Source organism: Lepeophtheirus salmonis, chromosome 14 (genome assembly GCF_016086655.4).
Source record: "Lepeophtheirus salmonis chromosome 14, UVic_Lsal_1.4, whole genome shotgun sequence".
In the NCBI taxonomy this organism is placed as follows: domain Eukaryota; kingdom Metazoa; phylum Arthropoda; class Copepoda; order Siphonostomatoida; family Caligidae; genus Lepeophtheirus; species Lepeophtheirus salmonis.
In genome coordinates this window covers 2,752,387-2,824,475 of record NC_052144.2, presented here as the reverse complement: position 1 = coordinate 2,824,475, position 72,089 = coordinate 2,752,387, and the positions used below count along the sequence as shown (strand labels likewise).

The following is a 72,089-nucleotide window of genomic DNA, read 5'->3' as shown; positions in this document are numbered from 1 at the left end:
TATTCAAAATGTTTCACGGGTATACGAGGAGGAAGAAATCTGCTGCATCTGTTTTGGTTAAGAATATTGATATACGTAATGGGAGTTGTATTATTACTAGAACAGTATTCAATCTTACTAGAACAAGCCTAGACAACAAGAAAATGGATGGGAAAGCACAAAAGATTTATTAAATAAATCTTTTCATAATCTTATAATGAATGATAAAATTGTAAAAATAAATTCTAATTTCCATAATTGCAAATTATATAAAGGAAAAGCAAATCTTGCAGGAGCGCAACCATCTGCATATATATTACTTTGTGTTTTGCATCCTCGCAATGAACAGCATCAGAATCATATGAGTCTGTAGTTATAGTTTTCTTTTTTCAATATATAAAGAATAATAAATTTAAAAATAATTATTAAAAAAAAGTGTAGTGGAATTTTTAAAAATTATTTTGTGTGATATTTTGGAGAACATTAATGTAAATGCTCGGTCTTCCTCAGTCGTAATAAACCATATTCAGTTGATCCAATGGTAACAATATTATTGTCATTCCACATAATAACAATCATATTGGAATTTGCGTCTTTAAAAAGTTCTTTGTTCCCCCCTAGGTGACTTATTGAACGCCTCGAGACTGATAAATGGGCACTTATCTATTACATTTTTTCTTATTGGTCCAGTAGTATCATGATCGATATTTTTGATTTCTCCGTAAGTTTGATGGAAATGAAATAATTCTCAAAATATAATGAAAACTTTTTGTAGAAGTGCGTTTTTTGAATGTTTCCAAAGCTTGAAGAATAACTCTTCCTCCAAAACCATATTAATTGTAGCTTTTGTTGTATGCTCCATGTTTTCTTTGGTATAATGATATATCAAAGGCCTTTTGATCACCAGTAACCCAGGCCTTTAATACCCACCGGATGGGCCTGCTTCTGATGAATTACTTTGATGGGTGACGTCCAAAATTGGAAATCATAGTTTCGTCAATTGATAAAATAGTTGGACCTAACACCTCTCCAAAATGTATAGAAATTTTTATTTTATTTGTCAAGTAATGGCTTAACCTTTGCAAATTTGTCGTTTTATGTTTGGAATGGGATGTCTGTTGCATGAAAATACTTCATAATTTAATCTAAACGATTTCGCCTCATAGATGTTGCAATAGCTTCATTATTGCTACAATTGCCAAAATAGTCGGCAAGGTGCATGGAGCAATAACCTGATACTAATAATATTCCAAAGAAATATCTCATTTCGTTTAAATTTATTGTAAGGCATGCTTACCTCTTTGAACTGCATAGCTTCTAGTTGATTGGACTAAATATTCCATGGCCTGTTCAGACAGAATCAGTTCAAAAATTTCAAGAAAACTTCATTAAAAGTCAGCACTTGATGACTTGTGAATAAATTCAGTCAATTTTGATTTGTCAGATATGTCGTCAGTTAGACAATTTCTATAAACATTTTTAGTGTGATGTATATTGGTTTTATTTGTGTCCTATTCAATAAAGAATTCGAATGAAGAAAATGTATTGAACTGTGAAGCAGGAAACTTTTCTAAACTCACGTTATCTTCTTCCCCAGATTCCTCATCAGTAATATTTCCATCATTAGAAGGGGTAACGAATATTTTTGGAGTTCCAGAAGATTTATTATGTTGATTTGACGAATCACTATCATCTAAAGACAAATCCGACTATTTATCTAGTTCATCTATTACTCCGCTTAAAGTTAATTGTCAGAAATATTTGTTATAAAATACATTCAATAAAGTTTTAATGACAAGAAATCAAGTAGTTCAATGCAACAATTAAAATTTTAGAAATTGAAATTACTCGAGGGAACGGATAGTAGTAGCAATATTTTTGATAATGATAAGATGTTACTACAATGTATTTTTTAATATTATGGTATAAAATTACCTACTTGATCGCAAGGAAACTTTTCTTATAAAGTACACCTCGTCTTCCTACGCTCTCCAGACAATAAATGATAATAATTTTAAAAAAATTAATAAAGAAGGAATAAAAATTATGACAAAGTACTTTCATATTGGGTAGTAATAATTAAGTACACTCATTAGTTTTAAATGAACAAAGGTTTGAAGTTTGTCATTTTTTATGTTGAACTACTGCAACGAGGGGCTTAAATGGGATTTTTATCAAATTTAGATGGATTGGTAACCCGGCTTGAAGGTAGAAGAAAAGAAACAGAGAGACAAATGTAGAAAGAGAGATAGGAAATGAGGTTTTATTTTGGTCTAAAATAGTCCCTTAATTACCTCAGAGGGACAAAAAAATATCATAGGAACATGTCGGTTACTTTATACGTCCACTTGCTCAATGTCAGACTGATTTGTTTGACTGTTTTGGATTCCATGTGTGATAACATCAAAAACAGACATGAATATTTATCCCCCCCACTCTCTATCCTCAATATACAATATATTTATCCACTCTAGAAGCTGTTTATAAAAATATGGTATTAAGTGAAACGGAAAGCCGGCCTTGTATGAATGCAAGCCCAAAACGGATGAATATGTTGTGTTCTTTATTCGTCAAAAAACGTTGTTTTGTGGACGGGCCTAAAAATAATAATGTATGTGTCAAAAAATACACTGGCTTTTTAAAAATTAAGGTTTCCAAATAGGGTTGATTAAAAAACAAACAGATGATCGAAATCGCAAAAATAACACTCTCCAACAAAATCTCACTTTTTTTAATGCACAAGAACAAGATATGCTCAATTTAATAGAGTTTGATTCCAAATTTGGCCTTTATTTTTTCTGTTTTTGTTTCTATCTCTTCTAGCTGGGGCATACGAATATTTATGGACTTTTATTATGAAATTAATTCAAAAATGAGTTTCATCCTTGAATATTGTCGTGGCCCTTTGTCAAATTGATAACGATATAGAGCATTTTTGGGGTAGTTCTTTAAAAAAAAATTAAAGTTCATACTTTCAGCTACCAAATGAAATACTTTTTAAATCTTTTCTTCTTGAAGCTATGAGGCACTGAATAAAAAGCACATACTTTCCACATTAAACAAAGATAACTCGAGTTATAAGTATGATGTAGACATTTTAAAAATGATTTTATAATTTTTTAACATTCGGTTTTAAAATATATTAACATAATTTATCCCTATCTTCAACATCAAGGGCTTAAAACAGCTTTGAACCTTAAAAACAGAAAAAAAAATTAAGGCATTTTTTTAAGGCTGTGTGGCTCAAAATAAGGCCATATTTGAAATCAGGGGATCAAATTCTATTAAACTGATGATATACTGTTTTTGTTCCATTTTTGTTGTTGGACAATGTAATTTACTATTATGTGACTAGAAGTTGAAAAGTAGAAGAAGAATTACTCCAGGGATCTTGGAGTTTAGCTTATCAACGTTAAATACGTTACAAGAAAATTAAGGATTTCTGAGATTCTTTTCGAGAAGGTTTGATAAGTCTATATGGACTGGGACAATGCAGCAAATATGTAGAACTCTATTGTTTCAAATCCTGAGACTACAATCACGAAGCTAGGCTGTTAATGATGCATATGATACGACCATGAAGTAATTTGGTAAATGAAGATTTGATGATGTGAGAAGTGATGATGGGAGAAGTGATGCATTAGAGGTAAAAATATTTATTTAAAAAACGCCACAAAGGATCCTTTGAATAAAAGATTTATTACTATCTCTTTTAATGGAGTAGATCCTTTTGTCAAAATTCAACCCAATAAAAGATGGAGAGATTGTTATTTGTGTGTTTGTTATTCCAATTGAAGTTCCAACACAAAAAATAAATCCTTAAATCTAATGTAACCAATCAACTTTTATTTGAAAATGAATTGATGGATTAAAGGTAGACTTACATACATATACAGGAACGTATGGCACACCCAGTATCATTAAGTATTTATCAGTGAATCTAAACATCATTTTGCTAAATGTGAGCTATTGGATTATCAACTTAATCTCTTTTTGCAGAAAACTTTAAATATACAATACATGTATTAAAATTATTAGGTAAATATTGTGATTTTATGAACATACATTATCATACAAAATAAATTTTAAGAGTGGTGATAATCAATTGTCAATATTGTATTTACGTAATCAGTACTTGTAGGAGAAAAGATTTTAAAAGGAATACGTAAAAAGAGTCTATAAAGCGACAATCCTTTATGATAATGAACTTTAACTAATGAATAAAAATTGGACAGGATAAAGTATGAGGACATTCAGTGGCGTCACTATCCTCTTTTTTTGCAGGGGGTGACCCCCAAAAAAAAGTGTCTTATCCAATATATATTAATAAGTCTGTTTTTCGTATTATCACATATGGAATCCAAATTAGTGGACCATATCAGTCTGAAATTTAGCAAGTAGACGTATAAATAATCTAACATGTTTTTGTGATATTTTGTAGGGCCTATGAGGTAATTAAGAGACTGTTTTTGACCAAAATAAAACCTTTTTTTCCTTATCTTTTTCCATCTCTCTGTTTCTTATTTCTTCTCTCTCTTTCTGTATCTTTCTACATCCCTCACTTTGACTCTTTTCTTCTACCTTCATTCTTTGTTTCTATTCAACCCTGCAATGTGACTACCCTCTGCTACTATATAAAATAAACCAACTTATTTAATGATGATGATACTTTTTTGGGGCTAAGCCCGCAAAATGAGGAAAAAAAGTAAAGCCCCTGATGACATTAATGCCCATAGTCAAACTTTTGAGATAGATACAGAAGCATTTGTGTACTAGATACATTACAGTATATAAATTCGAAAAGGAAAAAGGGTTGGTACTCTTTTTTCGTTTTTGAAATGTTGAAAATTTCCTTTTAGAATTTTGGCTAATAAGCATCTTCCTCTAATAACAAGTATATAATAAATCCCTGACTTGATTTATAATACTAATTTAGTGTGTAAAATGCCTAAAAAACGTTGCCCTATGTTTGGATTTCTAGAAATAGAGACCATAAAATTTAAAATTACTTTCTGGAGGAAAATCAAATTGGATGTCAGATTCGTCGTTATAAGTGCCCATCTAGAGTAAAACGCCACTCATTATCCTCCTCCCATATCAAAAGTGTGAATATTTAATCAAAAATTAAAATTAAAGATGAATATAACAAGTAAGACTTTCAATCCAACCTTAGAAAGAGGATTTTTCCTTATAACATACTCCTTTCCACTATCCACCATGACTAGTTAAAAAAATAATGAAGATATTCCCCGTTTCACACGTTCTTTGTCGAAGAACCAGAATTAAATAATTAATATATAATCTCTAAAATCAAAGAAAAAGTTGCAGGGAAAGATATTTAAAGCTGTTCATGAGACTGGAGATAACTGTTAGCGATCAATTACAGCTTTATTGATGTGTTTCGTTTGTTCTAAACAGCTAAAATAATGTTTTCTTAAAATCGAGTATTTGTACTCATACACTAATTATTGATCATTTGTACCTATAAGCTGTTTTTATTAACAGGGCCGTCCGCCATGAGTGTGTGAGACCCTCATCCCATGGATTTTTCATGGATAGCCTTTTTAAAAAACATTTTTTCCAAAAAAAGCTCTTTTATAACCAAAAAAATTTCAACACCCCGTCAGAAAGAAAAACCCTAGCGATGAAAACGTGATGAAATGAAATCAAATATGCAGAAAATTTATTTAAAAAAGGAAAGGCCTCAAACATTTATCTTGATGCTAGGCCCCATTCACGATAAATACGACTCTGTCCAGGATATATAAAAAATAAGTACGTCATTACAAAATAAAACGATTTTAAGCCTTTGGAAATCTTAAAAAAAAACAAAAAAAAAAAACGATAAACCTGTAAAAATTAAATTAAATTCATAATGTGACTATATTTACTCCAATCTTTTTAGTTGATAAACATTTAATTATCATTCAACTGTGCATGAAAATATTTGCATATGTTGTGTCTGTATATTTGGACAGAATCAAATCGTAAAAGCAAATATTGTTATCAATTATGCCTCTATGAATATAAGTAATAGCGATTTAAATCCTTGTTGAAATGGGGTTAAGGAATATTTTCTTATGAATTTGCAAACGGGTAACCCAATCAATATAAAACTATCCTAAAATACGTTATTTTCATAATTTAACTTTATATACGTATAAATTATAAATGATCAACATCAACAACTTCTAGATATATTTTTGTCAACTTTTGATATCTTTGTTCTTGCCCAATATTTGTGCCCTGAACGTTGATTTGATAGACTCTTATTAAATCTGATTAATCATTCAACTTTTGAAAAAAGATCATAGGGAAATATATATGAAGTTTGGAAATATCTAAACCGTTTGTTTTTCTGTTCAACGTTAAGCGTTCAACTATTCTTTCTGTTCCGTTCAAATGAGCTACAACTGAGAAAATTGGTTCATTCATTGTCGAGATGGAGGCCAAAAGACATAGTAGAGCCGATTTGATTTGCTCCCAACACAGCAGCAAGACAAGAAACAATGCATTGTGAATTAGTCGAGAAACTCGAGGAACTACTACTACCTCAAAAGCAAGGTAACATTTCAAATAGCATTAGGACACGGAAAATATCACAATTATATTTAAATTCATCTATATTTATTTTATAATACTTTTCTAAACCAATTTACAGGAAGGTTAGGCGATAATTCTTCTTTCAGAGTGAGATGTTAACACACCCACGACTGATTAAATAATGAACAAAAAAGAAGAAAGAGCACACACATCAAGGATTTTTCTTTTTCTAATCGCTCCAGTTACTTTTTTCTTTATTCACATCCCTTCTTTACCTATAAGTAGAGTGAACATGTTTGTAAGAAAAAAAGGAGTGCGAAGAGTAAGCAGGAGCGAAAGAAAAGACCCTTCTAAATATCAGATATATTTTATATAATTTTGATATGAAAACCTTCTACATTTAAAATAGCATTATTGTAGGAAAAATATTATAATTTTATTTGTAATTCATACATATTTATTTTATCATGCGCTTTTAAAACAATTTACATAAGAGAAAGACTTACTTCAGAGAGAGAGAGAGGAGTTAATACCAAGGCGATCTATTAAATATTCAACAAAAAAGAAGAAGTAGCTCACGAAACAGCTGTTGCTCCTGTTTTTTAAAGGTAGTTTTTGCATTACCAAAATACCATCTCTACCTATAGGTAGTAATACTAATTGTAAGGAGTTATTAGCTGAGCCATTTTTTTGGAGTTTGCAATTTGAACATTGCTTTTTTATTTGCCTAATCAATTATCAGCACTATTTTATCTCCAAAGAGTGAACTTCCTTTTTACAGCATATAAATGAAACCATATCACTGATCAGGAGCGTCTGCAGCGGATGGGCTTTAGGGGATGTAGCCCCCCCCCCTCCGAAATAAAAGATTTTTTTCTTTTTACTAGGAAGTTTAACATTAAAAAAATTTAATTTTCTGTGAATACTGGTGGATTTTGAAATTTTTTTCCAAAAAATATAATGTTTGAAATTTTTTCCCCAAAAAATGTACTTGTTTTGGAAACATCTGCGGATTTTTGAAATTATTTTTCGAAAAATTTGATATTTGATACTTAATTTTAATTTTTTTTTGTAAATACCTATGAATTTTTAAAAAAAATTTCAAAAAATTTAATATTTGAAATTTTTTCCAAAAAGTATAAGTTTTAGTTAATAGCGGTGGATTTTTGAAATTATTTATCATTTAGGTAGATGATATATATACAAAACATAAAATATTACTGTATGAAATTGCTAAGCGGAATTGCGTTGTATTAACATAAATAAGTATTTTAGGATACAATTAGTACTCCTGGCCAAGATCTACTCCTAAAAACAGTTAAACATTCAAAAAGTTATCAAAAACAATCATTCACTAAATAATATAAAACATAAAAATCAATCCATAGGTCCATTAAGCGAATTTATTATGATTTAATTTATTCATCATAAAGTTTGAACAAACTACAGGCAATTTCCTCCCCGGCAATTTTCCTACTACCGTATTATAATATCTAGAATTTTGATTATATTAAGGTATACTTACTCAATTATGTTTACAAATATTTATATATTTACATTAAAGTATTACGCTATTTGCAATTAAATGTACCTATTTACTTTTGTATATTTATTAACAAAGTTTTTAGTTTCTTTCCTCATTTTTGCAAAAGTGCAACCATGATTAATCAAATCATTTTTCATATGTATGTAGAATCCTTTGACTTCATGATGGGAAGCTGTGCCAATGATTTATAATTATTAACCGTCATAAGAGTTTGATGATTAAGTGTTTTTTTCTGCATTGAATTGTGTAGAACCATTATTATTTCGTAGACACAAAAAGAATCAATTCTTCTTAGAATAATGATAATAAAAAGGTCAGCATTTAATAAATTGTTTGTTCCCTAAGCACAATACACTCACTTATGGGTTCGTCATAAAGGAATCCATTGTGCATTTTTGTAAGACTTGGTAGATGGGAAATGGGTCTATCAAATTGAGTCTCTATACTTCTTCATCGTGTAAAATATATTGTGCCTCTGTACAAAAATAAAAATCTAGAAAAGGAGAAAGTCTCAATTTATTTTTGTACTAAATATATACAGAGTGCGCAAGTTATATATGTCACCACTATGAAGCACTCTCTTGGTTAAACACGGCAATTAGGCGGCTCATTTTTTTTTGTTCGATAGCTGGTTCAATTTTGCACCAGATGAAAAAAAAATGGAATCCATTGCCGAATTTGTTGATCCAAATATTTGGTAAAGGCACGGATCCCGGCATGGAATCCATACCAGGAGCGACAACATAACAGTGATTCAAACTTAAAGACTCAGTGAGACGTTCGTTTGCATGTTAGGAGGGAATTTGAGGCCTCTAAAGGTCTTGAAGATGAAGTTCCCAGCCCATTTCATGGTGTTTGGGGTTGTTTAGCTACGAAGGCCTCCTGTATATCAACATAGGATATCAACATTGCATCGCCTCGGTTTATCACACTTATGAAACATCCTTTTATACCTACATTTATTCCCTCTTGGAATCAAAAATGATACAATCTGTATTTAAAGAATACTAATTAGTCTATTTTTCTTCAGAATTACTTGTAAAAAAATAATAATATATGAGCCTTCTAAATTTATTTTTAACAAAAAATAGTAAATACACAGGCGAACGCAGACCTTTTGGTATAGCTACGGTTGTGGCATACATTATGGCAGACTATCAGTACTATAACTGATTAAAAAAAAAAAGGAATAAAGTTGATTGAGCCTAGCTTTTTAAGTTTTAGATTCTTATGCAGGACTGAACTGAAACGGAACAAAAGTGAACTGGACAGGACAACACCAGGTATAGGTAGCACCTCCCTTTGTGGACTGTTGGTATCAAAAATGATTCCACTAAATTTTTAAAGCTATGATATATACCAAACGAATGTTGTATAAGACTTACAGTACAAGTATTGACTTGCTGCAAAACATTAAAAGAATGAAGACCAACATGTCTGAGGACATGTATGGACAAAAATGAATCTATTCTACGCTGAGGTATCAATGATCATAAAGTCTAAGAGGGACCTTAGTAAAAGTAAAAGGCTCCAAAACTTTGCCTAGTTATTATGTTCACATTAGAGTTGTATCAGTACTTATATATTCGGTCCAGTCCAGTCTTCGGACCGGTCCATCAGACTGTCAGTACTTGAACTGCTTAAAACAAGAAGAAATAAAGTTCATTGCCGCCATCAAGGATCAAAATTAATAAGTTGTAGGACAGATATGCAGGACGAAACTGGAGCAAACTGAGACTGAACGGTACTATAGGCTTCAGTCCTAAAGAAGGTCTGACACAACGCTAATTAACATGTTAAAAAAAGTATTTTTTTTAAAGCTACGTTTTAGATCATATTTTTCGATAAAGTAGGAAGGTATCAAAAATCATACCATCGTAGGTCTAGTGTTAAAACAATCAACGTTCATAATGCTAATAACGTTGAAGAGTATTAGAGAGATCAATAACTGATAAGAATAACTACATAGTATATTTTTACTAACTTAAACTGTCACTATATATATATATTTCTTCAAATGTAATAAAGGAGACTGTGTGCTTATGTTTGTTGAATAACTATATGGTATTTGAAGTTACATCTAAAATCAAGTGCAGATATTTTATTTGAGATTCATTGAATTCAATAACATTAGCAATGCTGTTTCATTAGACATGTAAAATTAAAACAATTTATTACTCTTGTAGCTTTGCAATAAACCTATGTTCCCACAACAATCATTTTAAAAGTTATTTAAGAGAGAAGGAGAATAGAAAATATCCAAACAGGCAACGCCCTTCACGAAGTTGACTCTAAATAACTTCATCCCTTTACTTACTACATGGTTTGCAATAGAACCCAGTTATTTAGATAAAGGGATATCCCATCCCAAAATAAAATTTCAAATCAGAACCTTTCTTTCAAAACAATATAAAAGCATAAATCTATTTGGCCAATTACGCCAATTTGCAGACTATTAACTATTTCATAGTAAGGGTATCATATTTACACATCAAAGTAAATAGTTATGTATTTCGGAAGATGACCATTCAAAATTCCAATAGGAATCTACATCTATTCAAAAATAAAAAAACAAAAAAATGAAGATAATTTTTAATATATTTGTAATACATATTTCGTAATAAAATCGTACGGTAATATCTTTGATATCTCTACAAGAAATACCTATCACAACGATTTAGCTACCGTCAAACATTCCCTATATTCGAAATTTTATTTCTACTCCACACTTTTTGTATTTTTCAAAATGAAAAGAGGTTATGCTATTCGGAATAATATCTTTTACATACATTTTGTATAAAGTATGTCTGCACAAAAAATGACTATGTATTTGTTTGTTTATCAGGTGTGCATTTCTCTATTCTTGACTCTTATAAAAATACTAACTATCGCTAACACAAAAATACCCTATGTATGTTGTTGTCAACTGTAGATTCCCTCTTCTGACTTGATATAATTTATTATTTTTGATAAACAAACGAAGTAATAAGTTATGGATATTTATGCTCTGTTTCCAAAAGGACAGGAATACAATTTCTTGTTGATCCCTTGTCGTATATATAATATATATATTGGCCATTTTATTATTTATATGAAGAAATTTTGGCTATCATATAAAAATAAAAATGTATAGCTACGCCTTTAATAAAATATTACGAAGCAATATCATATACAGTATCGAATAAAATACTACGTAAATTTGTAATATTATGAAATATATATGTACTGGGCCATGTGTTATTATTTACTCATCTCTATTATGCAAATTTTGAGAGGTTAAGAGTATTTTTTTTTACAATTTTCCTATGAACAATGATGTAGAACACATAATTAGCTATTGATTGCTAAGCAAATCATTGTCCTATCCGCCACCATCAGCACATAGTACAAGAAGAGGATTGAGATAGCAGCGCTACTCCACGTCGAATTGTCCAGGAAGGCCATCAAGGAGGAGACTGGAGCCTCAAAGAAGACGATTTACAATGTTTTTCATGTATGGCGACATTGTAAATTGTCTTCTTCGAGGTCAATTGTAAAAAAATGACACATAACCTTTCAAAATTTATATAATGAAGAGATGAGTAAATAAAAACATTTGGCCCAGTTTAAAACTTAAAAATTGCAGAGAAATAATATGACAATGTTAGTCTGAGAGTACTTAAAAATAAATAGCAGTTGGTGTGATTGACATATTTGGCTTACTACCAGACAATTTGGGGCCTTTTCCTTTTTTTAAGGAAAGGTTGTGTGCTCCATTAAAGGTAACGACGTGCTGTAGCACAAAAGTATACTGTATAATTTGTTGTCAACTGTCGATGTTTCTTCTTTTTCCCCCCTAATAAGTGCTCTAATCGTTGATTGGTTCAATTGGAATAATTTTATATCTGGGAAGAATTGAGTTTCTACAAACAGATTTTGTGCCTTTTTTCTGTTTATTTTATAAGGAAAGGTTGCATAATACATTGAAAGTTCGTAAAAATGTACGATGTATTTATTATCAGCTGTAGATTTGTTTAGTTTTGTCCCTTCTGCTTTTGATCGTTTATTTGTTGAAGTGGAATGTATATATCCCTACTGTTGAATAGAGTATAGTTCAAAGTTTAGGAATAATGTTACGTAATTGGCTGATTTTAGGTTTTTTTTCCTGGGTAAAAGGAAAGCTTCAGAGACACATTTAGTGTTTCCATCATGCAAACTCGAGTTCAATGTCGCTAAGGAGTGAATATATCTCTACTATTAAATTCTGCTCTGCTGTAGTGTTATACCATGATATTGAGGCATTTAAAATGTACTATACTACATTTTGTATTCAAACCAATATTTGTGTCATGAACATATGTTCAAAAAATAAGAAAGTATATGTCAGTCCACTCCAAAGGAATGAGAGAGTAAATTTATATCTTCTATATAAATTAACACCATTATAAAATATATTTTTTATAGTTTTTAGGGCTATATAAATTAAAGATATTTTCAATTATAGTGTCATTAGAGTTAATTTCATTTTTAAAACTACCAAAGTTTTCTGAATTGAAAAAGTTTGTTCTTTTCTACTCAAATACATCAGCAATTTCATTTTTAGATTATCTATTTACTTGAAAAATAAGTTAAAAAAATTAAAATAACAATTTCATAGAAATTGTTTTTATCGGAAAAAAATGTACTTATAACAACTAAAAAATAGTCCAACAGTTGGAGATAATCACCAAAAGTCTAGATATCAGATAAATGATTTCTCGTCATTTTTCATGACCTTGTATGGGAAAAGATAATGTGGTATAAAGATTTTTCTAATATTGCATTTTTGTAAAATTGTAAGGTGTGCTCAATTGCAGACCCTTGACTACGGGTGTGGTCTTACTCATATCTTGTTTCCAAAACAAAAAGATTCTTGTCAATTATTTTTTATTGTTGTCACAATTTTTTCAGTATTCAAAATTGTGTATTTCTTTAATTTTTTCCACACTCTGTAGATAGTTTATGGGAAAAAATAACTTTCTCTTTCTTTTCTCTGATCGTTTTTAACCCTCTGAAACATTTCTATGTATGTGGAAATTGTTTAAATCCTCGTGACTGTAAATAAAACAGAAAAACTACATATATATTGGCAAATTTGATAGACGGCATATCTGAAAACAGAGAGAATTATAAAAAAATATAGTGCTCTTTGCTCCCACATACGTTATAATTTTCAAAATATTGAGAAATAATTGATAAGAACAATAATATTTTCTAGATTACCAAATGATTCTTTTTTTATAAAATGTATGATCAGAATGATTTCGATAATTTTCATATCCCTGGACATTGTGATACGCAATCTAAACACTTGTTTAAGTTTTATAAATTCTCTCTTTTCTGGCTTTTTTTTTTAGATTAGTTGTTTTTATTAAAACGACGGATTTTGTTATTTTATACCTTTACTGCTGTTAATATTTTATGGAAATTTTGATGGTTGTACTATATTCAGTTAGTAGCTATGTTTGTTATGACGACTAATCTATTTGTTTAATTCGGTGCTTCAAAATCATGAGCGGACTCTTAGCAGAAAATATTTTTGCTGAAGGACAATTTGCCGAATCACAATTCGGCCGAACGGACATATATAAGTATTGTTCATATGCTATATATGTCATATACGTAAATTATTTAATGTTATTTTGCAGATAAATATTTTATCCTCATTAATAAATATAAGTTGTCGTGTACATTGTCATTCTGAGACAAAATTGTTTTGGGTAGTATTATCGTGAAGCAACATCACTTTAATCCATATGATAGTGAGTAATTTCATAGTAAGACATTATTATAATGTACAATTTATATTGTATTCGGACAATAAAATTATTGAATAATGAAGATGTGAAGTGCTGGACCCCAAGGTAGTTTAGACTCTACTGTCGTGGTGTTTATAAGCACCAAGAACCTCTTCTAATATGCTATGACACACCCCCATCCCACGGGTTGTGCACCATCGACTTCTACGCAAGTAATTTGTACTTACAACCTGATAGCTGGGCTGTATTTTTGATGCTGAGGGAAGAGGCTCCGGAATAATTTACTATACTTTGGGGTGCAGGAGCTCATATACACAACCCATGGGCGGGATGTATTCTAGCATATTATAAGGGGTTTTAGAGTTGAAACTGCTTTAGGTCCCAGCACTTCACAAGCACAACCTGGGGGCTTGGATATATTACGGGATATTATAAAGGTTACTTGATGCAGAAGCGGAAGTGGAAAAGTGTTACTTGCTTCGGGCTCAGCAGTTAACGTACACAACCGTTTGGCAACTGTTGTGTATTATAGCATATTAGAAGGGGTCTTTGGTGCTTAGAAATACTTTGATAGCAGAGTTTAAACTGTCTCTTATACCAGCACTTGACATGTACAACCTGTGGGTCAGACTGTATTTTGGCTTATTAGGAGGGTTCCTTGGTGTTTGGGGAAGTTGCACCTGAAGAGTTTAGCCTAACTTGGGGCACAGCAGCTCATCTATATAACCCAAGGGTCGGGATGTTTTATAACATATTAGAAGAGGTCCTTGGTGCTTAAAAACACTTTCTGCAGTAGATTCGAACCACACTACATTATGGTGTCTTTAAAATTTGATTATTAATGAAGATAATAATATTTTTCTACAAAAGAACATTCATTCATGTACCTATATGAAATATATAGTATATCAGCAATACTTATTTGTCATACTATGATTGCAAAATGGAATTAAAATATACCATCGTATAAATCAATAAATTTAATATAATTTTTCAGCCAATTGTCCTAAACAGTCCATCAGCAAAATGTCCGTTCGGCAAAATGCCTCTCGGGAAATTATCCTTAGGTAAAAATGCTTCCGGCAAAATTGTCCTAGAACCTTTTAAAAATACCTTAACTCTTCGTTACTTCCATTTAAATAGTTACGCGAGACCTTCCCTTGGATATTCAGATACTCCATCATTAATATACATAGTATAGTAATATAAAAATATTTTCCCTTTAATAGGTAGTTGTTACATTTGAAATTCTGTCCCAACAATATATAAACAGTAACCTCATTCAATACTTTTTTGCAATTATGTTTTCAAGGGTCTGTGATTACATTATCCAAAATTAAATTGTGTAGATTGTAGAGAATTTAGATTAATAAAACATTATCAAATGGGACATTTTTTATACAAAAATCCTACTACTCATCATCTTCCTTTTTCATATTCATTGTTGGAGTTGGTTGATAAGTAATAAGAACGCATAAATATTATTCTTTGAAACCTCCATTATTATTTTAGTGATTTGTTAATAAGTCAGAAAATAATGAAGCGTCAATCCAAAAAGAAAAAAAAATGAATTCAACAAGTATAAAATAAATTAAGAACCGAATAGGTAGAATGTAGATCAAAAATATGAATGACACAAATCCAAGATATCCAATAATATATTATTGGATCATTGCGAAGTTATTTCATTATTATTAATAGGTTGTGATAATTGAATTACTTATAAATTATTATGCGGGCAAACTAATAAAATGTACCCATAATATTTATCTTCTTTTTCTTATCTTCTCTTGTGATGAAATTTTATTTAGGCAAATTTAAATATTTATTCATTAATGCAATGATCTCTTGGAACTTTTATAGATTAAGAGTAAAGGAGGGTTACCACATCAATCGTTCGTGTATATGTCTTATTGTATATATATATATACTTTGATGTGTGCACACACGATAGAGTTTAAAACAAATTAAAATGTTACATTTATTCTACTTCTCACATTAATTCTTCAATTACCTTCTACATACATTTTACACATTTTTTAAACAATATTCAAAGATACTAACGGGCAAGGCCCTCATCCATTCATCTATATTAGTTTATTTTTATTTATCAAGCCCAAGGGCATATTAAATTTAACTGCAATACTTTAAACCACAGTACGTAAAATATGTAGATACATATGTATGATATGAAATTAAGATATATTGCTTTAAGTACATAATCAAACAAGGACTCCTTTGGCCATATGTGGACCTTTTATACGATCCCTCAATCCAGTAAAAAGAGCCATGATATTCCTAGGAATTTTTGCAAGTCATTTTGTGCTCTGTTCATTTGCCAAGAAAACAAAAGTTTATAAATATATAAATAGTTACATTTATTTATATATTTGAAATATCATTCCAAACTGCAATGTTTACTATGAAATTCAAATGTACTGCAGACTTGTATTAAATATAACAACTAAATAGTTCCTTATTCTAGCAAAGACATGTAATTTACTCTCAAATAATTATTATATGAAAAAAAAAACAAAAAAAACAGTGGTTCTTGCAATTTTTTTTGCTCATTTTTGCCCTCCACTAATGAACAACTCGACCGTTTGAAATTGGGGATCGAACAAAAGCGGCCAGCATTGTTGAATAAGAGACAAAAATACATCATCAGGACAACTCCAGGTCGCACATATCCTTGATAACGCGCCAGAAGCTTTGGGATCTCGGATGGGAAGCTCTTATGTATCCACCCTTCGGTCTGGACTTGACACCATCTGGCTACCACCTGTTCTTGTATATGGGCAACCCATTTGGGGTTACAAATTTGGCCTCCATAGAGGCCTGTGATAAAAGAGGTTGTGAACCCTTTTTGGATGCTAATTACCCAGAAGGGGATTACTATTGCCAACCAGACTCAGCACCAGACCATAACAACTCAAGCAAAAAAACTAACCAATTTCCGGCCTCCGAACTTCCTCCTCCCTACTCATCACCGGGACTGTTCGACACTGGACTATGAAATATGGGGCATTGTGGAGAGAGCAGAGCCTCTAAAGTCCCCCACCGCATGTTGAACCCCTGAATGTTTCTGTTGAGAAGGAGTTGGCTTATATGTCCCGATGACTATATAAAGGTGTACAAATTCTTTAGGGCCAGACTGGAAGCCATGGGGGGACTTTTTGAAAACAATTGTTGATATTATAAGGTATAATTACAATAAATAAAAACTTCTGATACTGTGTACAGGTTGTTCTTGATGAAGTTGATTTAAATCTTACTATCACAAACGCTCCAATTTGCTTACAAACACTGTAAAAGTTGTATCACATAAACTCTTATTTAATTTTCATTAATATTAGGCATAAGCAGGGTTGGATATTAAGCAGAAAATGAGCACCTTTCATACTTTCTGGTTTCTTTTCTTTGCTCCTTTCTTATTGTTCTCCAATAAAAACTTTTAGACAACACCCAAAGCTAAAAACAAGTGGTGAAACAACGACTACCATTTTTTGTTAAAATTTTGTTGGCTACAAGAATATTTTTTGTCCACAAGGGCCTCTGTGGTTATCATGCATACCTCATAACTAACCACACACCCACCTTGAATCAACCCAAGGTAAGCCGTCACTTGTTCTATCTTATAACAGGCATCTAAAGTAGAAATAGTTTTTCTGTAACTAACTAAATTTGGAAAATAATTAAAATTTGAACGAATGAACATACAAAAATTATCCTCACTTCTAAGTCTCGGCTCCTCCAGTTAATGGTCATATCAGTATCTCCTTGTTAAGAGAACAAAGAAATTAAATTGTATAATTATTTTTCTTATTTATTTTAGAAAAGGAAAGTTTACACTTTAATGGCTTTCTTCTCTTGACAACGAGGTACAAGAGATCTGAGATCCTGGGTAAATAACTCTATTAACTAATGCTTACATTTAATTTTGACACAATGAAATTATTTATTTACTCCTAAAACTTAAGTAAATATCAAATATGCCATGAATGATTAATTTCCATCAGAAAAGTACAATTTACAGCCTTAATATGTCGACCATTTGAATCATTGTATTATATTTATTAAGAAGACTCCGATAATATTTAATTAATCTTAAAAAACCTCATTTATTGTAGCAACTTGTACAACCGTCTTGCAGTACAAGTTACGGATTGTATACATCATACATATATATGCATAAGCAGACTTATTATAAAATAAGTATTGCATTAACAAGACCAAAAATGCCCAGAAACAAGGGAAGAAAAAACGATGAGTTTTAGCATTCCACCACTAGTTTACATGACCACACCTTAAAAAAACTTTCTACCATATGATCAAAGGGCTTTTATTCACTCAAGGCGCTCTGATTACCCGCCCTACTCAAGAATATAGGTAGACCTGGATGAGACAATTAGCAAATAAATCAAATTGTATTTCTTTGCACGTGTTTTAATATGTACATAGGTGTATTTGTACATATGTAAGCACTAACATGAATAAATTTATAATATGATATATTTTTTTCAAAATATACATTTCTTATAATACATTTTTATGCATTATTTGAAAAGGAGTTTTACCTAAAAATATAGTGAATAGCCTTAATTAATTATTCCAAGTGAATAAATCTTTTTTTTTTTACATCTACTATATTAATTAAAATAAATTGATATCAAGCTATTCTGATCAAATTGATTAATTTATTCAAAAATTAATTAAACATCGAAAATGATCCTATTTTTGTATGGGAAGTTAATGAAATATCGAAATGTATAGTTATTATAAAATATACTTTTAAAAATTGTATTGTTTAAGGGTCTTATTTTATGACATTGGCTCATTGGTTCTTTCCCAATATTAAAATGATAATAATTATAATTTGATATAAATAATCCTTGTCGATCTCAACCTATGATTAATTAAAAGCCTGAATCTGTTCATTCGGAGTTTGAGTTGATTCTGAAGTTGGTCTCATTCTAGGAGCGACTAAATGTCCGACCTTAACTTTTATGTTTTTCTTGAAAAAAAGAAAAAACATAATCCATAATCTAATTTAAACCTAAACTATGTATTCGAGCTATTTGTTTAGTATTGAGTTTAAACAAAATTTCAAGTTACTGTCTTTTAAATTCACGGAGATATGAAAACTACATATTGAAAATTATAATAGCATATATTCACTTTAGGGAGCTTAATTGCTATTGTCAGCAAGTCAAACAATCTCATTGGATAGAATGACGTTCATTGCATAGTTAACCATTAAAAAAGTTTTGCTTTTTTAATTTATTCATCAAATTTTGTATATATATATAACGTGTATAATAAAGAAACCCATTATCTTTAATTGATTTTTTAAAATAATATTTATTTATTTATTCATTTTATCGCCTTGGCAATCAAAACAGAGCTTACATGATGTTCGGACTCGAAGATTTCGATTATTTTATCCACATTTTCGATGAATTCGATTAAAATCTTTGACGTCCAAATTACCGGAATGGAATTGACAGAATCAAAATTGCACGTCATTGGTTGCTACACTATGAGGACCATAAATATTCACATTTTTAGCAACCTGACTTGCGTTTTTGCCTTGTTCGAAGAAAATCTGTAAAATATGCCTTATTTTATTGTTTTGAGGGTGCCCATCTGTGACACACTCTCAAACAGAACTAATACCAACATTTACAAAACTTTGAATTAAGTTTTTTTAGTACGAAATCTTATCTTTCTAACAGCATCTAGAGTATACCAATTGCACTTATAAAACATGTGATACACATTATTAAATCCAAATATTTGAAAAATATTTGGATTTCCTTTCATTAAACTTATTAATAGTTTCTTATTTCAGTATATAAGGTTCCATTTTCTTGGGATTTATTGGAGTTTTACTCCGAAGAAAAATTCATGGGAAAAAATATTTCCAGGAATAATTGCAGCTGATTATTTTATAATATGAACTTCCCTAATTTAATTCATTAAATGAATAGGTGAATATATGAATAAAAATCTACTTGAGATTTAACAATTCATAGTGTACAAATTATGCAATATGTGCATTCATATAAAATTTTGCCAAAAAAAGAATAAATAGCAATCTTACAAATAAATAGGAAGTTATAACTTCACTTTCTAATGTAGCAGACTACTAATTTTGGATCTTTCACTATTGTGAGGGTAAGAGTAGCTTAAAACCTATATTTACTCTAATAGTATAGGAAAAATATTCATAGATAGGGGCTTCTTGGGATCACACAAGGGGCAATTTCTAGTTCATATATTGGTTATTTGTAAAGATAAACTAGCAAATGATATAATATTCAATCAAACAAATAGGAGTATAAATATCTTTAAAGGGAACCCCGACTACTACAAACAAATCAAACACAATACAAGACAAATTCTAAAATATGAAACATAAAATAATTCTTAATAAGGGAATTAAACTAGTAACATAAAAATAGCAAACAAAGCGGTTTGATTTCATCATCTAAGAAATGATTTAAATACTAATTTGTTAAAAGAATTGGCGCTCTTATAATGCTCTTTTCTTTTCAAAAAGGTTCTGTTCGGATACATTTTTTGCATTTGAGTCTAGACTCAAGTACATTTCTTGGATGAAATATATATATGATCATGTATTAATAACTTTTTTATTCTACCAATAAGACTCACATCAGTATTATCAAGAACGGCTAAGAATGTTTTTTCTGACCATGTCTGAAATGTAAATATTGGAAGTAATAATACTCATATTCTAATATGCCTTATATAAAAAGAAATCATTAACTATGTTGAACTTGTAGACTGAGGTTGTTGCTTAAATTAGCATGAAATGTCACACTAATACAACAAAAACTGACCAATGACTATGTGTTTGTATTAATGTTGCGTATGTACAACAACAATATTTTCTGAGATCTATTTAAAAAGTTTTAAAAGTTTCCGAGAAAAAATTTATAAATTAAAGAAAAATTAGTCGATTAAGAAAAACTTAAATTCAATTAAAAAATACTAATCAATTAGATTGGATATGAAACATATTTAAATTCTGGCTAATCTTCCTCCATATTAGTTACTTCTTAAAGTTAACCAAATTATTGCTTTAATTAAATTTTATTTCGGAACATTTTCACGCATCCTGACACTGCATATTTATTAAATAATATATAAGAACATTATAAGTTAAAATAAAACAAAACAATCAAAATTGATTTTTTTTACGGGAAAACCTTTCTAAGTTCTAATTTTTGGTTTATTTTTTATTTTTAGCTATAATCTAAAGCTGTTAAAAAAATATCGAAGAAATATTGGCTTTCAATTAACACCGCTCATTTTACTTGTAATGACCTTTAATTTTGATTTATATAGTAATTTCACTTCGAAATATGACACTGAATCGAAATTTTCAAAAAAAGGCATTGAAGGCAAACCCTACTTTGATTAAAATTTTAATCGTTATTTTCGTATTTATGGCTTATATAATAACAATAATTGAGTCCAAAAATGCTGTTGCATACTGTTATAGATATGTATCTACCTACTACAGTATAAGATTATAGTACGTTTAATAATATTATTATTCATGTAGTTTTATTCTTTTTTGCCTCAAGACAAGACTATCCATCGTATTGTAATGAAACTAATATAAGTAAACAACGTTCATACTCTATTTATCTTCACTATGGAATTATTCAATAATGATTGTTGAGAGTTGTTTATCGCTTAAAAAAGAAAATTTGAATAAACCAGTCAACGTTGAAAACACTGATTCTGGAGAAAGAATATCGGGAGCTGATATTGACATACAATGTTAATTTTTATGTTATTGAGGGATTTCATTGTTTTTTCTTCTATTTTAACGTGACGTCAATGATAAGAATATATTATTTAAGCGCGTTGATATCACTTAAACTCCTGTTACCTCTATTTTCCTCCACTTTATTATCCACATATAAAACGTTTTTACTGACGCCATTTTGACTGAAGTAGACGCCATTTCGGGAGCTCTAAGTTGATATTTTTACTATAAAAAATAAACAAATTTTCGATAAATCTTTATAATAATTTATCAATGGGTTTTTAGAATAAACAATGTCTAACATCCCCATTGAATACTACTGGATGCCAATGATAAAAACATATACATACTTTAATTATATCAAAGAAATATGGTATGGATTTGAAATGGCTAGATTTATAAAATTTTATTTTGTTGATCGATTAGGAATGATGAAAATTAGGATAATTTGAGACAATTATCTTAATAATTCCATTGTCGTAGTTCAATTTTTGTCATCAATATGGAAATAAGATTGTATAGCAATACAATACCGGCTGCGGCAAAAAAATTTTACACTTTCAATTTATATTTTTTTCAATATATATTTCAGCAACAAGTTGTAACAGGGTATGTCAATAAAATAAAAATAACTAATCATCGATGTACCCTCCTTCCCCTGGGCAGCAAAGATGGCTTCCAGGTAGCTACGGAAGCCCTTGCACCCATTGCAGATGTAGTCCTCAGATATGGCATACTCGTGCTGGTTGACAGTGTCCTTGATGTTGTTGATATTTGGGCGACGCACGTTTCGGGCCTTGGACTCAACATGCACCCAAAAAGTGAAATCCAAGGGGTTGGCATCTGGTGAGTAGGGGTCCACATTTTCTTTGGCCAGAAAGGCAAGTTGTCCTCCAACCCCTTCTGAGCCTTTTTGGACGTGTGGGCAGGCGTACCATCCTGCTGGCACACCAAGTTCATGTCCGGGTAGTTGGTCTGAACATATGGTAACAATGCAATCTCTGTTGGTTTCTTGCCAGCGTCCAAAAGTGCGCAGACCGAAATTCGGTGGTCAGGTTCATTTTGCATTTTCTTGGCTTCTAAAGACACTTAGGAAGATTATTTTTTTTTAATTTCATTTTTTTTAGTATTTGACCGGAACAATTTCGCTGCATTCATAAAAACCTTGATTTATGTAACAAAAACCAAGTATAAAGATTTTTGTACGTCACCTGTTAACATACTTTTATAACAAACTAGGGTCTAACAGATAATAAAACTAGGTAGCAGATAAATAAATTTTTTGATAGACAGTAAGGTTTCAGTCTTTTTATGTTTTGGTTCCGTTTTATCAACAAGGTGTTGCAGCCAATAAACTATTAGCTATATATATATAGAGAGAGAGAGCTTGTGTCTTACCTTTATGGCTGCCTACACCGTTAAACCTAGGAAGCTGACATTTTGCATGGACGTATCTTTTTAACTTAGTCAAGCTAAAACAGGGTATAGATTTTTGTGAGGGGTCATAAAAGGGGGCTTATTCTATACTCAAAAAACAAAAGTTTTATTGGATTCGTAGATAAAAAATAAAATTTGTAGAAATTTGTCTGGACATTCGTTCGCATACAAATTTAACCAAAAAAAATGATGTTTAAGTGATATATCTTTCACTTTCTGAATAATTTTTCCATTTTTTTCCTTTTTTTTATTAAACGCCAATTTTCAATTTTTTAAAAAAATGACTCAAAACTTTGCAATATATATATAAAATTTTAATTTCTAATATTAAAATAAAATGTTTTTAATTTTCAGGTACATGTTTACTTAATTTTTGTAATATTAGCAAAAATGAAGTTATTTAGGATTATTTTTTTGAAGACATTATTCTTCATAAATTTTTAGTTTTTGTAAGTAATAATTTTTTTGGGTAGGTTTGTGTTCCAATTTACAATTCCAAGAAATATTATTCAATCTTATTTGCAAATTTAGTGGAAAAAAGTTTTGGTAATTTCGATTGGGCAATTTTTTGACAGAAATAAAAAATGTATTTTTCATATAGACAATTTGCTTCATGCACATATTTTGGTTTATTTTTTGAAGTTTATTGGACATTTAATTTTTTTTTATTATTATACTTATATTATAATGCTCATCCGAACAGAAGGGGTCAAAACAAAAAAAATATTTACCTGTCAATGTGATTTCCTGATCTCTCATTGTCCCGAGGAACGCTGAGTAACTCTTTGGTAGAATTTATATAAACGATATTAAATATAAAAATACATACATTTCATAGCGATTTTAAGATCCTTTTAAGATCAATGATATTTGTTGACATCAATTTGTACGCAATACAGGTGTCTAGTCCCTTTTTAAAACAATTTCATCAAGTTTCTACATTATTTTTCTAATTTCATGACATAAATACCGGGTGTCCAACCTATATATGCCGCCACTTTAGCGTGGCTCTCTTGGGAAAATGCTACCACTTAGATAGCTAATTTTTGATTGTTAGATAGCTTGTTGAAACCTGCACCAGTTAGAAAATAATGGAATCGAAATTTTTGGAAAGGGAATCTTCGACGCGAGTAAGAACATAAGAATTGCTCGAACTCTGAGATTCTGTGAGAAATTCGTTCAGAAGGTTAAGAGGCTTTACATGTGGCAGCAGGAATCGGTTCCTTGACACACGAAAAAAAAGTCTCAAATGTCTCAATGACAATTTTGACGACGTTATCTCGCCTTGGGCTTTAAGCTCAACGGATCTTAATCTAGTGGATTTTTTTTTTGGGTTGGGCGCGATCGAACCACTTACGAATCGAAACCCCTACAACACCAAAAAGGAACAGTCGGATGAAGAAGTAATTCCAGAATTTGACAAGGGACCATGTGATTGGGGGCTACTCTCACTTTTAGTCTCCTAAAGAGACTATAATTCAGGCTGAATGTGATTTTACTAAATAAAATTAATTAGAATCCATCCGGCATTCAGATTTTGGCTTTATTTATTTAATTTGATAACTGGTCGGAGAGAAAATTGTACTTAAAAATCTTTTTAGCTGCAAAGACTTGCTTACCCAACATGTATTTTAACTTTAGATCTCAACATTAAATCGCCTCGGTTTATCACACAATGTGAAACATCATTTAATACTCACAAATTAATAGTATGAATAATTATTTTTTCGGCTATTGGGATATTTCTTGAAGTACAATTATTTATTCAGTTATACTGAAAATGGTACATGTTAAGTAGATTATAATTTAGGATACTAAAAATAAGGGACTATAAGTGGAGAAATCAACAACTGACGAAAAAGTACATTGCAATTATTGAGATATATATAATCATAAATAATTATTATATACATATTATGTACATATCATTCCTTTGATTTTAACCTTCTCCAGATTCCTTCGAAATTCACATCAGTTTCACATTATTTTCTATTGCAATAATGTTTTGCAAATTCCATATTTTAATAATAACAACTATTCATGCAATTCCTTGCCAATTTTTTATTATTTTTGCAACATTTGCAATGGATTTTTATATAATAAAAAGACTTAAATAATTACTGATTTTATTTTTCTTCCATTTGTAATACTGGTGTTACTTCTAGATTCGTATTTTAAGCATGAAATGAAAAAAAAAACAATCTTTACTTCAATGTCTGTTTTTTGGTCTTATTTATTATTTTAATTAAAGACTGATTCCAGCAAAAATTATAGACATATGTAGCTAAATATTTTTAGGGAAATCAATTAGTCAAGTGTTTACAATGATGTGGTCAATCAAAATCTAATTTGTTATAGATATGGTTGTAAATTATAAAAATTATATATATGATATGATCGGTGCCTAGACTGGACCGTACCGAATAAATAAGTACTGACATAAGACTAATGTCAATCGTGTTAATTTGAAGAATGTTTTGAGGAAGAGAAGCTTAGCTGTCATAATGTTTCATCAGAATTTCTAAAGTAGCTATGAGAAGAAGGGGGGGAAACCCCAATCCCACTCTATATATAGCAAGAATTCTACTCTGAGTATAAAAAGGACTTACACTATAGCTGAAAATTAAGTTGAATAAAAGTATCCACCTAGACCAAGGGTAGGCAACCCTTGAGACATGGAGTGGCAACTTCAACATTTCTAATCAATAACTGTGCCACTATTAACAATAATGGTAAAATACTTAAACAAACTACAATCAAAATCTAAAATCAATTAGTGAAATAAATAAACTAATTAAAATTATTGTCAGAAAATGAGGACCTAGTCTTATTAGTACTCTTATAAAAATGCCAAACTATAATTAGAACACAAAAAAATAATTCTAAAAAATCATTCATTGAATCAGCTCTAGTGATTCCATATGGTAGATCCCGAGGAGAAGGAAGGAGTGAGACTGGTAATGTTGCTTCCTTTCATAACATTTAAAGGTGATAATAATGAAAGATATAATTCCATCCAAATCTCATAAGCGTCTGTATAATATCACAAACGTCGAGGCGTTTACAATATTTATAAGCACCTGCAAGTCGTCTTTATCTAAGTATGGTAACAGGGCACCTTTCAGCACTAATTTATACCTGCCACTTTATACTTAGATGTTCTCTCCTCGAGAATAATATGATAATATTATTTACCATACTATAGTACCATTAAATCATACTAACACCCCCATGTATATTGATAATTGCACCTCGTAGGCTCACTCTGACCTCTATTTACATTACTTTAAAAAAAACTTCAGTTTTTGCAATATTAATATACTTTAATCTCAGCCCTCCAACACATTTCCTTCTCATCTTCTCTCCCACCGCGTCCACGATGTACCTCTGATCTTTTAGATCCGTATTTATTGTGACAATGATAGCAAATTCTGAAAGTAAAAATAACAACTGTTCAAATTGACAATAACAAAATGCTTGCACATTAGAAAATTCTTAGAATGTTCAACCTAAATTATGGATATGAACTTCTTTTTCTTAAGAGTAAGGCTATTTCTATGAGTCTTATAGCTTATTGAAATGTAGGATTTTGCTTAAATTTGGTATCAAAATTTAACAAAATTAAAATGATCAAATTACTTTCAAATGGTAAAGTAACTGTTTGGTATTTTTAGGCTATCAAAGCTGAGTTTTTAACCAATCATTGTGATAAAATAGGAGTAGGGATGAAATACAGGCATTGCTTTATCGAATAGAGTTAGACATGTGTAATTTATCTTCGTACATGTTTAGAACTAAGTATTTATTCAGATAATGTATTACTAGTGAGTAATTTGTTGAAAATGACTTAACCAATTCTGAGTTTAATTGTAAAATTATAATACATATTTTTTTCTAGAAGCAGCAAATGTACCTACTTAGTTCTAGAAAAATATGTAAATTTAGTAGGAGGCATCTCAATAAGTCCCGATCTGACACATATGTGAGAACATTATCGACTGACACACAACCTTTAGAACCCATCTTCATTAGTATGTGTCAAAAAAAGTTCATAGAATTCAGATAGTTAGTGTAGAGTTTACCATCATTGTAGAGACCCCAGTGTTGTATATTTAATTGTTATTATAACGAAAACTAACAATTTTTTAAATCATCAGAGGTCAATTTTAATTTTTCTTTATATTTTTTCATGCTTTAAGGAAATGCTATTGTTTTTCCCTGGGGTATTCTATTTTTGAAATATTTTAAATCTTTTATAGTGTAATTGTCATTATGTATGTATGTAAAATTCGGATATATTCTGTAGGTTTTGATTTATTTAAAATATTTCTATCAATTATGAAAAATAAAAGAACTACAAAATATTGTACACGAACATATAATTTGATCGTGGGTAGGGCAGAAAAACGTGGACTGTAAGTTTATGTTTTTTTCCTCATTACAATGGAAAGGTTCAGTGATTATTTTTGATATTTTTTTTCTGCTGTCCTTTTTACATAAACAAACTATACTAAAATTTTGTCTCATGGATCAAAAAAAAAAAAAAAATCCCATGGAAATAAGTAGGGAAAGGGAATAAAAGAAATGAATTCCAAACTCCTCAAATGCTTTCCATGTACGACTTTACTTCTTCTCCTTCTGGTAATGAGTACTTACCAGAATACTATCAAACCACGCAAATTACTGGAATCTAGCACATTATGCATTTATGCAATTACTTAGACAAATACACACATCCCCAATAATAGTAAGGAAAGAAAGAGAGGAAGGTAGAAAAATCATTTCTTCAAATAATAATCATCAACTAATTACTTTTTTAAACGAGTATCCACTCAAGAAACAAAATAACAATAAAAGCCTTGAATAAGTCGAATATATCAGCACATTATATATAGATTAGTTGTCAAACAGGAACTAACTCTCTTTCTATTATGCAATATATATTCATCCATCAAAAAATAGAAAATATGTATGTTATGTTTAACTCTTCAGTAAAAATCTGGGTTATTTGAATAATCACTGGTTTCTACTCAAATAAACTAATATTTGTAGATATAGGTAGGCCAATGCATCAAAGAGTGTCCTTTATGCATAAGGCTGAGCATATGAGTGTGCACGAATAGAGGGAGGGACCGAGAATTATGGTACTACAGATTAATAATATCTTATTTAAAAATAAAATACCAAATTTGTTAAGTGGTTTTGTACTCATTATCTCCTTTTTCCATTTAATTATTCTTTCCTTTTTCCCTCTTTTTGATAAAATTTTAACATACAAGTTCAATTAGAATGCATTTCTTACATTTTTTTTTATTATACCTACATTAGTAAAAGCAAAATCAATGGGTACTCAAGAATAATCATAAGAAAACTAGATATATAATATTCATACATGTAAATACGGTATGTTGTTTAGCTGGTCCCTTTATTTTCTAATTGGTAGGATAAAGAAATAATTTTCTTTTCCTTATCCACGAACATGCAAACTTTGCTGTAATAATATAAGTTTGTTTTATTAATAAATAATATAACTCCCTAATAAATTTTAAGTGTTACTCTAAGATTATCATAAGAACACTCAAACTTAGTGCCTCAATACTTCGTTTTCTATTTCTCTCCTCAAGAATAAAATAGTTATGATAACAGCTGGAGAAACATATTCGTTGCTATACTTAATCTAAAGTCATATGTATTTTTATTTTATAAAATTCACTTCCTTTTTTAATATGAGATTTAGCTAGAGAGCTTGTTATTAAAAATGAGGCTTCAAATACTACAGTGCGTGCAAAGTTGTAAAAAATATGGAGTTGGCCTGCTAGATTTCATTTATTTTTACAAAACGTTTTTATTCAACTTTCTACATATATATTCCCTTTTCTTGTCTTTTATAGTTTAACGCGCATTATATTAATATTTCTACAATGTTAAACGTTCTTTTAAGACATACAAACAGAAAAAAGGACAAACTATGCTTCATTAACATGTATATACCAGGCCGTCAAAAAGTTTTGGAACATGTCTTTGATTGCATTTGGAGAAATTTTAATTAGTTTTATGGAAAATTAGCATTAACGAAACAGAACAACTGATTGTTTACCTTTTAAACGCCGTCTATTCAATAAATACTTAAAGAAAATGGAGCAAAAAAGGCAAGAAGTGGCTCTTTTAGTATGCGCCGGATTTAGCAATAATATCTGCAGAACTACCATCTTGAGGGTCAGGGTTAAGGACTACAATGGTGAAGACATCAACAATCGTCATAGAAGTGGAAATCCGATCATTTTAAAGCCTCAAACGAAAAAAAAAAACCCCTTTTTGGAAAAAATCGAAGATGACGATGACAGACTTGGCGAGGAAAGGGTCGGTGTGCCATTCCATTGTGTCCAATGCTGTAAAAATAAGCTGATGGCAAGTTTCTCAAACATACTGAAGTCATTTAAAGTAGATCCCGTCGACATTAGGCAAAATAATCGGGTTCTATGTTTTACAGAAATCAATTGCGTCCGTGAAGTGTCCACCACCAAACATCCCGCCTCAGTAAAGATTCGTGTTATTGTTTCATCTTAAGGTCACAAAATGAAGCCAAGTTGGTTCCCCGTTGGATACAGATTGACTAAAAAGGATTACTTTATGATTTTGCAAACAAAAGTGCTTCCCTAGGTTCACCAGATTGATAAGCAATCAAAAAAGGCGATTATTGGATTCAACAGGATGGGGCTACTGCACATACGGCAAAAATCGTACAGGATTGGATTACCAAAAAAATGAAGTTTTGGCCGAGTGACTTCTGGCCACTGTAGACCCCCGACCTGAAGCCCCTTGATTAAAGCAACTGGTGTCAAATTGAAAGCAAGGCCTGTAAACAACGTCTCAGCTGTATTGGTCCCTAAAGCAACTGAATGGGGAAGAGTGGCGGTCAATGTTGAAGCACTGCGTTGTCAACGTGTTCAAAGCGTTCTGGGGTCTCGTGGAGCGTGTGATTAAGGCTGAAGGTACACAAATTCATAAATAATGTGATCTAACTAGCAAAAACAAGTTCTAAATAAATAAAAAATTTAAAATTTCGTTTAAAGCAGCTAGTTGTCATTAATTATTCAACGCTCATTATTTTCAAAGACTTTCTGACGGCCTGGTCGATTATTATTCATTTCAATCCCTTCAATGTTGAGTAATTATGAAAATTTAATAGATATAAGGTTAAAGAATGATACATGATGGAAAGAAAGAAAGAAAAAGAAACCCGGTAGTTCCAGCCTGGATATGCCAATAACATCACTGGGTGAGTGACGAATTGAAATGCTTGAGTCGGGTTAGAAAAAGAAATATTTTCAATCATTTTTTTACATTTTGAATTTCCCATTGATAGGTAGGAATTTGAGGACTTAAATAACTTGAAATATGTAATTATGGAGCCACAACGAGGGTTCTCGATTATTGTACTTCACTGCGTATATAATTGCCTGTACTTTGGAAATAAACCACTTAATCTTCCATCTATCCTTATACAGTGAATATGTTACAATAAGCCTATAAATTCGAAGGACTCAGTCTTTCTTCGAAGTAGTTCTACAAACCAGTGATGTGATTTGTCTATTATATAAATGTAAAATTCGAGTTGCTACAAAAAAAAAAAAAAAGAAACAAGATGAACTCTATCTCTTTTTTATAGAATCAGGCTAAAATCTATATGGGGTTGGATGACACGAACTTTGATCCAGACTCAGACCCAAATGTTAGAGTTGCATTATTATATTATATTTTTGAAATCGAAGCCAATTTGGTTTGAATCTCTAATCCGATCGGATTCCATTTAGTTTTAGTCTGAATTAAAGCCATAAAGTTGAGTCAAATCTAAAGTACAACAGCTCTACCATATGAACTAAAACTTAGCTCAAACTCTAAGCTATATAGATAAGAGCTTGATTTGGACTCATTGCCATATAATAATGTTGCATTTAAGTCACATTTTGGTATGAGTTCAAATAATATATGTACATTCTGAATGTATAAAAATATGACTCGAGACTGGATTTGTATTCAAGTTCAAACTTGTGTACTACAACACCGTCATATTGACTCACATTCAGATTATGCGGCTTTGTATTTGACCTGAACTAAAGAAATGTGGATTTGTTATACTACCGATATCAAAGAGACAATGTTAAAAAATACTCATGACAATAGGGTTACAATCAGTTGGTCAAATTGTCCAAAAACATATTTTTATTAAATCTTTACAGTTTATAGCTATGATGAATAAAAGCCTAATCATATTAAGTTTGTGAGTATCAATTTTTCTTAATTAATATTTAAGTAGATACAACTGATCAACTAAAAAAAATACAACTACAACTAAATCTTTAAGGATTGGACAACAACTAGTGTTGGATCAGTCCTAGGACTGATTGCCTTATCAGTCTTTTTTCCCCGCCCTTTCAGTCTTTTTTTTTATAAGTGCAATCTTTTAAACCATTTAATGGTCCTAAGGAATAATACATCCGTCTTTCAGTTGTAGGTACTAGCTATCTTTTTATTTTCTTCACTGATAGCTAGGATTGAAGAATACAAGAACTAAGAAAGTTATGAATGATAGCTAGAACGTATAATAATACGTTTTTCTTTTTTTTAGATTGATGCAACATTTCCAGAAACAGACAATTTAAATTATCAGGTCATGAAGGATAGGATAAAGTCTTTAATATTTAATGAATGTGTCATCAAGTTGGAAAATCTAGATCAGTTTTCCACATTTATATGAAAGTATAATTATTAGTAATGATATATTGCTTTAGAAAAGCTTTGGACTGTTTGATATTGTTAAATGACCATCTGTTCAAAGCAACATCAATGTCGAAACAAACATATGAATTCTTATTTTTTTATTAACAATATTCTTCAGCTGACATGATAGTTAAATGAATATTACTACGAATATATTACGTAAATATATATAGTAATGATTAAACAGATGCTTTTTTTAGTAGAAGAAGGTCCCAATTTGTCTATGAAGAGCAATGTTCCCGATTGTATATGTCTAAAATATTTAAAAACTGGATAGCTTGACATATTATATAAATATTTACATGTTAAACATTGATTCTTATAAATGTACTTTTCGTTCTGGATATACATTTGGATTTGTAAAATATAAGCACGTTTGGTATGTTAGAAAAATAAATTCAAACTCAACATGATAACCCTGACAATGTGAATATTTTTTTTTGAAAGAGATCAGTTTAGCCATCATTATATATGTACTCAATTAGAAATTTGAGTACCTATAAGGTACTCAAATAAAGACGAATCCTACTTTGTATCAAGCAAGGAAGTAGGCAGAATCTACTTCGGTTGATTCTTAATTCTACTCTGAGTCCGACAAGGACTTACACTTAAGAAGTCCAAAAAAATCTTGAGTGTTTAGTCGTCATTCATGAGACCTACACTGTATACTTTCATGTTCTCTCTTTAAGAATGAAATAATAATGATATCGCCTAGGGAATTCAGAACAGGGCTCCGATTGCCAACTAAGAAAATACTTAATATTTACAGCTCTATATTTATGAAAACCTATAAATCAAGTGTCGAAATGAAGACCACATAGCCTGCTTGTTTGATCAAATGGAGGCATTAATGATTTCCCTGATTTTTTAAATTCTTTTGATTATAATTTTGCTAAAAATTTCCGTTTATTATTGAGGGATCTATGCATCTCCCCTGGCTACACCACTCAATGTACCTAACAATAACAATAAAATGCCTTTTTCAATTGGGATCAACCTCCTGACAGAGGTTTCTGTGACACTATCCCTCCTTAATTTATAGAATTTTTTTATTATCTTTTTTTTTTGTACAACGAACGATCCCTTTTGTTAATGTTTTAATTGAACTCTATATCAAAACTATTTTCCTTTTAATCAAGTGACTTAATTATTCCGAGTAGATTAACGGTAAAATAATAAATTTATATCATTTTGACATGAACTACTTACTTTATTTCAGCTGTTTGCTATAATGTACTACATTGCCCATTGCCAATATACATACTATGTAATTACATAAGTTACTTCACTTAAATGGATTGAAACAATTCTCTGATGATTTAAAAAAAAAAAAAACCATTATTCCTGAAATACTGTCAAATATAAAAAGTATAATTTGATAATTTTTAAAATCCTGTCCTAAGAATTATGGGTAAGAATACATAAATAGATTCAATTTTTTAAAATTAGTAATGAGTCTCATACCACCGAAATATTCTTCGCAATTCACAACCTTTTATTAAAAAAATATTGCAAAATGTTCGAAATCAGTTGGTAGCTAGCTCATGGTGTAATTTTCCTCATTTGTTTGTCTATAGCACATTTAGGGGTACACATTGGCAGATTAGCAAGGAAAATTATTTTTTGATACTTTCGATATTATTTTGTCTCTTTTATGCTGATAATTTATGGATTGGCGTGGTCACAAAAGTTAAAACCAATCGAATGTACCTTTCGTCTAGTTCATTAATTTATATGATCCTCATTATGATAAATTATCTGAGAAAATAAATCCTCATTTTATAAAATAATTTTAAAAATATATCCCAGACTTTGGGATATATTTTACACAGGTATATGTTGCCGCATTTAATTGAGGTTTCCGTTGTTTTAGGGGGAGGTGGCTATCCCGTATACGTAGCTTTAAGGCGGCTATGGTAAAGAAAACTATAAAAACGTAACTTTTCCTCAAAAGGAAAAGTTACAAATTTCACTATTCACCTCAATAGTTGGATTGTAGAAGAAAAAAAAAATCACATTTCATAGTTTGGAACGTTGATTTGAACTCGAATTAAATATGAACCATAATAAAAAAAGTCCACTAATTGGAAAATATTGAATAATTGTTAAAAGTTGAGAGATACAATGAAGATCGCTATTTGTAATCTGTCGAGTTCAAATTATATTTTGTTGGGCAATGACTCTACGAAATACATACAGGGTAGGACAGCAAAACGTGGACTGTTAATTAAGGTTTATTTTATCATTACTATGGATAGGATCAGTGATTATTTTTTGATACTCTGTTTCCACCGTCTTCCATAAATAAACAAACTACATTAATCATTTAGTCATTGCACCATCATGAACGAGCAACAAGGAAAAAGGCAGCGCATCCACGATCTCCTAGATGCTGGAGTTGATGTGATGAATATTACAGATATCGTTTAGTGATCTACAAGCCTGGTTTTTAAGTTGGCCAAGATGAAAAAAAATTAGAGAATTCCTCTCCAGGACGTTAGGAAGTGGAGGGAATAGTTTAAAGAGGGATAGTAAATTCTCGTTAAGTTTGGAGAATAATATAAAAGAGGAATCCCTACTATAAAGGGCTTAAGTACGACATCTTCCTATGGCTAAAGACCAGCAACGCGAATCGTAATTACATGTGGATTCAGGACGGCATCACCTCTCACACGTCCGCCAAGTGACACAAGTTCTGTGTAGATAACACGTCTCGATTCTGGTTCAAAGATATTTCACCAGATTTTTCTATACGGGATACATTGGACAGGGAAACCAACAGGACCTCACACCCAAATATGGACTCACTGAAGTCCTTCATAGTGGCTGCATGCGAAAACTTGTCAGAGGAGTTTGTCATCAACTCCTGCATGGCCTTCAGGCAACGTGTAAAGGCTATGATTGATAATGAAGGTTGCCATATTAATTGAAAAAAGTTTTGCAAAAATCTTGTCAAAGTGTTTTGTTAACATTATTTTTTTACCTATTGAAAATATAAAATTATTGATGTACTTTTAAATCCATCTCTCGAATACACGTTTTGCTGATCTAAAATGTGTAGTCCAATAGTTTCTCCAACTTTTTATCGAATCTTTGTGTGATATAATTAGCTAACTAACATACGATTTCTGACCTTTTTTTAAATTTCTTTTAAAGAAAATGCTTGATAGCTCTATTTTGCAAAGTTATTTTGAAGTATCACATCAAAATATATATTGTATTCTTCCCACCCAGACACAAAATGTAAGTTCATCACGATGGTATCCTTATTATGTCAATAATTTCTCAATGTTTTGTCTACTCTAGCCCTAAGTTCTTGAATAATATATTCTTAAATAGCATTATACAGAGCCAGTGAGTCTTTCCATCGACTCAAGCAAGAGTCAGCTCATTAAACTTTACATTCATACACTACTCGATCTAGACTTGAGCAGCTCAAAGGCTTGATTCAGACTTATAAAAAAGGACTCATAAACAGTTACACAACATTATTATTAACCAAATAATAGTCTTACAAAATTTGCAAATTATGAATTGATTTTAGGATAGGTTGCGAGAGGAATTTGAAAAATAAATAAAAAAGTTACCTAATCTTACTTCTTTTTTTAAATTTGTCGAAAATCAAACATTGATAAGTAATCTACCTTCTCTTTAAACCTAAGGCGGGACTTGTTATATACATTTTAAGTTATACATATGCACATTAAATATAAATATTTATATATCTTAATTTCCAGGATGTCATCAATTTAAGCACAGAGCAAAAGAACACATCTGTTGTAGGTATTTTTGTATATACGTAAAGTCAAACATACGTTGACTAACAAAACAATCAAGTGGTTTGATATAGTATAATAAGCATGACTCTTTCAGTAAATGAACTGAGATTCATGTTGCTTCATATTCATAAAATCAATAACAAGGAATAATTTAACACTTGATGTCATTAATAACAAGCTTATGTTATTAGATCATTCATACGACTTTATAAAAGATGAAAACTCCTCACTATAAAATTTTTGAAACAAGCCATGATTCTCTTCGACCCACAACTGGTAGTTTTCAAGCAGTGACGTGCAAATATTTAAAGGTATTTTTTTGTAGAAACACAATCTCAAGTAGCTATTAGAAAAAGGAAATATTACGGATATATAAACGGAACTAGAAATGTAAAAAAGTGATTCTCCATATTTAGCAGAAACATAGATACCTAGGAATGACTCAGATGTCGATCTTCAATTCTACTCTGATTCCAACAAGGACTTTCACCAAATGAAAATATGTATTGTAGAGAGAGAGAAAAAAAAAGGAAAATCTTAAAACATGGGACGTAACAATTTGTATATGTGTATTAGTTTTCTATTCAACAATTTTATATTGATATTCACATAATAAGATTTTTTTTTTTCCAAAACAAAGTTTATACTTCTGAGAGTAAATTAATTAAATCTATAACAAATTTTAAATTATAAAAAGCTATATTTTAACTGTATTCACGATAATTGAGGAAGAAGTCATCTTTTTTTTTTTTTTTTTTTTTTGAAAATAATGGCAATTTCAAAACTTTAAGGCCGTTGAGCTACCTCATCACATTGTTCAATTTTGCTCAAAACTTTGACAATTGTATTTTCTTTTATCAAAAAGAACGGATTTTAACTCGAAGATTTGGACATTACGGCGAATTGAAAAACAAGAAACAACCTAATCAACAGTGTTCTAAATTGCAAAGTTGTATTTGAGTCCGGTTGAAGAACAAGTCCTCATGCCCATGTCCTAGATAGTAAAGCCCAAGCTCATAAATAATAGCTCGAGTTCAAATCTAAACTTGAGTACTACAGCTCTGAGTTGAGTAAAATATATAGTTTATACAATGAATTAGTATTTTTGATTGGAATTGAGATAGATTTGAAGTAAAAGTTGAGTAATGGTTGCTAAAAAGTTATTTGTTAAACTAGAACAAGGACTTTTCAAGACCCCCATGTATTGTGCATGTCAATTTGAAAAATTTCACTTTTTTTATATCAATTAATGTTGTTGCCCAAGATTAAGTTGAAACATTTTTTTAGAGATTAAAATTATTTTTAAGAAAATTAAAAAGATATTTGATTAAATAATCTAAAAAAATATTCAATATTTCAACACAAATACTAAAGTACTTATTTTTAATAAATATTTTTAGCACTTTTGTCTTGCCTACAGATATATATATATATAAGCCTTCTTCAATATTAACTAGGTATCCAGCGTTTAACTGGGCATTATTTTTTTAGTATTACTTGCAGAGCGTGACACTCACTTGTTGCTACATTATTATTTTTTAGATAAAGTTGTCAAACAGTTATAAAATATTAAGCACCCACACAAAATGAGGATTTCACAGACAAACATTTATATACAACATACATCAATTCTACTCTGATTCCAACTAGGACTTTTACAAAATGAAAATATGTTTTGTAGAGAAAAAAAAATGGAAAATCTCAGAACATGGCACGCAACAATTTGTATATGTGTGTTAGTTTTCTGTTCAACAATTTTACATTGTAATTTACATAATAAGTATTTTTTTTCTTGAACAAAATTTATACTTCTTAGAGTTAATTAAGTAATCTATAAAAAATTATAGAATATAAAAAGCTGTAATTTAACTATTGGTATTCAAACTCTAAGTTTACCGAATAGTGTAAGGAATAACGGTTGCGTGTGGTCTTTCTTATTATTTGTTGATTGTTTAATGGGTTCTCGTAGTGTAAACTTCTCCCTGTGAAGTGAGAATTCTTACCTATCTTTGGTGTAAATTGTTTGAAAATTTCATTATATAAAAATATAAATAAATTTGAAAATAATAATTATGATATTTTCTATGTGCAAATGCAATTTTAAATGTTGAAGGATCTCCTTTTTATAGAAATAATTTATTTAATCTTCCCCAAGTTATAGAAGAGGCTGTTGATCTTAACAAGGGTCTATACTCTGTAATACCATACCTCCTACTCCCGTTTTTTCCTCCTAATCTTTTAAAAATACCATCTCTACATATAAGTCTGGATCAGATACATTTGCATTTACATGCTAATAATCCGCTTCCAGTTCTTATGATTAAACCATTCAGATTAATCCTTTGGAGGAGCATTTGAAAGGTCACAAAAATTCTCAGTTGCATTTCAAAAAAACATTCAGGAAAGATTTGTATGCTGGGTATTTTTTTGAATATTCTTCAACCAGAAAATTAGTTCTAGCCTCTTATACCTAATTATTCTAAAGCTTCATTGGTTCACCTCATTTTAGTTCTTGTGGAGCTGAAATGTAATATAATTATTGTAGATTAGTACCACCGTTGGGAAGAATTGGCCAATTACTAAATGATTACACGGATTTTTTCTTTCACGCTCTCATTGAATAAAAGGTTGCAAGATACAATAAAGATTTTATAGTGACATTTAAATTTTTTTATTTAGTTGTGTGTTATTCTTATGGAGCTTATTATTTACGGCTCTCATTTCTTTTGAGACTCAACCTAGTTATGTATAATTAATTAAATAATTATATAGCATTCTTGTAAGGGATAGTGTGGACTATTTTCCTTATAGACCTGACTAATTTATCAAAAAACAAGATTTTTTTTGATGAGATGGATCACGTAAACATATCAATTAGGCTTATAGTATATACCTACTTAGAGTAACTAATCACACCGCTGATTGATTTGTATAAATATGTTTGTATATGCGTTATATCTGTAAGTGATATTTAAATATCAATCAATATTTAATACTATTACTATTATTTTATTTATACTAGTCAAAATGTTTCATACTAATAATGGAAGCGTGGAATACCATCTCCTTGCTTCATTGTTTATCTCACACTTTTTTACTCACTCAAATCTACATATATTGATAAAGCAAAGTTAATCTGTATGTTTGAACCTTTGAACCAATTGGTGGCATTTATGATCTAATTCATGACAATATATATCTAGCTAATCATATCATCAAGCATCGAGCGTGTATACAGGGTGCAGTACATATTGGTTCCCTGATGTAAATCATTTACAGGGTACATATTTTATATCCAGAAAATTTAAGGATAATGTATATTACAATTATTTTCCCAAAATTAATTTAGAAATTCACAAATCTTTTCCTCTTACATCCAAGGGATAATTTTAGTAAAACCAATCACTCAAATCATCTACTTCCAGCTTCGACCACAGCCTCCAACTTGGTCCAGATGCTGACATATGTATTTTGAGGAACTCCTTGTCCATGTTGCCCAATGCCTCGAGAATGGATGCACAAATCGAGCCAATAGTATTATATATACTTTTATTGGACTCTTTCCTCAAGATACCCAACACATAGTAGTCCAAAGAGTTCAGATCTGACTAGCTAGGATGCCATATTTCCTTTGTCCATTTTTTCAGGAAGTCTGGAATGGGTTTTTCTGCTCTCAAAACGATCATGAGTCTTCTTTACTGTGCTACCGATCCGTCAGACTCCTAGAAACCCACGGCAAACTCCTTGCAGTTGATTTGGGGAGATTCGTAAACTCAACAATTTTCTTAAGCGTGCGTTAGGCCTAGATGTTCACAATAATGGCCGAACGGCGTTCGTATTCAGATGATTTTGCATTTTTTCTTTATCTTAACTTTTGTAAGCTAAATCTGCCAAGCACCATTTCATAAACATAAATCTCAGGGTTGCCAAGATATTGAGGTATAAATTTGTTCCAAATTTCAAATCCCCACCCTCCACATATTTTTGATCTAAGAAAAAACAAACTATTTGTATTAATGAAATATTACAGGCATGTACATCGAGAAAGAAATCTTGTTTCTTTTTGTATATGTGTTGCTTTCTTATGTATATTATAATTCATATGCATTTAAAGTAGTTAAGGTTTGAATAAATTAAATCCATTGATTTGCTGAACTGGAATTAGATCTTGTTAGACCCTGAACATGTTCCTATTATTGAATATTAAATAGTCGAACAGTTGGGTATAATTTATTGTAATTGGTCAAATACTACCATGTTTAGAGTCTTCATGAACGAAAGGTTGGGAGACGTAATATCAATGTGGGGAGAAAGATAAAAAAATCAACAATTGGCATTAATAATCAATTATTAAAGTAATGTATTATATAAGAAATATATATAAGATATATTTCTATTGAGAAAAATGAAGAAAAACAGAAAAAAGCTAATCATGCTACTTGAATACTCAAATTTTGAAAAGTGTATGGATAAAGTGTTTCAAAAATTTCAGCATTACGTCTGCTACCGTCCTAAATCTCAGGGACGCGCCCTTATGACACGTAAAAGTCTTCATTAAGAACAGTTTTTACAAAATGACGTTATCATAAATATAAGTGCATGACGTCATTATTAATCAATCTCAACCATCAACGGTGTATTGTCAATTTTTACTAGAACAAGATTATCAAACCAGAAAATCGTAGGGAAAACACAAAAGAGAATATTAAGTAATTCTCTTTTTCTCTGTCTGGTGACGTTATTGGCTTCATCTGCCTGGGTAAATGTAATATATTAAAAGTAAAATACGTAAATTTGTTTTTTCCGTTGATTCCTTATTTATTAAAAGAATGTTTAGGGGTTTCAATTATTTTCCATAATTATTTTCCTGCACTTGGGGTCCCAATGACGTTATCCGTTAGGCTAATAAACTTTGTGTGAGAACTGAAAATCGTTGCTGACTAACCTCATTATGATAACATTGGCGATACCTCAGCAACATAAAAATACCCGTCGTATTTTGTTGTGAGCTATCGATTCCCTAGTCTCACTTGATATGTCATCAAATTATTTCACACTTTATTCTTTTTGATAAATAAAATCACATTGAGTTATAAATTATAATATACGTATTCTTCGTTTCCAAAAACACAGGAATATAATTTCTGGTTGATCCCTCGTGCGCAAGCTATCTGTAATGAATAAATAATTATTTTAAACACAATTTTTTCTCAATAAACCAATTATTAGATAAAAAATAGACCGGAAAGCTTGATGGATTTTAATTTATTTTATTCAATAAAATCACCTCCAGCATCAATTACAGTTTTCTTACGAGTCCAAAAGTGTTAGCAGGCCTTTACTACTTGGTTCCTAAGCAAATCATGGACCCCTTTCTGATACGACTAAGTTCGCCTTGGTGTTGCAGGAGTTCGTTTGGTTTGTTGTTAGAACAAAAAATCAATTGGACTAAAATCTGGTGAGTTTGGAGGCCAAAAGTCCGGTAAGATGAAGTCGTCAAAATTGTCTTGAAGCTTATTTTAGACTTTTTCGAGTTGTGGCAGGGAGCCAAGTTCTGTAATTCCCTCCTAACTTTACAAACGAACGTCTCACTGATCACCAGAGTTCCAGGAACTGGTATGTTGTTACTCCCGGCGATGATTCCAAGGAGGCCTCCGTCCCTTTTCCAAATATTTAGTACGACAAATTCGTCAATTGATTCCATATTTTTCCAACTTGTGCAGGTTTGAACAAACTATCTAAAAAATATATATCAGCTGCCTAACTGACCGCCCAAGAGAGATCACCAAAGTGGTGGCATATATAGCTTACACATCCCGTATATATATTGGCCATGTTGTTATTTCTATGAAGCTACACTTTTAATAAAAAAATTACTTAGCAATATTATAATACTGTATCAATAAAAATATTATGTAGGATTTTAATACATGAAATATATATGTAATTCACTATTAATTGTGACGAAATAATATGACAATTGGAGTATTTAAAAAAACAAATAGCAGATGGTACAATTTATATATATGGGTAATTACCCACTGATTTCGGGCCTTTTTTTTGTTCTTATTGGAGGACAGGTTGCTTAATACAATTAAGGGAAAAATATTTCAAGAACTGAATATTCATAAAAACAATAAATACATCAATTTAGGCTTAAAATAATAATATTGACAAGATTTTCTTGAGCTTGAATGATGCTTAGCCCTGATTGCAACTTATGCCCTCACTATGTTAAAACTGAGTTAAATTTAATCTCCGCTTTGTGAATATGCTTCCATGTAGAGAGTGCACTAAAATTTGAGACGTTTTTCAAGCAACATTATAAAAACAGAGCATTTAAGGCCTCATGTTAAAAATTTATAGAGCTCTAGGAATGAAGTAATTTAACTATTTTATATATACAATATAAAAAATCAACATCAAATAATCGTATTTCAAGTAGAACAATTGATTGATTGAATAAAATGGATAAACATTTGAATTATTTATGTATGTGATTGTGTGGTTTCTACGTAGTAAGAAGAAAAACACATTTCCTTTGACCCACTTAAATTATAATGAATGTTAAGCCTTTTTGATTATTTATATCTTAATTTCATCATTTATTAAATGAGTATAATATACTAAGTACTCGGACATAATTGGGTACATTCAAACAGGTTCTAATCCCTTCCAGTCTTTTTGGTACATATTTATGTACAAAGAAACTCATAATAGAGTGCAGAAAAATCATTAGAGTATCTGTTAAATTAATTTTAATGGAAACTCATTTGACCGTGTGAAAATAAAGTTCCTTTATATACATTCAATACACACAGCTCGTCATCCTTAAAGAAGGTTCAAGTTCATTGAAGTGTTTGTATCATATTCTAAAAAAATAAATAAATAAACTTAGAACAAACATAAAAAAAAAGAATGATGATTATATAGTTGGAGTATGATTTTATTTTAAACTATAATAATTCATTTGCTTTATGAATAACTATGGATGTTTGATTTTTTTTCAAAAAAATAAATATTTTAAATTATTTTCCAAAAAATTTAATTTTTTACGATTAGCTGTCAATTTTTAAACTTTTTTCAAAAAATGTAACATTAATCATTTCGTTTTTGAATTTTTTTCGAAAAAATTTTAATATTAGAAATTTTCTTTTTGAATTTTTTTCCCAAAAGTTTAATTTTTCAAATTTTTTTCCAAAAAATTTAAATTTCAGTGAATACCTATGAGTTTTTGGAATTTTTTGGAAAATATGAATAACTATGGATGTTTGATTTTTTTTCCAAAAAATAAATATTTAAAATTATTTTCCAAAAATAATTTTTTGCGATTAGCTGTCAATTTTTAAACTTTTTTCAAAAAATATAATTAGCTGTCAATTTTTAAACTTTTTTCATTAATCATTTCAAAAGTTTTTTTTGAATTTTTTATCGAAAAATTTTAATATTAGAAATTTTCTTTTTGAATTTTTTTCCAAAAGTTTAATTTTTCAATTTTTTTTCCAAAAAATTTAAATTTCAGTGAATACCTATGGGTTTTTGAATTTTTTTTTCCAAAAAATTCCAAAAACCTAGCCCCCCTTCCTTCTCAAAAAAAAATAAAAATATATATTTATATAATCCTACATAATTAATACACAAGGCAATGAATGTATTAATTATCTTTTAAATATTTTCAATTTGGCGAAATGACAAGATTATACCCAATAGTTCCAAAAGGATTTTGTTAGATGAAAAGGCCCGTCACAATTACAAAGAAAGGGATCCTAGATGAGAAAGGATTCTTGAACATTACTGCATAAATCAAAAAACCCAAAATTACGTATATTCGTATCAAGTATATTAATAGAGTATCAATTCAATTTTTCTTAACATAGGATAAGAAACGAGTTTCCTTATAAGTATGTAAATTTTATTGAGCAACCACTCATGAATGAGTCATAATTAGAAAAAAAAATGCTTGTAGAAGAAAATAAGTTTTATTTTCATTTTCATGCGATCTATGTATCTGTACTCATTACACTTGTGATTTCTTTTTACAAGTATATTTTAATGCCTATACTACTTTTATGATTCCTATGGGATTACTTCTTCGTGGATTGTTCCTGACTTTGTGCCGTATTTTATCCTGCATCCTCGAATCCTTATATCACTGTAAATACGAGGCTTTGAAGATTGTGCTATTATCCAGGATGCTCTAACTGATATCACAATGCATTCCACTGCACGAATGATGTGAAATCTCCTTCCGCTGGACGGCATAAAGTAATTTGGCAATGTTCCTTTGCAAGGTCATCAAGCCAAATCAAATAAGTTCAATAATAGTAGGTTGATATTTTTTTAACTTGACTAATGACCACTTATTAAGCCAAATCAACAAAGTGCAAAGAGAGTTGTTCAAAAGAGCATTGAATCCGAAGGGGATTTTACCTCATAAATAAGAGGCTCAATTTTCATAAAGGAAGAACACAATTGAGGAGGATTTTAATTTACTCGAAACCAAAAACAACAAACAGAAAAGGAAAATACCATTGAACATGTTAGCTATGTATTCGTATAGTTAGCAATACCAAAGTGGCTTCAAACAAACGAATAAGTATTTAAACTCTTTTAAATTCAAAAGACGTACATATAGTCAACTACTTTAAATTAGAAAAGTGTGAGCAGATAGTTCATGATAATATGGCTTATCCTCATAACTTGTTGTGATTAAAAGAAACGTAAATACCAAATAAAACTACAGCGTAAATTTGACATAAGGATTTACCAATGCTTAATTAGTGGATCATTATGATCTAGAAAATGTACATTTGATATCTGATGGGAATTTTTTAAGTTACAAAACAGTATAGAATCCCGTTTGAAAAGTCTTAACTCTTTAAAATTTTTTTATATGGCAATCAAATCTGTTTGTCCTTATAAAAAACAATCACATACATGTCTTTTTTCTTCCACTCCTTTCATGATCCCAATTTGAGTGCTATTTTTTGTCAGTTATATAATCCTGGGTTGGTTTCAACTAATGTAAGCCCAACAAAAAAGATAGAAAAAAGGTGTTGAATGCGACAAATTATCGCATCCCTAAGGACGGAAGTATTAATTTAGTTCCTTCCTCATACACATAACTACTATTCTACTTTCATGCAAGGAACTGCATACAAATATTTGTACATTCCCCTCCCTACACAAACTTTGTATCATGAAACTTTAAACAATATTTGTACATTTTCCTGAAAAACGAATAGACATGATAAACACTTTTTTACATCTCTCTCAAGGTCATTTATCTCCATCATATTATATTTGTGAATTATAATTAAGCTTTAGGCAAGGTTTTTATGCACCTACATACCTATATTGTATATGACTAAACCTTGAAGGTACGATGAAAAATGTGAAAATATGTCTTTGTGAACAACTATAGTTTTTTGTGAGGACATTGGTAGTAATCAATATTTTAGTTAGCTTTGAAATAATTTTTTGGAAGGCTTAATGATTCAGAAACCTTCCTAAAAGTACATTTGTGTAAGTGTATTTTTGTCCTTCTAAATGGATACTTATTTGGTGGACAATAATTTGACAGAATTTTAGGAAATTGAGGATACAATTTAAAGGAAAATTTATGGATAAATATATAAAGTGTCGGAATCAGTTACGATATCGGAGACCTGTTTTATATAAATGATGTCAGAAATTGATAAGATTAAAATTACACAACTTTTCATTTTTATTACATTTCAAAAAGTGAAGGACTATAAAGGGTGGTTTGGGTTTGCTAAATTCTAAACGTTTGCAAGCCCCAGAAATTAAAGTAACACACTACTGTGACTTTATTTCTTTACCAATTTTTTTCAATTTTTTTTTTACAAAAATCAACACTATAACATAAATTTGACATTCAATCAATAAAATCGCCGTTCACAATGTGCCTGGAAACTTCCCATTGTCTGATTGACCGTTATAGTGACTAAAGTCTGGAATGCCCACCTTATCCCAGCACTCAGGGATCTTCTGGTGCATTGAGGACCTTCATTGAAAAAACTGTTCAACATTGCCCAAACAAAATAATCTAAGGGGCTCAATTCCGGTGAGGTAGGAGGACATAAAGTCTGCAGGACGTACGGTTAAAACGAAATTATTCTCCCCTAATAAAAATGATGTATTTTCTTCATAATTTCAATATTAGTCTTCTGGAACTATTAAAATTTCTCAGTATCTCGGAAAAGTCATTGACTTAAAATTCTGAATGAGTTATTATCATTTATTTATCACAATTTAAATACTATAAAAGAAAATAGAAAAATGCAATGCACAGAAATATTCTCCCCCTATTCAAATTATCATAATAATAATCAATTGCAAATCTTGAAGTACTGCGTCACGTCACGTCTTTTTTTTGTATTGAAGCACAAGATTGGCACATGTATACACAAAAAGTTTGGACATATCCTCCTTGGCAAATGTTTCCAATTATTTTAAATTTTTAGGACATGCTATCTCAATTATTTTCACAAGTTTTCAATTGGGTTAATATCTGGATTCTATGATGGCCCAGTCTAGGACCTTAACTCCATTGCCTTAGAAACACTATGTCATAATCTTGGCCTTATTATTTGGATCATTATCTTGCTGGAATAACGAATGTGGACCAATTTTAAGTAAAGTTGCACTCTCCTTTAGATTGTTGGATATGATATCAATGTAATTCTCCTTTTTCATGGTCCAATGTACTCGAGTGAGGTAGCTAGAGAAGCATCCCCATAGCAGAATGCAAACACCTCCATGCTTTACAGTGGGCAAAGTGTTCTTTGGTTTAAATGCTTCATTCTTTTTGTGCCAAACAAATGCTACATCACGATGACCAAACAACTCAAATTTGGTCTCATCATACCCAAGAATCGATTTCCAAAAGTCAACATCCCTTTCTATGTATTCTTTGGCATATTTCAAGCAAGATGTGACATGTCTGGTTCTCAATGCTGGTGTCTTTCTATGGAACAACCTCTTAATCCATTTTTGTATTAGGCACCCTTCAAAGTTGTTCAATTGACCTTGACATCTAAACCATCCAATTCTTGGACAATGCCTATAGGTGAGTTGCGAGGATTATTGGGGATATCCCTAACTATCTTACGTTCTAGTTTTGCAGAAATATTGGAGTTGCAACCATGGTCTTTTCTGTTAACAACAGAATGATTAACTCCATTCTTGGCAATAGTGCTTTGGGGATTGCTACTCGGCAGATTAAATCGTTTTGAAATGCACTTGTACCCCTGCCAAGGCTTGTGGGCCTTAACTTGTACTTAAATCCAAACTAAGTTCCTTGGACTTTCTGATAACCTTAGTGGGATGTGATTAGAGTAATATTATCAAATAATCCTATAACTCTCTTTAAAGGGGGGAGAATAATTTTGAGCACCATTCTTTGAAAAAAATGTCAAATATTCCTTAATGAAGCAAGCCAAAATGAGATATTATGCCCAATAATTAGTTTTATTATAATAAGAAATTTTATCAATTACTAACAAAATAAATTACTATTACGTACTTAAATATATTCCAAAAAAAAACACCCAAAACATTAAGGGGTGAATAATTTCATTCTTAATTGTACATCAATTTCTCAAAATCAAGATAATCGGGCTCTCTTTTACTGGTGGGATAGGGGCTATCATTTTACTGCCTGATCCAAAGTCAATCTTTCGTTTTCCTACAGATTCAGGAATTACTTTGGCCTTTGGCTCAAAGAACATTGATGTAGACCTTGATGCAAAACTTCAGACCCTGCTTGAAGATGAAGTGTGACATAATGTGACTCTCGCTACTAACATCCCCCAAAGCCATATAATGCTAGGGGTATTTGACTTACATGATCCTAAATACATGTTAAGGACTTATTGCTAACCAGATATTGTTCTTCAAGTTATGCTTCTGGATTTGACAGATTTTTTTCTTGTGAGAAGAACCGGACTAGACCTTTCATGGGAGACCCTTCTCTCCTTATTTGAAGCTATCCCTTGCTACATGCATAGTTGTGGTACAATTATAGCTACAATTATATATTTTTTAGTAATCATGTTTAGAATTAAAAACTCTGAACATGATTACAAGAAAAATACTTTGGCCAGGTCAAAGATATCAAAGGGGGATTTATAACCTCCCATGATTTTAATTAGGGGAGTATCAATCTATAATATATGGAATAATCCTCTCCCTGTCGTCCGCTTCCGAGTTAATAATAAAATCATTTCAATATTTTAAAAATTTAAATACTTGCTGTGGTACCCGCCATTGCCCGGAGCAATTAGGTATTGGCTCAATGAAACCTTTTGCTTCCATTATATAAAAGATAACTCCTCAACAAATCCTCTCTGTTACTTTCCGCATAAGCACACTCACACTAAGCTACCCAATACTTGTATCAATTCGTATAATATGTTCTTTCCCCAAGAATGAAAGATTAATAATAAGAGTCAGAAAAAAAAAGAAGAAGGTAATATGATGTAATGACTGATGATGAGCCTGATGGGAGTACTTTAGTGTCGAGAGTACTCACTGCCTGTGCTTTATCTCATTGCTAGACCACTTTTTATTTCCACTTCATTACTTTTTTTATTGAATAACAAAAACATTTCCCCTTTTAAACATACTCGATACTAAATACAAGCCCATTGAGATTTCATTAATATGACTAATTGTTATTTTTGAAATAAAAAAGAATGATATAGATCAGGGAGCACTATATACAGTGCTCAATGTTACATGCTTAAGCGACTGCAAGATCTACATTGACTACACCGTTGTGTCTTATATCAAAATTGCCTTGATTTTTTTCAAAGGCTCATTCATACAAACAAATGAACCTGCCTTTATTAATAAAGATTACTACGACTTGATCAACGAGTTGGTTTTCAATTAAATCTCTACATACAAACTAAAACTCTATAATGTAACGTCAACCATTTAAATTCGTTATAAATCATTTTTTGAAGTATCTATCATGAAAAGTCCTTAGAGTTCTGCCTGTTTCCTTTATACATTAAAAGACCATAAAACAACTGACCAGGTACTTCTCCCAAAAGAGTGATGATAAAGTTCATTTTTGTATTTTTGTGTAGTTTTTTTTTTTTTTTTGGGGGCCCTACTACTTTTTAAGCGGTGAGCAATTCCCTACTATTAAATGAAGAGAATTGATTCACTAACCACTAATTCTTCTTTCCCTTTTTGAAGGGAATATTTAGATATGTTAGTAATTCGCTTCCTTAACGATAAAGTTATTATAGCCTTGTGCATTGTTAAACAATAATATTATCAATCCGATTTGATGTCAATACGAATCATCCATACTTGGTTTATTGTTTACCTTAACAAAAGTAACAAGATAAATCCAAAGTACTGATTACTCCAAAACATGGTTAGTTGGTATTACAAAAATGACATCCTTAGCTTTGATTATCATCTCGTTTTTGACATCGTCAAGAGGGAGATTTCTTTTGATGCCGGGAATCCCTTTTTTTTGACAACTATAGCAATAAACGTCACGAGAAACAATGTCTGCTATTTTTTTTTTTTTTTTTTTTTTTGACGGATATAAAAAACGGATATCTTAACGGATCTGTTCACTTCCATCACCATGTTTTCAGCTATTGTTTCTTTTTTCTCCACATGTGATAAGATGAATTCTCCAAAAATACAACAATTATGGTCAAAAAACCTCCTTAATCATTACAATTTGAAAACCCATTGTAAATTCAGTCCATAAAATTACCATGAAAATCCACTTTCTATTAAAGTTTGAGAAAGTGAACATGAGTTTTTCCCATTAAGTATAACTGATTCAGCTACTTAGTTATAGGTATTCTTAATACAAAATAAATAATATTTCGGAAGAGTGATGCATTTGACTTCTTCCACATAATTTTGGGCCATTTTTCTAGTTATTCTCGAAGGAACATTTTAGATATAAAAGAAATAAGGTTATGAGTAGGCATGGTGATATTCCATGTCATGATTCCAAGAACATATTTATCCTTTATCGAGGTAACTTATTCCTTTGTTATATTTTCGTCTAAAGTAGGTATCAAGTACTGAGAGATAAAAAGTGAAACTATAAATCCATTGAAGGTCATTCCAATCCACAATATAGCTTCTCTATAACGAACTAAAAACGAATGTAAGTTTTTAAGACCATCCATAAATGTACAATGCACATTAGGGTACCATGTTTTTTAAAAAGTTTTTGAAGGATTTTCTTACTTATTCTCATAAATGTAACACTTTCAGATAAAAAAAGTTAAGAAAATTAGTGGGTATCTTATATGCCCACCATGTACTCACTTATAAACTCGGGCCCATTACATAAACACCTTCAACCTTCTTATATTTTCCTTAAACCTAGTCCTTTTGGTTATTCTTCCATAATGTATTAACATTAAGTGTTGTATAGAAGATGAGAATATCATTCCGTGACGGGTTTTTTCTAGTTGACAATTTGAAGAGGTTTTTTTTTTTAAAAGCTGTTTTCATTATTCTTGAAGAGAGAACATCATAATAAAAAGTACTCACTATAGTACGTATGCTCGTGAATAATGTACGAGTAATACTCATGATTGGTTTGGGAGTTATAAGTGGACTCTGTGTAGAGTTAAGGATCAAAGTCGGAGTAATTCTAGAATATGTCCTTGCTAAATACGGAGCGAAATTTGTGTTTATTTCCTTGCTCGAAGGAATCATCGAAGCTGCTTGTCTCTCAAAAAAAAAAAAATCCAATAGTTATGGTTCGTGAGCGTACTATTGGCTGAAAGAATATTTGCCAAATGACATTTTGCCGAAACAAAAGCTGCCGAACGGACGTTTCGCCGAAGGACCATTTGGGACATTTGTCCGAAAAATGATATTTAATACATTGTATATTTTAATTCAACTTAAAATGATAGTTTGATAAATAGGTATTGTTCATATGCTATAAATGTAATGAAAGGTAAATTATGAGTGATTTTTTGTAACAAATATATTTTTTTATTAATTATTTTCAAAAATGATTATTATATAAACACAGCACAGTAATTTGTTGTTTGAATGTAGTTCGAATCTTTAATGGTCCCAAATGGTACTTGGGTGAAATGTCCGCTTGGCAAATTGTCTCACGGCAAAAACACAATTCAGTGAAATTTAATTCAGCAAATTGTCCTTTCCCAAAAAAATGTTTTCGGCTAAAATTACTAGAACTGATTAGGGTTACCATATCATTTTCCGTTTTCCGTTATTCTTAAATACGAGCAGTCACATTTTATACAACTCTATTTACATTTGTGATATTCACATTAAGACCTGTAATTTAACCGGAAACGTGACTAGGCTAAGGAAATATTTTTGATTATATGTTTATATAAATGAGATAATAGGTTACACAATTCAAGAACTTAAGGGTGTTTTAGGGATCCTATTGTACATACAACCATTAACGAATAGGAGGAAAGATTTATGCATGGGAAACGCAAAGGTATAGAAATCTTAATAAATTTTCTTGTATTTTATTTGACTTACATGTTTTTAGGGCTATGGATTATATTGAAGAGCTAGGCCTTGGAGACTTGGTGCATTATTTCTTTCTTTGTAGTAATTTCATGGAATTTATGAGGTTTACTTTTTCCTTTTCTTGATTTCAGAGAGAGTTTTATACATTACACACTCACCAAAAAGTATTCTGTATATGTAGTATGTGCGACTTAGCCATATAAAATTGCACTTTTTGGTATAGATTGAACGAAAATGAGTGTGTTTGATATTGTTTTGATGCTTTGGGAAAGGGAAGTTGCTTAATTGTTAAAATGTGTTAAGTAAATAATTTTTCATAGATTCTACTATAGGGAAATAATTACAGAAAAGATGTATCAAGTGACGAAATAGGTATAATTTGACGTCACATTCGTTTGTTTGTTTTACATTAATAATCGGTGGGGATGGGACTTTTAAAAAGAAAGAGTAAAAGGCGGAAGCGAGACTGATGGTATATTGGAATTAAGACCCTTGTTAACATCAGCTACCTGTTATATAATTTTATGCAACAAAATGAATTTTTGTTATAAAGAGAATAACTTTTAACATCAAAAATATCATTAGTAAAGGATTATGCTCATATTTAAATACAAACTTATCTATTTGATTATGCCTTTTTTAACACAAGAACGACGGATGGTAAAACACCCCTTTAAACGACGGTGGATATCAAAAATGATATATTTAAAAAAAAAAATTATATCTAATGATGCGATGTTTTACAAATGATGATGGACCTGGGACTTTCTTCATAATGTTCAGAACAGAAAAAAATTCAGAATAGTCATAAGAATCAGATAAACTTCATTGATGTGTTGAACATATTTTTCATCTTTCTCAATTCGAAATAATGACCTTCGTAATAGGAGTACCATTAAGACTCGAGGCAATGTCTTATTCCTTCAAAGTATAATTATTTATATAAATTCAAGAACTTATAAACAAATACAATCAAGAAGTTTATACCAATATTTCATTGAATCCCAAATGGGCATCAAAAATGATACCCTCGCCTTTCTAGTATTAAATACTTTACACCAAAGAAAGGTGATCATTTTGTTCTTTCAGAGGGAGATTTTATCACTATGATGAGCTGTTAAAGAATGAAAAAAAAATAAGGAAGAGCACACGCATCAACTGTTTTTCCTTTTCTAATCTTTTTTTTTTCAACAAAAATCCTAACCGAACAAGAGAAATGATATTGAACACTGATTGACTCTGATGGTGTATTAAAAAGTTAACCATTAATGTTCTTTATGTGAATTGATGTTGAAATTATAGTATATCTCTATATCTAGAGATAAAATAATGTTCAGTTATAACTTGATATACGTCTTTAATTTATTCCTAAATCGAGATTTCGTAAGACAAAGTTGTTTATCTAAAAAAAACACATTTTGAAATATTCAATTTGAAGACACTTTCGCGTTCCGCTGTAAACTCTGGACCATCTCGTATCCTAATAAATTTTATGAAGATATGCAACTTGTATCTAAAGCTATTACTTCGTCTTTGTTTCTGCCCTTTTCCATAGCTGACGTTGATTGATTCAGGGTGTTCGGAGGTGTTTTTTTTCGGGGGTATTCAAGAAAAATGTCAAAAATTTATAAGTTTTCACAAGAAATTAAATTATTTTTTTTGAAGAACATTTCAAAAATTAATTAATTTGCATATGTCTACATACAAAACGTTTTAAATATTTAAGTTTTTGGCAAAAAGTTTACAAAATTCAGAGCTATTAAATTTTTTTTTTCAAAGATTTATTATTTTGGAATTTAATTTTTTTCTAAAATTCATAGCAATTCACAAAAAAATTTAACAAATCAAATTTAAAATATTTTATTTTGCCGAAAATCAATAGATGTTCTTAGATAATAGTATTTTGTCTAAAATCCTCAGTTATTCAAAAAAAAAAAAGAAGAAATTCAAAAGTTACATTTCAAATATTTAATTTTTCTTGTAAGAGGCAAAAACTCTTTAATTTTTGAAGGGCTCCAGCTCACCTCCTACGGACACTCTTTTTGATGCAGACTAAAAATTTTAAACTACTACAACGTTTCTTTGCCAAAATATCAATCAAAATCGAAAACAATCGATCCGAAAAAGAAAAGAAAATGGCGGGGAGTTATTTATCTTGACATAGAAGTTATTGATATTAATGGCTGTAGAAGCTATTAAATAAGTAAATACGTAAATAATGAGATTAACTTACATACTTTTGTAAAGACGATATTTCATTTCTGCATTAAAAATATATTGTATCTATGTTCCTCTTCACCCCAAATTCCCTCCAACACACTCAATATAAGATATTTAATAACAGCCATGACATGCTAAATTCCTTTTCATTCTAAAAGTATAACTGGATCATGTATTGCCGGACTTGTTGAACCAAAACCCAATACTACTATATATCTACTTATGACAGTTTCAAGTATAATATAGTTATAGATACTCACTGCGGCACAGTTTACGTACTTTATTTAAAAGGACTTGTAATGTATGGCTTTAAAAGAAAGAGATATTGTTGTTTCTTTCGGAATTTTGGATCACAAAGGAAATTTGATATTTCAATGCGATGCTAAGTAAATAAATTAACTATAATTAAATTTGATATCATCTATAATATATAATCTATGTATAAGCATCTACGACATTAAAACGTTTTTTTATCCTTTAGAAAATTAAACCTATGGATATAGGTTTAATGGTTTCTCATTTCTCAGTAAATTGTCCTTCAACGTGATTCCGGGAAATAATTCTTTTTTAATTTTCCTTTAATGGGTTAAACACATTTGTATCCCCAAGTAACGTTTACTCAGTTTGACATAGAAATTATCTTTAAATTCAGTATACGACGGTGTTCTAAAAAGTTTTTGACCTCAACGTGAAGGTGGAAGCACTCGTAAGAAGAAGCCAGTCATATCTATCTAACAACTGTTGATAGTTACTAAACAAAGTTTCTGCCGTTTCGGACTTGCAGTTGTTGTGTAATAGTTGTTTGAGTTAGTTGATGTGAGCGGTTTTATGAGAATGAACAAAAACTGACATGTTGAAAAATAAAATAAAAATTTAGAAAAAATGTGTTGTATATCATGATGAAATTTATATCATGAAATATGTTATTATAAGTTATGATATATTTGTATGTGTACATTCCACAAAAGGTATAAAATGATTGAACTATTGTAAATTAAGAGTGACGAAATATCTTAAAGGTGTTCATTTTTTTTAGACTATGGTATATTTGTTTACTTTTCCCCTGCATATTAATGATGTCAGGGATAGGATTTTTGTAATGTGCAAGAACAAGTGGGCGGGGATCAGGACCAAAGGTCTTACCTAATTGAGAATATGGAAATTATATTGAATAATGAAGATCTCCAGAATTATAATTATTTCCAGGAAATAATTAATATCTTAGTTAAGTTCAAATTTCAGCCTCTTGCATTTATCCACATCCAACAGGGGTTTCAGCAGGGGTGGGCTGGAGGGGCTGTAGTCCCCTCCCCAATAGAGGAAATTATTCTTTTTAATCCAAAATTTTTAGTATTTGAAATTTAATTATAATTTTCAAGTTTGTGTTGAGGAGAGTTGTGGGTTTTTGAATTTTTTTTTCGAAACATTTAATGTTTGTAATTGTTTCCGAAAAAATTAATTTTTTTTTCTGAACTTCTGTAGATGTTTGAAATATTTTGAGAACTATTGACATTATAAAAAAAATTAATTTGTAGTTAATAGTAATAGATCTTTGAATTTTTGTTAACAGCTGTAGATGTTTGAAATAATTTGAAAATAACTAAGGCTTTTGAAATTTTTTTCAAAAAGTTAAATTTTTTGTTTATAGCAGTAAATTTGGATTTTTTTTTCCCAAAAATCTGACATTTTATTTGTTTCCAAGATATTTAATTTTTTGATAATAGCTGTTAATGTTTGAAATTTTTTGAGAATAGCTTTGAATTTTGGCAATTTTTTTCCAAAAAATTTAATATTTCTAATTTTTTTCAAAAAATTTAATACCCAAAATTTCTTTTCCAAAAAAATTATTATTATTATTTTTTTAATGTTCCTTTAATTGATTATATGGAGTTGCACTGATTAAATATAAGTAAATAATTATTGTACAACAATTACTCCATCTAACCTAAGAATCTTTTGGTGAAATCCATATACATAAAGTATATTTCTTTCTCTAGGAATCACCGGGGTGCAAACATACACACATCAAGTTCAAGAAAAAAATAAAAAAACAAATTTTTCAAATTTAGGAATTTTTTTCCAAAATGTAAGATTTGAATTTTATATCTGAATTTTAATTTTCATAAATTTTTGTGAACAGCTTAGAATGTTTGAAATTATTGGAGAAAAGCTAAGGATTTTTGACATTTGCTGGTTGTAACTGTGGATTTGGAATTTTTTTCGAAAAGAACTAATATCTTAAATTATATTTTTTTAAATTTCTTTTCAAAAAAATTCAATAATTTTTTGTGAACATCTGTAAATGTTTGAAATTTTTTTTTCCGAAAAACTTATTATTGAAATTTTATTTCAATGAGACTTCATTTTTCAAATTTTGGATTTTTTTTTTAAATTCCAAAAACACCCCCCCACACCCCAAAAAAAATATATATAGATGTATAATCCTGCAAACGCCTTTGTCCAGAAGATTTCCTTTTTCACGTCTTCTCTAGTGATGTTTGATCAGAGTGTAACCTGCATTTTTCTAACTCATGCTGCAAATATATTTAAGGAATCTTTGGTAGGAGAGAAAAATAAAAGTAATAGTATTTAATGAATTAGATTTATGAAGTAAAACGATATTTTCTTTTGAAATGATGAATCAGGGATCACAAATTACAAACATGTACATAATGTGTACTTAACTATTGAACAGAAAAAAATAAATACTAAAGTAGTATATTCCTCCTTACATAATAAACCTTGAAAAATGTACATACCTTTTGAAAAAGTATTTACTAGGGGGAATGGATGTCTAGCTCTTACTTAAGCTCTTTGTAAAAAAGATAATCATTTTTATCATCATGAAAAAAAAAAAAAAAAAAGTATTTATTTATGTATTCATATTTTTACTTTTTGCAAATTCATTCCTTAAAACTATTTTCCATTTCTACTTTCGAATTTATATACACACATAGTTCTTTTGTAACAAGAGGATAAATGAAACTATAACATCATCGTGGAGATCAAATGGGATACATGATATATGTACATTCTTTTAATTGGATTTGGTACATTTCTCAATGAGATATCTAATTATGAAATAACAATTTAAAATTCATCAAAATGTTGAGTATACATATTTTTTTAAAAGAAGTTTATTTATTAATCGTTAATTAAAAAAAAAAACCCTGCTAATTACTAAGAGCTGGGACTTAGTCTAACATTTCTTCAATGATAATATGGAAGCAGTCGCTTTGGATGTATTTGGATCTTCTTTGATGCACGAAGTGGCTCCAAGGACGCCCTCTATCCAACCAATTAGCAATAACTCACAAGATCTCAAAACGTAAACACGAATAGGATGTTGAAATTTCTGTTAATAAATTTAAATTTTTCCGTCACTTTGGAATAAATATAGGAAATATTGGCATCACTAAAATCAAGAAAAAAGGTTACATCAAGTAAAGTTAATTATTGACTTCAAATCGATTTTTTTCGGAATTGCTTATATATACCTATCAGTAAATAGTGCTTAAAATATATTAAAAAACCAATGGTTATCATTCGGGTCTCTTCTACCATAACTTGGCAAAGTTATGATCCGAGATATTCAACAAAAAGTATGGGCTTTGATTTCATTTTGCTAATCTTTTTACTATTCCAGAAGTTTTCTTTGAGATTTTTTCGCTTAACATTGAAAATGAATACCTTACAAAAGACCTCCTTATTAAACACAAATCCAATTAAGTTTATTGGAGAAATTGGAAACTATTGACTTGACTTTAGTTCTTCCATTCAATCTATGAATATTTCAATACAGACAAAAGAAATTTCAGAAAAATATAAATTCAATTTAAACAAGTAATATTACTGTTTGTAATAAATCATAATCTGCTCCATAATTTCATGGTCACTTTCATTTGAGGGGGAGAAAACTAATTTACACAGTGTTAGTCAGTAATAATAACTGTATTAACTTTGTTATCCAATGAGTTTTATAGGTAATTCAATCCAATATTACAAAAAAAAAAAAAAAAATATATATATATATCTTTGAATAACTCTTTCCACAAGAACCCTCAGGGAAATTATTTTGTACTAAGCATCCTTTTCTTGTGATATATATAAGCTTTGCATTGAGATGGGATTCTTCCAATTTCGTTATGTTTTCAGACATAATGATTGTTTCTGATGCTGTGAGTTTTTGCATCCACTAACAAGATGTGACGGAATGCAAACAGTCATTTTTGTCTCTTGCTAAGTTGTAAATATCCAAAGTATGAAACAAATGACGATTATCGAAAAAATGGAATCGCAATTTAAAATACATTTTCTCTTTTAGTAACCTAAGATATATTTTGATTGTAGAATCCAATCACTATTCCAGATTTTATATCTAGAGATAGAAGTAAGCTATTCTACATGATTAAAACTGATTCTGTGATGCATTTTAATTTAAAAAAGTTATATTACGTAAATAATACTTCGTTTATTGTAGTATTTATTTTCATTATTGCATATAAACATAAATTTAAAAAAATTATGAAATTGATTCCTTTAACATTGGAATCAATTCTAAAGACGTGTGGCGAAATTTTTTCAAAACTCTGGAATTGCGAATCCAATTATTTACGCTTGAGAAATACATTTAAGAATCAATCGATAATAATTAATAATTTTACTTAATTGTGGGTTTGTTTACATTTTTAGTATTTTCACTGATACATAAATTTATCCCCCCCTTTATTTAATGTGAATATGTAATCGAATTTTGCTGAAATGTTTCATGAGGGTTTTTAACTCCAGAAACGGTTCTGGTAACAATTTTAAGTTTTAAGGTCACTTGTTAGCACTTCATTTGCCCAAACTGAGCGCCAGGCTAGAATTTGGCCAAAATGAATATGAAAATAGTTTTTTGATACTCAGGGAAGAGGCGGCAGAGAAATTTTACTTGCTCTACTCTGCAGAACCCGTGGGCTGGGGTGTAGAATAGAATATTAGAAGGGTACCTTGGTGCCTAGAAAGGCGATGGGGGGTAGAGTCTAAACTATATTTTAGCCCAGCATTTTACCTGTACAAATATTCAGGTGTGGGATAATTGGGGATATTAAGAGGGTTCCTTGATGTTCAGGGGAGGGGCAGTGGAGAAATTTCACTTACCTTGGCCCCAAAAGTTCACCTGCATAATCCGTGGGAGGGGATGTACTATAGAATATTAGAAGTGTTCCTTGGTGTTAAAAAATACGGTGGTGGTCGAGCCTAAACAATATTTTAGTCCATTATTTCACCTGTACAGCCTGAGAGCCGGTGTGTATTATTGAATATTAGTTGGATTTCTTGATACTCAGGGAAGAGGCGACGGAGAAATTTAAATTGACTTGAGTCCATCCGTTCACCTGCTCAACCCATGGACTGGGGTGTATTATAGCATATTAGAATGGTTCCTTGGTGCCTGGAAACGGCGTAGACGTAGAGTTTAAACTGAATTTTGGCCCAGCACTTCACCTGTGTAACCCGAGAGCTGCAGTGTATTTTGGCAGATTCGAAGGGTTTCCTTGATGCTCAGGGAAGCGGCTGAGAGACTGAACCAAAATAAAGCAACTTGTGCCTCATTGTGCGAAAGAAGAGTCCTATAAATTAGTATACTCATACTCATAAAAGCAAAATGAGAATGATTCTTAAAATTTTACAGTCGCTATTTTTTGTTTCATGAGTATGCTAATACTCATGGGCTATGTATATATAGGTTGTGCAGTTTAAACTGACTAAAGGTCCTGTACTTCACCTGGACAACCTGAGAGCTGGGGGGATTTTGGGGTATGAGGAGGGTTCCTTGATGCTAAGGGAAGCGGCTGCGAGACAGCATTATTGAACCGATTCCGATAATTCAAAAATCGTGAATCTTATCGATTCTAATGCATCGGTACATCACTATTTCAAGCTCTACAGAGACTTGCTCAAAAGTTGAGCATAGAAATTGCCCAATTTTTGGATCACAGTAGATTATAAAAAACACCCGAATCCCCACATGTTGCGGAAGAGCCGCATGAGGGTAATTAACCATTCCTAAAATTTCAAATACCTTGACATAGCCTTCTCAGTATAATACCAAAAATAGTTCAGGCCCTTGATTTGTCTAGAATAACTTGATGCTGAGGGAAGTGGGAGCAGTGGGTAGTGAACCACCTCTTGGAACAGTTGTTCACTTGCACAATCTATGAGACCGAGCGTATTATAGGATATAAGACGGGGTCATTGATGCTGGTCGTGCGCCAATAGACGCCGATTGAGATTAAAAATGACCTCAGTGTGAGCCAGACGGCTGAGTACGGTATTAAAAAGCGATTTGAAACCCAAGGAACAGTCGACGGAAAGTCTGGCAAGATGGGAAACGAATAGTAAGAACAAAGACCATAATTATGTGTGTCAAAAATCGCTTAACTTGTGAAGACGATTCGCAGTACGGCCCAAAAGTTGAATGTAAGCGAGGTTATTCTCCGAAGAATCATTAATGATGACTTGATAAAAGATGATGAAATGATCAAAGTAGTTGAAGGCAATGTTACAGCATACAACATTGGGCGAATTTTATTCAAGATTTCAATATAAATTGTTGAGCAATGACTGAGAATTTGGAAATCCCCGCTTGAGTCTCTTTTCATAACTAATAAAACAATATTTGTACAATCTACTTCTTTGGTAAGTACTAACACAATTAAATTTTCGACAAATGATGACAGTGTCAAAAACCCTATTTCATCATTGTTAGTAAGAATGTCTTGGCCCGATTTTTTTAATATATTCCTTATAAGGCTTAAGGACGTGTAGAAATCGGTCACAAAATCCATCCCATAGAAATATACATTGCTAAATGACCTAATTATAGATGTCAGGGAGTGACATCATCCTTCACCATCAATAAATCAAATTTCATTAGAATAATATATACTTTAATGAGGCCTAAATTGAGAATAATAGTAAAATATTATTGTGCATAAGACATACTTATAGCTTTAAAAAGTTAATTAAATTGGAAAACCAACGTACTTTACTTCAGTGTCTCCCAACGACTTGTGGATGAAACTTTCGAAAGGTTTCATTGACTTATTAAATAATTTACTGATTTTTCCAGGAGATATCAACTTGTAGACCAATAAAAACAAACAACTCTTGTGAAACGAACTTCTTCATTGGACAAAGGACAACTGAGATTTAGGCAAAAAATCGTATGTCTGAGCTGGTTGACGCGGGAAGGAGTTATAACAACATCTCTTGTATCGTTCCCTTCTCTAAGGGTCTTATTACCAAGATGGAAAACCTGAAGTACAACAACAAAAGTCTTGAGAGGAAGTCCAGACGTGGTGGGCAAAACTAGAAAAAGGAAAGTGGACTTCCTAGCTAACATCTCAACCAGCAGGAGGACCTTTGTCAAAGAGTTCCACATAAAAAAAAGTACCATTATGAGGGGCGTTGATAACTTGGGGATGCCCTCATACGTTTGCTTCCACCACAAAGCCAAAGAAACGGAAAGTGGTGTAAAGAAAATTTGGCGGCACTATGCCCCTGGTCATCATGATCTAGAGAAGATACCAAAGTGGTGGTAGAGATAGATTACACATTTGTATATTACAAAAGGCAACAAATAAACAAATAAAATATAAAAGGCAAGAGAAGGTGTGAAACTATACAAATAATAGCACCCTCGAGTAAGTCAATGAATAAGTACCTAGATGCCAAACCAATGGGTTGAGGACTGAGGTAACTTCCTTCCAAGGATTTTAATATGTACGACGGTGCTATGATCGATGCTGAAGGTGCCACCCATATTCAGTGACCAAGTTTATAAAGACTTTGTTTACAAAGTTTATTATTTTATTTTTTATTTTTTTTAAGATAAAGCAACCTCTCGAGGCCACGTTTTTCTACCTAACCCTGTATAAAAAAGGGTGTAATCTGGCCCTTTTGAATAGGAAGCAGTAAGCTTTAAAGTCATTTTCTTAAAAAGTTATAACCCAAATCCTCCAGCTCCTACTTAAATATTTTGTATTACATATTTTAGACTTTGACAAATTTCCTCTACAAAAATAAGGAAAAATGTCCCAAAATCAGATAATAAGATGCCGATTTAATTACTTACTCCTATTTTTGAACCTATTTAATGTGGGGATATTCAAAGATAAGCAAAAAATAATTTGTGTTAAAGAAATCAACACTTAGAGTAAGAATAAGAGTCAAGAGGAGGAAATAAACAACTGACAAAAATCACATAGAAGTTGTCAAAGTCTTAAAGATACTTTTGTCATATTAGAGCATTATACTAAATTGAAAGGGATGCCATATTGGAGGGTTTCATACATAGTTATTAAACAAATTTAAAAAAAATAAAGAGATTTTAATCTAGTTTCCTATAATTTTAAAAAGTGTTATATCAATGGGTAGTCAACGCAAAAACAATCTTGATTCAAAATCAATAAATTGTTTTGATAAATTGAGACACTTAAGGATGTTAACTATGGTTTAAATCTTCATTTGATATTTTAAGCTTAGTTTGGCCCCTTTTCAAATATAATTGATCCATTTTCTAGTCCTTCCATTGTGATCATTAATTTATTCTGATTCAATTGCAATTTCCATTGTCTATAAAGGATTAATCAGAAATCCTTTATTGATGAAAATTGAAGGTGTACTTATTACTCAAATAATAAAAAAGTAATAATCCAAACTCAATTTTGATTAAATTCATTCAAGCTTGGTTCTTTGTTGACAAATCACATATATAAGAAAAAAGTTTTTATTCCTATTAATAAACTTTGGTTAGTTTATTCCTCTTACAAATTGTTGAGCTCAACAAGTTACAATGAAGATTAACTTCAGATCATCAGATAATAAAGTTGGTTTTTTTAGAGGACTTGATGAAGAAATCAAATAAAAGAAAAATAATCAGATAATTTTTATAATGTATATAAAGACAAATAATTATTTTTAGAGTTTTTATTGATGTGCAAAAGGTTAGAATGATCAACCTATTTATTTTAAAGATATTATAGGTATTTATATAGCCTTGGAGAGAATAAAAGACAGAATGAATTGAAAAAGAGATCTTTTTAGAGCTTTTAATATTATTTTTTACTTCATAATATGTATACATATATACATTGTATTTATAAAATGCAAAGATGTTGTAAGGCATTTCGATACCGCCATACAATGTATCCACGATAATCATCATGAATTGCTCAATTCAAAATGTATTGCGTAAGAGGTTTTACTTATATATGAACATTCTACATAACATAAAGGGTATGAATTTCCTTAAGTTGGTAGGCTTCACAGAGTTATTTTATAATCTTGTGCGTATTGAATAGGGGTAAAAGTATCCTGATTGATTATTTCAACATATGTCTAATACTATTTATTAGTGGATTTCCAGTATAATTTGGAATTTTGATCTACATAATATATTCAAATGAGTAAAAGGATAACTACTACTGAATAATTAACCTTCTACCTAAGGTAGGGTTAAACATAAGATAGATCTAAGGCAAAGACAAAATGTGAGGTTATTTCAGGATTATATTTTTTTTGCAAACTTTCAATTGACATATTTTTTAAAACATTAATTTTACTTTCTGAGTATGTACATATATATATATATCAATATTTATACAACATCATTTTAAAACATTAAAATTTTTTTTAAAAGTATTGACAAGAACCATTGTCTTTATATAAAATGTCTCATTTAATTTTTTTTTTTTTGTATCAACCACTTTTCTTTTTCTAATCTTAAAACTGTTCTTTAAAAGATCGATGTATTAGAAAGTAGAGAAATCTTTATAGCATATGTTTTAAGTTCGAAGGCACTACGTTATTTAGTCTTTATTTGGCAGTCATCAAGAATTGATCGTTGTCATTTAATTTATGAAAATGAAGAAAATTGGTCATCGTTATATAATACAATACTTATATTTAAAAGTCCTTGGCCAAACCAATATAAAACTGGAATTGTATTCTACTTTGTGTGAGTCTATTCCTTCGTTTACAAAAGTATAATTTTGCCCAGTTGAGTTTAAATAAGGACATATGAGCTGCAGAAATTGTGAAGAAAATCCACAAAGCGGTTCGAGTAGATCGTCGACTAAAAGTGCACAAGTTGGCAGACATTGTTGGCATTTCAAAATGGGTACAGAGCAAAAAAAGTGTTCTGAAGAATTTTTAAATCAATGTTTAGCATATATAATAAATAATCACTCAATAAATCGATTAATTAATTTATCCTTAATTTCTAACTTTTCGGTGAAAATATTTTGGAGTTCATAAATAAAGTATATTTCTTTCTCTAAGAATGAGTACATTTTGAGCTCAAGTGCGTTGTCCATTGATGTAATTCGATTCCATAAGACTAATGTGGTAGAAAATACAACCTGGCTGAATGGTTAAAAACAAATAAAAATTGACATGATAATTCTGACAATTTGGATAATGTTTTGGAGGAGATAAGTTTATCTGTAATGACTTTTATTTAGAGAATCTGCTATCAGCTATGAAATGAGGGAAATAAACACAAATACTACTCCGTATCTAGCAATGACATAGGGAGAAATTACAAAGATGTCGATCCTTAATTCTAGTTCGAGTCTAACAATAAGGACTTAAACTAATAATTCGCCAACAAATCCTCAGTGTTTCTCTTTTTCTTTTATACTCTAGTGATTACTTCATACTTTAATCTTCTCTTCTCAAGAATAAAATAATAATGATAAGAGCTATGTAAATAACAAGAATACTGTTTCAGTTTCAAATACAGGAAGTATTGAACTCGTCTACTGTTATATATTTTTACATCTCTTACAAAGACAACTGGGTTGAGTACAGTGTTAACATTGCAGTGGGGTACATTGCAGACCTTTCTCTTCATCAAGCCTATGGTCCAGTAGCGAGCAGTCCGCTGATGAACTGAGGGGGGGGCACAAGTTTGGACAGCTGAAGTCGGCGAAGTTTTCTTCGCAACAGGCTTGAGTTGTTTATGGCCAGGTTCTGAGTCTTGTTACCAACAGTTATCCCCTTCAGGGTGGTTGACATCCAACCAAGGCTCAAGGACCTCTTTTATCCCCTCCTGAACTCCTTGCCCACTCTAAGTCCCTTGAAAAAAATAAGTCATTAGTGACAATATTTCATTTCCTCTGCGACCTCCTTTGGAGGATGATGGGCGTGGAAATCATATGTAATTCGATGTATTTTTGCCTCTATTGTCGTTGTCTGTTGATGTATTGCCACTCATAATACAGCGTATGCCAGCTGATAAATTTCGAAACAATTATTTTTCTATTTAGTCTAACGAAATTATCTACAACTCTTAAAAAAAATATTTTTCTCTAAAACCAATTTTAAGTCAGAATATAACCGTTTTATGAAATTATTTTTAGGACTTTACGAAAAGGCCTCTATCTAATTAGAAAAGGCTTGAATGTCTTATTTTATTTTTATTGAAGATTTCAACACCGATTACAAGTAATGATGGTTTTATAGAGCTCTAATTGGTGCGGTACGATTTGCTTACGAACACTGTAGTCCAAACTAAAAGATTGACATTTGATCATCAACACAACAACAACTGACTCATGTTTTTTTTTTTTTGCTATTTTTTGTACAAAAAGGCAACAATACGATAAGGAATGTAGATGTATGTAGAACTCACTGATATTTAACTTACAACTAAGAGCAGTATCAAAATAGGTCCATTACTGTGTTTTGTATAATATGTTCATACTTATTTTGTTCGTTGAATGTTAAAAAATTAAATACCACAATTTATACAGCAACGATTCCCCCCACATTCAATCGTCATAAGATTATTTCCAGTGGCAAAGGAATTCAATTAGCAATCTATAAACTACCCATACCTATACATAATTATATTTAATTATCAAACTATATTATTAATCACATAATGAATATAATCGTATATTTTTATCCTTACAACGGAGTGGTCCATAAAAATCTGACATTTTGAATTTTAAACTTCCACAAGATATATTTTAATAAAAAAAACCTGCTGTGGATGTAGTACTCTGTCATGGCGTCTTAGTTTCTATTGAAAGTGGCCTCGGTGTTTGGATGGCGACACTGCAGGCCTTCCTCTCAACATGCACGCAAAAGGGGTAGTCAAGGGGGTTGGTATTAGGCCTGTATGGGTACCATTAGTGTCTAAAAAGAGTTCAAAAAACCCATTCAAACGAGTCTTGGAATAGATAAGATGGGGTTTTTTAATTGCTGGTGTCAAAAGTGACCTCTCCACTCTCATAAGGCTCTTTCCACACACTTTTTGATAGCTTTTTGAATGGTCTGATGTGACACTCTGAGATCTCTTGCATGGGCCTCATGAACTTGTGGGGATTGGCCTGGGCTGTTTTCTTTAACTCCTCCGGCTCCAGTTTGGCCTTTTTTGACTGGGTCCTTCTTCCTTTCCAACATTTCGAACATCTCGAACCTTTTCACCTGTGAGCGACTGAAAATCCGTCGATCACGTTTAAGTGTCATTTTCTCGACTTCTACACTTCTAGAGCACTCAGATTAGTTTTATTTTGTAACTAATTGCTTTAATATATCAGATTATGAATTAATTTCAATATATCTACCTTCATTAATTATTGAATTATTAATCTTTATATTTCAATGTACCACCCTGTATATTTTGGCATCTAAAAGTCTGATGAATGAATTTTCATACATATGTACCTACGTTCATACAAGATGATAAAAAACTTGTTTCTCATAAGGTCAAAGTGTTCATAATATACTAAGTGTTTATGAGAAGGCATATATCATATTGAATGAACTATGTACAATGTTGAGCCTAGTTGAGATACTCCTTGTACATGTTGGACACTGCCTCGTGAGTCTGGAAGCCCAAAAGGAGGCAACAGTGTTATATGCATGTTTATTAAACTCTTTTTCAAAGACAGTAGTGCAAGGAGTTCGGATCTGGCGAGCTAGGAAGCCACATTCATCAAGTCTGGAGTTGTTGTTGTTTTTTTCTCTCAGAACGATCATGAGTCTTAGGGTCAAAATCCTTGGACATTAATTTTAATCTATAAATCATTGTTAATGTCTCGTTATTAAAGACAGATACATGGAATTGCTGTAGCTCATGGACTACACGCTAAGGAGAAGTTATTCTCTTGAATTCATTGTGTGTATGTTTGCGCCCAGGTGATTCCTAGAGAAAGAAATATACTTTATGCATATGGATTTCACCAAAAACAATCCTAGTTAAGATAGAGTAATTGTACTACTATAATGTTTACTTATACTTAATCAGTGCAACTCCATCTAACCTATTAAAGGAAAAAAAAAAAAAAACCGGTCATGTGTCTTCTTTATAGTAGTCCCAAACTATCAAACTTCTTGAAATCCTCGTCAAAATCGTAAACAGTTGATTTGGGCAGCTTTATAAGCTCCATTATCTCCTTGAGTGTACACTTAGCAAAAGTAATGGCCGCACGGTCTTTTTATTTGGAGAGTATTTAAGTGACAGATTTTGTATTTTTTCTTATAAAGTTTTTTCAGCTAAACATGATGGGAGGTTTACTTGTTCTGGATTTTTAAAAATCCCCCCTAGATACATTTAAAGAAGTGAAAAACGAGGAATGAATTAGGCTTTTTTCACAATACCGTGATCTCAGCGTTTAAGAGAGAAATGTCTGACATACCCAAGATTATCAGGAACAAGACTGTGAGAACAAGTGAGCTTGCAGGCCTGATGATAATTTATTTTTAGAAAAACAGAGGAAACGACGGTCTCTTGGCTGTGGAACTGGACAGTACCATATATATTATTAAGATACATAGAATTAAAATGTACTTGCGATGAGGATAGTGCATGACTAAAATATCCGTCAAAATCTGTCTAGAAACAATCGTTTAAGACTTGACCGAAAAAGAATGGGATCTTGGAACGAGTTTGATCACTTATACCATTAAAAGTTTATTTTTACTTAGTAAAAACTTACAGTATATAACATTTATCAATTTAGATATTTTGGAGAATTTTATATGAATGTCATGATGAATTGTATCTAAAGAACCTATGACATTTATATTTAAGCGTAAAAATATTTCTAAAGTTAATCACACCTTGTAGGTTCGTGTTATTGTAGAACTACATATTTTGAAGGGACCAAATCTTCCACATCATAAATGTTTAATCGTATCTGCAAAATAATCAAATTTATAAAATACGATAATGTATCATCAAAAAATTGATCTTTATGGGATTTCAATTCTCAAAAAAAACCTTCATAAGTATGGAATTGTGATGATGTTTCTCAGAGAATTTATAATATATCAGTAGAGTTTTACGAAATAAGATCTAAACTGGAGTAAGATTTGTACTAGCTGGTAATCTTAAGAATGTTTTTTTTTCTAAATATGGTATTATTATTGTAATTTAATTCTGGAAAAGAGAACATCTAAATATTAAGTAATAATTATAGTTTTTGTCCATAAACGATTGAGAGTAACACTAAGGATTTGTTGTGAATTTATAAGTATATGTTCTTGTTGTACTCAGAGCAGGATTTAAAATCGACATTGGAGTAATTCCTATATATATTCTTGATATATAACGGGTGTATTTATGTTTATTTCCTTTATCTCAAAGCTGTTCACAGGTAATCTAATAAAACGCCATGACGGCTATGCACTCTTATTCAAAAGATTCTTCAAATTTTTAGGATTACCATCTCATTTTTTAATTTCTTTTATTTTACATGCTTACTCGTCATATTTTATACAACTCTAACAATGAATATTTGATAGATTCTCTTTTATAACGAAAATTTATTTTTTACAAGTAGGTTTGATTTGATCGAAATTTACGAGTGAAAAACTATTTTGATTTGGTCATGTGAGACTGTGTATCTTAAACATGGCCAATTTGGGCAATGATATCTCCAAAGATTAACTTATATCTTCTCAACAGTGTAAATCTATGTATGGGCAGTGTCAATTGAGGAAAGTAATAAATTAAAGCATTTTCGCATTTATGTGATTATATTAAATTATTATTGAATGCATATGTTTTATGACTATAAAGACAAATGGCTAGCAGTCCTTGAAAGGGCTTTACATTCATAAAGATACAAACTGCATAAAATAACTTAAACGACCAACAAGTCCACATTAGATCGTAAATCAATCAGTTGCACATTACAAAAATTATTCTTTAATGATATATAAAAATTCTTTTGTAATTTGTAAGTGTTATTTGAATACCTGATGTGTACCATTGGTGAGTTATTTCAGGGATTTGACTTTGCTTCGTTAGATCCAAGTATATCTGTATATAGGACTTAATGCACTTGCCTCTTTATTTATGGCACAAAAGGAAATGTGAAAAGGTGCATTTATAAATGAAATATGTAGTTATATATTTAGTTTAGTGCAAGTACCGATATATTTTAATTACTTAATGTCTTTAGCTATATAAACCCTTAATGTCCCAAATCAATAATAAATTATAATCAGCTGAGTAATTACCTTTAATGAGCAATTAAAAATTATTTAGAGTCTAATATAGTTTTGTTTTGAATAAGCTATGTATTTATAATGATGTCTGGAAAAAATGGGATATTCATTTTCAGTCGTTAAGAAAGCACAATATTTTATGGACACTTTAAGAGAATCCTGCGATGTAACAAAACAATTATATGATCAGCTATATTTTGCTTCTGCAGTGACAAATCTACTATCAAGGTTAATAGAAACACAAGGTTATACCATAACGCGTGTATGGCTGATGTTTGACTTCCAGCACGCTTTTTAATATTGACGTCATAGTGTATGAGTGGTTGCGTGTTTTGTCAAAGTCTGTCTTTCCTGCTAAACTGTTTGTACGATACACCAAAGTGAAAATTTTACCAATAGTAACGTTATAAACTATCAGTGGTTGCGTGTTTTGTCAAAATATGTCTATCTTGCCCCGCAGTTGGTATAATACATCAAATTGAAAAATCTAGCAATGTGGATTGCATGATGGTCTAACCTTATACTTCTATTAACCTTGCTTTCTACTATCTTTTATTATCTCTACGCACTGTGTTACCTTGCTAACACAAAAATACCTAATATATTTTGCTTTCAGCTGTCGATTCCCTTGTCTCACTTGATTCGTCATAGCTATTTGATATTATATGTATAGATACACTTTAAATATAATTTTACATAGCAGTATCGAATAAAATACTATGTAGAATTCCAATGTATATACAGTTGACCCCAAAACTATTCGTTCCCTCACAAAAATGCCAAGAAAACATAATTAGATGTCCATGTTGGATCTACAAATCCATTTAGAATATCCCTAGTCAGTCAAAAACTACTCTTAACTCAAAAAATATAATAATTTATTAATTTTTGAACTAAATTAACAAACCCTAAAAGGTCCCTAATATTTTCTTGCCCTTACGCCCTGCTTTTGGCAAAATTGGTCATTTCATAGAAATATGTAATTGTCTTTTAAATCAAAAAGCATCAACTTGAGTCATTATCATTTTTGGCGTTTCATAAGTATTCATACCCAAAGAGCAAAATGACTTTTTACTTTGTGACATGGTCTCTGGCTTTCTTCAAATATTGAATACGTTTGCAATAAGACCTTACCAAATTAAAATTTAAATATTGAGTCCAGCAAGAAATAATCCTATTGGATTTATTTTATGATAAAATGACTGGTGCCTTGACGACGAGCTACCTACCCGTATTATAGGATAACAGATGCTGATAAAAAAATACAAGATGAATGAAATGAGGTCTAGTTTGAAGATCCGTTGTTCTTCCTATTGATAAATTGAGCCCCAGCAAGGATATTCAAACTCCCAGCTGTTCAATTGAGGAAACTGTGGGAATATTGGGAATTATATGGGATACAAAAGGTGTTTCTTATTTAAACTGGACATTCCTAAAAAGTATGTGTGTTCTTCCAGTTATCAATTGAGAAGTTTCAATCTTCAAAAGAGGATTGACCTCTATAATTTCCTATTTGGTCCTTATATAATCATATATAATTACATAATACACATTCCATGTCATTAAAAAATGCATTTTGCATGAAACTATAAGGAGGAAGCTAGTAAAATCTGCAACAACTTCCTGAAAATATTGGAGCTGCTTATGTCATGGAAGAAAATAATCATGGGCTAAATTTCTAAAGTCAAAGATAGAAAACTATTTCATTAGCAATTTCAAATATCTACAGGATGTATATTCTTCAATACTCCTTGTAAGGACTGTGGAGAATTATTTAACGCAGTAATTCGTGTTTTTGTGGACTTCCCTGCAAAACATATACGGAAAAAATTCATATTACTTAACATAGGACGAATAAGTGATAAATTCGTGACACCTATGCTTTTATTCAGGCTCACTTCTAATATTTCGAGCCTTCCTACAAGAATTCGGGCAGAAGGTGACCCTATCTTAAATAAAGAATTTGGAGCTATTCCGATTTTAATCGATATACTCTGTTTTCATCCTAAAAACTCCAGATTCTTCTGATCGAAATTAAGAAGTACACGGGGGATCTGATATGTTACTACCCATCTTGTTCGAAAGATAACAACTGGTCTCTTTACCGTCGAATAGACATCCATAGACAATATAAAATTTTTTGTTTATTCAATGTTTAATGGTTGTTCTTTTTGTCTCAATCTTATTTTTTTTAGTCGTATGAAGCTATGTTTCTTATACTTCTTATTTTAATAACTTTTATTTCATTGTTTTCTACTAGATCCTTTGACTTATCTTATTGAAGATTTTTATAAAATGTGATAAACTACTAAGGAGTATTTTTATTATCTTTTTACTAACTGTGCTATTTGAACAGTTGTATTATTGACTTTTGTTTAGGGAGTTAATTGTAAACTAAAATGTATACTTATATATGTATGTAACCTCTGTAAACCATTAAAGTAGTTTTATTCAAAAAAAAAAAATCATAATATACTAGGTGGGTCAATAAGTCTCGATGCAGATATATAGATGACACTACTAATACAAAATGCATATTATTTCTGAAAAAAACCATCCTTCGTAAGTAATGTGTCAAAATTTCAAGATAATATGATCATTTGTTTACAAATTGCACTGCTTTAAGTGACTCTACTTTTTTTATTTCGAGAAATATGGAAAAAAACTGAATTTTGTGTTTTGATTAAGCATTACTTTTGATGGGAAAAAATACCATCACAGCAAAAACTTGGTTTGATAAGTGTTATTTGGACTCTGTTCCATCGAAAACAACAGTGGAACCATTGGTTTGCCGACTTTAAACTTGGCTGAACAAGCACCAGTGATGCTGAACGCTCTTGACGTCCAAATAAGATGATTTTAATGGAAAACATCAAAAAAGTCCACAAACTGATTTTGGCAAACCGTAAAATGAAGTTGAATGATATAGCTGACATCTTAAAAGTATCAGAAGGCAGTATCTTTAACCATTTTACATGAACATTTGTCCATGAGAAAACTGATTTCCAAATGAGTACCACGTTTGCTCACAGTGAATCAAAAGCAACAAAGTGTCGATGATTCTGAGAGCTGTTTTACCGGAATAAAGAGGATTTTTTTATGCTTTATGTGACAATGGATAAAATCTGGATCTACTACTACACACCAGAGTCAAATTGATCGTCAGCCAAGTGGACAGC

At 30.6% G+C, this 72,089-nt stretch overlaps 3 long non-coding RNA genes across 3 annotated transcripts; all 3 read right to left on the bottom strand.

Annotated features, from left to right (window-relative positions):
- Positions 1 to 21,769: 21,769 nt before the first annotated feature.
- On the bottom strand, positions 21,770 to 22,730 carry LOC139907222 (uncharacterized). Its single transcript, XR_011783678.1, has 2 exons — positions 22,295 to 22,730; positions 21,770 to 21,871 (listed from the first exon to the last, which is right to left on the bottom strand). It is a non-coding gene; the product is annotated as an uncharacterized lncRNA (long non-coding RNA).
- A 2,736-nt stretch (positions 22,731 to 25,466) lies between these two features.
- Positions 25,467 to 41,860, bottom strand: LOC139907206 (uncharacterized). The gene is made up of 4 exons (XR_011783660.1): positions 40,589 to 41,860; positions 39,018 to 39,632; positions 28,476 to 28,574; positions 25,467 to 26,514 (listed from the first exon to the last, which is right to left on the bottom strand). It is a non-coding gene; the product is annotated as an uncharacterized lncRNA (long non-coding RNA).
- A 126-nt stretch (positions 41,861 to 41,986) lies between these two features.
- Positions 41,987 to 53,766, bottom strand: LOC139907205 (uncharacterized). The gene is made up of 3 exons (XR_011783659.1): positions 53,661 to 53,766; positions 53,138 to 53,605; positions 41,987 to 42,515 (listed from the first exon to the last, which is right to left on the bottom strand). It is a non-coding gene; the product is annotated as an uncharacterized lncRNA (long non-coding RNA).
- Positions 53,767 to 72,089: the final 18,323 nt, after the last annotated feature.